Raw genomic sequence first — 72,089 nt, 5'->3', positions numbered from 1 at the left:
AGTTGACATTCAGGGCATTTTTGGCAGTATTCTTTAATGTCTGTGTACATTCTGGGCCAATAAAATCTTTTAGAGATTCTCCAACATGTCTTTGCGAACCCTAAATGACCTGACCATGGAATGGAATGACCTAACTGTAACACCTCACTTCTTTGTGCATTAGGTACAACAAGTCGAAGATCTCCCTCCTTAGTCTGCTTATACAGGAGTTCATTTTTCAACACAAAAGCATCCTCAAGTAAAACAGAGTCTTTCTTCTGCTTAACCTGATCAAAACATGTGGCTAGGGTCGAGTCCTCCCTCTGCAGCTGGGCTAGACCATTCGGAATCACAATGTCTGACTCGCATAATTCAGGTTCAGCAATATCCTCGTTAGCCTGTTCTGAGGTGTCCATCAAGTCTGCTACCCAATCTCTACGCTGTTGCAACCTGCTGTCTTCTGTTGGTCCTGACTCGGTCTCAATATCAGCTGAACAAAAAGGCAAGGTTTGCAAGGGATCATCTGGGTCCCGGTCGAGTGTTGTCTGCACTGCCTGCTTTGACTGAGCCCTTGTCACTACCCCACACCATTCGGTGTCCTGCAGTAATTCAGCCAACACTGGCATATCTGTGCCAAGGAGGATGGGATAGGGAAGAGTCTCCGCAATTCCAACCTTCATCAGATAAGACTGATTCAAGACTTCAATATACACTTCTGCAGTAGGCAACGGAGTGTTGTCACCATGCACACAACAAACAGTAACTGTCTCCTTGTCACTCCAGTCTTGTCTGGGCACATATCTACTCTGCACTAGGGTATATGTACAACCAGTATCTACCAAGGCTAAAACTGGTCTACCATTTAACAAGACAGATCTAATTGGCTGGGAGTTGCATTTCATGGGGGATGACTGAACTGAATGAGGAACATAACAAAGGCTTGCCGTTTTGGGTTTCTTCAGGGGGCAAAGAGGTCTAGTATGGCCTGACTGACCACAATGATAACAGACAACATCCTCCTTAACTACCCTCTGCGGAGTTACCTGTGGAGCAGTGGCTTTACTCTGTGTGAATCTTAAGATTCTATCTTGAGAGTTTGAACTGCCCCCAAATCCCTCAGACTTACCTCTGGCCGAAGGGAGGATTCCTGCATAGCGGAAGTTTCCTGCTCCTTTCCGGGCTGTGATGTATGCCTCCGCTAGTCTGGCAGCCTCAGCAGCAGTCGTTGGATCACGCTCCTTGACCCAAGTCCTCACGTCTGGGTACAAGACTCGTAGGAACTGCTCCAGAACAAGGGCCTCCATAATATCCTCTTTATTGCTGCTGGAGTAGCGCACCCACTTGCAAAACAGGTCCTTCAGTCTGATGTAAAGCTCCTGTGGGGACTCGTCGGCAGGGGTATTTAGGTTACGGAACCTCAGTCTATACGTTTTAGCATTGATTTCATACTTTTTCAGTATTGCTGTCTTAACAACATCATAGTCTTGTGTACGTGAAGGGTCCATTGCAACAAACGCAGATCTGGCCTTACCAGTAAGCAACGGTATGAGGTGAATGGCCCAGTCTCCTCTAGGCCACTGGTACACCTCTGCCAGTCTCTCAAATGTCAGCAAATAGTGCTCAATATCATCGGAGTCCTCCAGTCTCGCAAGCCGTGGCTCCCGGTCTATCACCCTTGGTGCTGGTTTGTCGGAAACCGCTCCCTGACTGATACGTTCCATGTCAAGTTGCATCTGCGTGACATGGTGACTGAGCACTTTAAAATTTTGTTCCCGTCGGACGGTCTCTCGCTCTTGTCGACTGTCTCGCTCCTTTTGATAATCCATAAAGGACTTGAACATCTGCGCCAGAGCAGTAACAGCAGTATCAGCTCCAGCTCCAGCCCCAGAAACCATTGTAGACTGCACTTCTTCATCTGGATCCTCTTCAACTTCACTCTGGTCCCCATCTGGCCTTGTGCTCTGATCAGGCTGCTTCCTTGTCTTTGGTGGCATTGCAAAAAAACAAGTATGTCCACGTCACCTCAGCGGTACAAAAAAAAACTTCTGACACCAACTGTAACAGAGTCAGGGGTGTGCCAACTGCCTCAAAGAGGCCTCAAAGATGTTACCAGCAGTAGCAGCACCACTGCTCTGGATGTACCGGCAGATGGAGGCGTAAAAATGAAGTGACGTGATGATGAGGTCAAAAGTCCAGTGTTTAATCCAACAAGTGCATCTGGTATTTACAGTGAAAATCCAAAAAGGAAAAATAAACAAATAAAAATAAAATAAACTGTTCAAAGTTATCTGCACACAACTTTGGCTATGCCAATAAATTGACCCAAATACAGAGCAATAACTTGTACAACCACTCACTCTACGAGCCTCTAACAACACTGAGGTGCCTTCTTAAAAAGGCTAAACCCCTCCTATCTGGACCAAACCATTTGGTAATTAAAGATAATAAAGGAATTTAAGCAAGAGCAAACTAAATAGATTCAACAGTAACAAAGATATAAACTGTTAGAATAATACCAAAATATATAAACATTGAAAACAAAACAAAGTCAAATAATTATTAACGTTAAACAATGTTTAACAAAGAATCAAACAGAACCCCAATCTCCCCCTCACACATGAGAACAATGAACTGTGCCTACTATTGGCGGGAAAGAGGTATTCAAAAATGGTGGCAGTTACAGTGACCGGGTTTTGTCTGTTTGGTGAAGTAAAATGTTCCAGTACGTAAGTATGACAATTTATTATTATGCAAGTGGTTAATTAAAAATAAATAAACATTTAACATGGTTACCGGTCTTGTTTGAGTTCTTAATACATAAATCAACAAAGAGAAATGAATAACTCAGTAAACGTTAAACTAAAGAAAAAGGACATGGAGAGGACAGGTACAACACGCAACAATACACAATCAGTGACACACATATATCTGCGTTAACTGATGTTAAAATATGCACAAAACAGATAGTGTGTTAGGATGTTAGTGTGAAAAGTATGCATGTGTGTATGTTCTCAGTCCACTGTGATTATAAGAGGCTTCTCCAAAATAAGAGTCTCTAGTCACAGAGCCTCACTGTGACAACCGGTAATCAACATAGATTAAATTAAAATAATAAAATAACATTATATTATGTAAACATAAATGGGTGATTCTTTAACTATGGTACTCTTTGAGCTAGACAGCTTCAGAAAATAAAAACTTTTCTACAAAGAGTTTTTTAGTATCAGTTGGTTTCTGGGTCATTATACGAAAACGTGCCATTTCCCACTTTTAATGTTTGATTTTCAAAGTACTGTTTTGAAAACTTTTAAGCCCCTTTTTGGATGAAGTAGATCCTTACCTCTCAGGAAAATGTGCCGTGCCATCTCAGGCTATCTTATTTATTTATTTATTTTTATATAACCAACGTAAATGTGTGTGTTTGGTCAACCCTGTTACCGACATATTAATTACATTTTGAAAAGGTTTTAAATGCATATATAGAACAAATCTGATATACTATGAAAGATAAACCCGCCCTTGTTACATTAAGAGTGTTTGTGAATTGAGAATATGGAAAGTTTTATTTTTTTTAGTGGATGAATACGTTTATTGCCAAATTACACTCTCCCAGCATCTTCTGTTTTAAGAAAAATGTATTGAAATAAAAATAAAACCCCTCAATTCAACTTTGATTGGATTATTAGCCTCTCTTACTAAACATTTAAAATTAGTTGATTACATTTTTATTTTTTTTAATTATATTTGAATATTATATAAGTAACAGGATTGACACATCAGTAACAGGGTTGACAACATTTGCCGTATTGGTTATACTGCTTGTTTGAGTTACAGTTATGGGTGTAATGGAGTCTTAATTGGACATTCATAAACCTTTAATTCAACATGACAAATCAGCATATTTTGGAGACAGCTCTATTGAGATATTTTAGCATACAAATTATGATGATTCTGCGGATGTAAATGTAAACCAATTGTTTTATTAAAACATTAACATTACATTGCAATTAAATTACCAATTGAACATGTTTGGCCTGAACAGAATAAGCAAAAACCACTAACAATCACTTACTAAAGGCCACTATAAAAAAGTATAAAAAACAAAATGCAGATCATATAATGATTATGTAGGCATTTGGTGAGTGTGTTGTGACATGGAGGAAAAACTGGTGTACAATCTTACAGAATAAACAAAAGTCAATGATCACTAATGATCACTTAATGTAACATTCCTGTCTGCCTACCCAACAAGTTTTGACCAGATGTCTTTCCGTATTTCATACGTGCCGTTCTGTCACATTAAGAGGAGCAGGAATGATTCTTAAAATGTCATCAAGAATGTACCAGATGCTGTCCTCACAGGCTGGCCAGAAATATCTATTCGGGCCAACACAGTGCATGCACTTCACCTGAGCATATCCTTCATCTTTTGCCACGATGATTCCTGGGTAGATCTCCTTGTCATATGTCAGGACACACTATTTTCCGATAATCTGGTCGTCATTCCAGTCGATCTCCTGGGGTCCCTGAAGTTCTTCTGTCAGGTGCTCCTCTGACTGGATTGGTTGAGGTCTGACTGGTGTGCTTGAGGTAGCTGACAGTGGAGGGAAGGTGAAGTGGTGAGTGTTGAAACATGTGCAGGACAGGTTATTCAATGTAGCACACAGACAGCTGACGTCCCTGGAGATCAAGTGGCCTTTTCTGTTGGTGACCACTTGGTGTATTCGCATTGTCCCAGGGACAGATGGGATGTTTGCTGGAATGTTACGGTATGCATCCACAATATTCTCGGTTTCCACATAAAAGAGCTTCACTGTGGTGCCAGTGGTCAGTAGCGCTCGGTAGAGTGTGATGGCATCAGGGATGTCACGCCCATGACTCACAAGCTGATCTGCCAGTCTTTTTAACACTCCCCCAACACCATCAGGAGCACCCTTGCCGTGGCTCGCTTCAAAGAAATTCCAGGTGCCACTCTCAAAGCCAAATAAATTAAGGTCAGACATATTACCAAGCCTACTCCGGCTTCGTTCATCCACGCTTCACAGAATTATCCTATAGCGGCTGCTAATGTCCTTTTGGGTCGAAGTGGTGGTAAAACTTGTATGTGCTAACGAAGCTCTGTTGCGTCACTAAGGCAGATCTTGTCAGGCGGTCATTCTATTTCTGATGTTTATCTGGCAATCAGTAGTCTCTAATTTCATGATTAAGGTTGTGCTCATTCCTGGCCACTGCAATGCCATATCTACGTGCTTTCAAGTTTTAGTCTTCAGGCTTCAGATGGCTTCACCCTTCAGCAACCCGGATCCATCACCCTGCCCTCCTCTAACAGAGATCATGTATTTAAGTCAATCCAGCTAGACCATATTTCACTAAAGGCGTGGCTCCCAACACCTTAAAAGCTCAGACTCTGCAGTATTTGTTATAATGTTTCACTTATCTTTTCAGATTCCTCTTATTTCCCATCCTGATCATGGCCGGTTGTTCCTTCCTTGTCTACAATTACAAAATCTATGTGTGGTAGGTCTCCGGTGTTCCCAGGGTGCGTGCGAGGGGTTTTGGCTCACAAAGCCCCACAGATATTTTCGTATTGATGCTGGAATTGTCATTGAGGGTGAGTGAAGCACACAGTTTGTCTATCCCTCGGATGCAGTCAGGCTACTGCTCCCAGCACAGGGGGCGGAGTTTCAACAGCTCGTACTACAGCTTCGCTTACCCCTCACAGACAAATCTCAAAACTTTTAGCTTGTTCAAATCCGAGTCAGTCAAAGATTGAGAGACCCAAGAAGTGTAAACATGTAGACCTCACTTCAGGATGGTTAGTTCATGATTACGCAGCTTATGCGTAGTTATCTTCTAGTCATTGATTTGCTCATTCTGTTTTGATATCTATAAATCATATTCTGGGGACTGGATTTATGTAATTTTAGGGTTTGTGATGCCACTAACCCAGGAGGAATGCCGCTCAGCGTTTGTCGTAGTCCTTAAAGCAATCTCGTTAAATGAAAATCTTCCATGGTTGACCTTTTGAGTGTTGTAACTTTGCTAAATGTACTCTAGAATTCAAGTTCTGTTATCACATTAACAATTTCCAAAATTAGCAATAAATTCTGTTCCTTCTCATCTATGATTAAATTCCTTAAAATCTGCCCAAGTTCTCAGATCACTCCCCCTGTTATCCAACCTAATGAAGCACCTCTATCTAAAGCCTGGTTCAGGGCTCATTTAGTTGCTGTCCTCAAAAGCTGCCATCTATCCCCTTCCCTATACTGGCCATTCCTCCAGAATTGGGGCAGCCACTACAGCAGCTGAACGAGGAGTTTCTACATCAGCCATTAAGATCATGGGAAGATGGTCTTCCTCCGCTTTCAAATCCTATATAAGAACCGATTCTAAAATTATCCTTGAAGCTCAGCAAGCTCTCCAGTAACAATCCAGGTAAATCCTCACGCAAATACTGGTGGTGGTGTCTCGGTTGCATATCACTCACTTACCGAGCAGCAGCCTAATTCACATCATCTGATAAGCCACATCGTGTCTGTCTCTATGTGTTGCAACTCCGTTCTGTGTGGCTGTTCAGCCTGTCTCTCGTCTTTGAGTGATCCTCCTCGGCCTAGTGGCTGAGCTCGGTCTTGTCCCAAGTAGGGTGTCATAGCCATGGTCTGTGTGCCTTGTCCTCTTGGTCCATCGCGGCCTAGTTCGTGTGGCCTAGCGGCCTTGTCTCGTGAAACTTGTCTTTTGTGTGGCATTAGCGGCCGTTGTGGCTCCTAAGCGGTCTCGTCTCTGTGGTCTCCCATGGCCGCGTGGCCTACTGAGGCCTTGTCCTGTAAGGCCATTGTGGTCTAGTGACCTCTAGAGGTCGTGGTTGCATGTGGCTTTATGGCCGTGTCTATGTTTAGCTCGTCTATGTGTGGCCTTAGCGGCTCGTAGCTTATTGCTGCCCTGTCCCGTGTGTGGCCATTCGTGGTCGGGTCCATCGCGGCCTTCGTTCTATGTGGTCTATCATGGCCGTGTGGCCTATCGTGGTCTTGTCCTATGTGTGGCCCATCATGGTCTGTGGCCCATCGTGGCCTCGGTTTCATGTGGCTTAGTTGCCTCGTCTTATAGGCTTTGTCTCTGTGTGGCATTAGCGGCCGTTGTGGCTCCTAAGCGGTCTCGTGTCTGTGGTCTCCCTTGGCCGTGTGGCCTACCGTGGCCTTGTCCTCTAAGGCCCATCGTGGTCTAGTGACCTATAGAGGTCTTGGTTTCATGTGGCCTAATGGCCGTGTCTGTTTAGCTGTCTACGTGTGGCCTCAATGGCCTTGTCCTATGTGCGGTCCATCGCGGCCGCTGTTTCGTGTGGCTTAGTAGCCTTGTCTTATAGGTTCGTATTTATGTGGCATTAGCTGCCGTTGTGGCTCCTAAGCGGTCTCGTCTCTGTGGTCTACCATGGCCGTGTGGCCTACCGTGGCCTTGTCCCATATGCGGCCATCATGGCCTTGTGGTCCATCGGGGCCTGGTTTTATGTGGTCCAATGGCCGTGTGGTCTATCGTGGCCTGTCCTGTGTGTGGCCCATCGTGGTCTCGTGGCCATCGTGGCCCTGCTTATATGTGGTCTATAATGGCCGTGTGGCCATTGCGGCTTGTCTGTGTGTGCCCTTGAGGTATGTTGGTCCATCGCGGCCTTGCTACGTGGGGTCGAAGCCGGCCTTGTGGTCAAGCATGACCTTGTGTTTATGTGGTCTATCATGGCCTGTGGTCAAGCATGACCTTGTGTTTATGTGGTCTATCATGGCCTGTGGTCAAGCATGACCTTGTGTTTATGTGGTCTAGCATGACCTGGCGCCTCATCGGCTTTTATGTGCGGCCCATCGTGGTCAAGTGGTCCATCGCGGCCTCGTCTTTATGTGGTCATCTCGACCTTGCGCTATTATGGCTTCTGTGTGTGGTCCATTGGACCTCGTCTCTATGTTGAATGTTACACCATGTTCACGTGCGGCCATCACGGTCTAATGGTCCATCGCGGCCGTGTCTATAGGCGGCCATCATAATCATGCATTATTACATTATAAAAAATAAAAAATAAAAAGTTTCGTATATACCCAACAATTGCTTTTATCACGTTTATTTCTTCTAACTTTTCTTTCTCGTTTCAGGAACTGCAGGATGCACGACCGATGGGTATATTTACTTTCAGTTCTTTGGGGGTGGGCTCCGTCCCGGTGGAATTATTCCTCCACCTATCTTTGGGGGTCGGCTGCGCCCCTGCCTTCGTCTTCAGGCAGGATATGCAGATTCCGCTACCCTCGCATTGCTCTCTAAGGACGGGGCCTACGCCAAAGAACTTTATAAATTCATGGCTGGGCTTAGGGATGCATCGATCCGATATTCAGTATCGGTATCGGCTCCGATACTGCCATTTTTGCCGGATCGGGTATCGGTCAGACGAGGCCGATCCAAATCCGATATTGTGCGTATACTATTCTGTGCTATTGTTAAGCCCCACAAAAGGCACAAAAACATTATAAAGCACCATAAAGTTGTCCTGCACTATATTATAAGTGTTCGGAAGCCATTATATAGTATAATGTGAGATAGAAATTAATATTTAAGTCATTAAATTCAAGGTCACGTACACTTTTCCCTCCGCTGCGGCTGTCAGTCATTCTCCATTCAGCATCAAGCAGCGCGTCGCGAAGCGACTACTTGATCTGTAGATAAAGGTCTATAGGTTTGCATTAAACAACTTTATCTTGCTGGACTTTATTGCTGTACCTTAATCATGTTACTTTCTACCGGGTGTCTCTCACAACACTGGAGTCAGAGCACTATAATTGTTCTTCACGCGCACAGTAACTGACATTTAAATCTGTTAAAAGAAAATGCTCAATAAACTATTGCATAGATAGATACTGTATAATACACTACGCATCAATATGTCTTTCCTTTGTGATTTGAACTTTTTAATGCGGACTCGAAGCGCTGCGCTTTGACTCGTGTTGCTTTAAGCGCATCATTCTGCGCTCGGGATGCGCATAAGCATTTTGTGCCGCACTGTATTGGGGCCTTTCATATCATAATACAGCGACGCAATGAACGATTATTAATAGCCTTTCTAGTTCTGTCCTATCTATCATATGTTGCTGCCTCATTAAACCGCTGTGATATACATTTAAAACATGTCTCAATTTTATAGTAGGCCTAGGATATAAAATAATTTATCTTTTTGATTTTTGTTATCTTGTTTTTCATGAATGTATTTTACAACAATACAAAGAGCAATGTGTACCGTTTTACCAAATTTAGTGTTACACTTATTGTCTCATATTTGTTCCCCACTAAATGTTTTTTCATGTTCAGATTTAATACAATTATTGTGCACTTGTGATTTTTTTCTAGACTAAATTTTACTGCTGAATTATCCACTAATCTAGTTTATAATAGTATTTTTGTCACAGATTATGATCATATTTTTTTTATTTGTTGTTTTTCTTTATAATGAAGTTGTCTGTATTAAGTAGGTTGTTTTTAACACAAAGAGTGATTATCAGTTCAACACACAGAGTTATAGAAATTCTACTTGATAAAAAAAAAACGGTGCTGGTATCGGATTGGTATCGGTATCGGTCGATACTCAGAATGTTTGTTATCGGATCGGATCGGTTCTGAAAAAATGGTATCGTTGCATCCCTAGCTGGGCTGTTAATAAATTTACGCTGTTATATCAATTCATCTCCCGAGTCTTTCTGGTAGAAATGACAGCTTTAGCGTAAGTTCTGCCAGGAAGACTCAATCAGCGTGCCACGTATTATTTCTCTTAACCAATCATGTGCTAACACTCACAGTATAAAAGATCGGTACTTACATTCGTCTGAGTTCGCAGATGCTGACGCTGCCAAGTACCTCCATCCTCCCCAACCACCACCAAGATGGTACCTTCCCCCTCATCCTCCCCACCACCACCAGGATGGTCCCTTCCCCCTCATCCTCCCCACCACCACCAGGATGGTCCCTTCCCCCTCATCCTCCCCACCACCACCAGGATGGTCCCTTCCCCCTCATCCTCCCCACCACCACCAGGATGGTCCCTTCCTTAACCTCCAGGGGGGTCGGCTGTGCCCCTGCCTTCGTCTTCAGGCAGGATATGCAGATTCCGCTACCCTCGCATTGCTCTCAAAGGACAGGGCCTACGCCAAAGAACTTTATAAATTCATGCTTGCTGGGCTGTTAATAAATATACGCTGTTATATCAATTTATCTCCCGAGTCTTTCTGGTAGAACTTTAGTTCTCTGGAGAATGAGAACTGCTGCTTGATGTTGAACACATGCTTCTTGAACTTATGCAGCAGGCACGTGAAATGCTCAATGAGCTCCTCTAAAGAGCTTTCGATTTGTTTTTTTGCTGTCACTTTGAATGATACAGCCTCATTTTCTTGTGGCATTCTGTTCTTCTCTTTCTGCTCCAGTACCCACTGTGTGTATGTTATACGAATTGATGCATTGGTAACAGTATCCAGTGGGAAGCTTTTCAGTTTACATTTGGGACACTCTCCATACATGCACTCCTTACTGCTGGTGCTGCAAGATACCTCCTCTATTAGCTTCTCAAGGTTTGAGTTGGGAAGCAAATTTAGTTGCTTCAACTTGTCAACCACAGAGCCGAGGTTCTCATGGATTTTGCACATGCAAGTATCTCTGTCTTGAATGGTTGGATGTACAACCCAGAAGGGACGAAGTCTGCAAAAGAGAGGGTAGGACAAAGCTCTGTTTGCATTTTCGGACTGAAACTTTCTGTGAAGGTTTAACAGTGTATCAACAAGAAATCTCTTCTGTTTTTTTACTTTGTTTCGCGTTATTGTCTGTTTTCTCCCAGTGGTGACCCGACTGACATCATCCCGGTCATAGAAGGCTCTGATACTTGATTTCATATGTGTTGGAATGCGGAGCTTTTCTTTACGAGAGAAAGAAAGTGCATTTCCCTCTAAAGTCTTCCACCTTCTTCTTGGAAGACCAATGCCACTCTGTCCATATTTCTGCATGCGGTACTTTTTCACAATCTGCCCAGATACCAATTTGGAGATAATCTGCCTCTCTCGTTCATCATATGAAGTTGTATATTTGCTTTTTATGTCCCTCAACAGTGCAGAATGAAATTTGAGGGTTTTTCGAGCTTGCGACTGCACAGCTGCGGTGCTCAATTGATGTTTGACTTTAGAAGAAGGGGATGTTGTTTTATTTTTTAGGCGGAAGTATATTTTTTTGTACTTATTTGTCTTTTGTTTTTCTTTTTCCAGGCTTTGCCTCAATTTCCCCAGATCATGGTGGAGCCTCTTTCTCTCCTTCTTTGACCTTAAACGCCCTTGATCACGTTGCCTGCAACACAATGAAGCACCGATTAATGAAATACTTGCACTGACAATCAAATTATCATAAATAAATAGGGAGATGCATTCACACACACATACACACACACACACACACACACACACACACACACACACACACACACACACACACACACACACCTTAAATCGAAATTTACAACATTGAACAAAAGCCATAACTTCTATTTACTCTAACTCTAACCTTGAGGGCCCTGGTGCTGGCTCTACACCTGGTTCTGGACTTAGTGGTGGCGTCATGCACTGATGTATGATTGCTGCACTTGTTGCTTTGGCTGTTCTGCTTTTCACTTGTGCTGCTCTCCAGTTCCGCCGCTTGGCTCTCCTTTCTCTGTCATTTAGTTCACTAACTGACTGCTTTTTCCCTGTGTCTCTATCCTTTCTCCATTTTGCCCTCTCTTTTCCTAAATATGCTTCTCGTCTCTCAGGATCAGCATCTCTACGTTGTCTGTATCTGCGCTGTTTCTCAGCTGCAGAAAGAGGCATCCTAACAAAATAAAATAAAAATACATAAAACACTTCTACAGCAACCTTAATTTATTGACTTCTCATAATAAAAAATAATGTCTTTTGGTTTATAAAGCATTTATAAAACCCAATGCACTTGTGTGTATCAGTATAGATCAGTAACCTCAACACATTTTAGCCTACCTATCAGTAGAATAAATAAAAAACATTATTTTTAGGGACGAAAACTGTAAAAACATGTATATTATGTAAATACTACTAGTAAGAAAAGTACGACTGTGAATATTTTCAGTCATCCAGGTCATAGTTATCCAAGAAGGGTTGGCTCAGGGGTGACAACCCCACAGAGGTTAAATACCTGGCACTCCCCATCAGTCATTTAGAACTGAAGAAACCCCTTGGATGAGAGGCAAAACATCTTCAAATATGGAAGTACCAAGTCCAGTTACCCTTGATTTAACCCTTCTTGAGTATACAACATGGGTACGACACACAAAAGCATACTTTCGTCAACCCTGTTACCCTGGAATGGTTACAGGGTTGACGGTAACAGGGTTGACACATTTTTTTATTGGCGGCCATTACTAGCCATGAGGTATAGGTAATGAAATCACATTATGTGCCTTAATGAGAGGCTAAAATGTTGTTATATATGTACATTTTTAAATATGTACAAATAACTTTTTAATGTATGCTTTTCTGGTAACAGGGCTGACACAGTGAGCGTGTCCCTGTCTTTCAGACATTACATAAACTCAAAGAAAATTCATTAAAAGAAGAGAACACTTACTTGTCTTCTACCATCAACTTCATGAAAGGCAGATGATGTCACTTCCTGGAACTGATGCAACTTTTGGAACAGTCCATTATCTTTAAGAGGTGTTTTCATAAAAAGTAACAGGGTTGACGATAACCTAGGGACCCGACTAAATTGTGTTTTTTTAACCCAAATTTGACAAGTTAAGAATAAAATCCATTCATGACTAATGAACTGACACTTAAGGCTTTATACAAGTATATGTTTTTTTTATGATAGTTTGACTTTTTTGGCCTCGATAGCAAGTAGAAGTAGAAAAATCATACTGAGGGACAGGCCATTTTCAAAATTTCTGCAAGATGCTTTGCACAAAAATGTGATTAAAATCCTTTAAAAACAAAAGAAACAGAAATTAATTAATTCTTATATTATGAGACATATTATGGAAACTAAATTATCAAATATCTTATTTGTTTTATGGTTTATTACAGTTTTTTCCAACTGCTTACACACGTTTTCAAAACTATGTCTCCTTTTTTCAAAACTTTACACACAATTCCCAAAACTACACACACAAAATGCAAATTGCCTCACATCTCCTTCAAAATGTAACACTGCATTCAAAATGCCATAAACACAAGTCAGAATGAAGCATTTGCATCAAATGGCAAACACTTCTTTCATAATAGTACATTTTTGGATATATCATGCAAACACTGTTGTTCTAAATCTAAAGCTCTTTAGTCTTTCATAGGCTTATATCTACATTTCAATGTAACGTTCTACAGTGAAAGTAATCTGCTGAGAGGGGTAACAAGTACACTGTAAACCTTATGAATTATCTACACTGGAAACACCAATGCTATGTAGAAACAGAAAATATTTAACATTACTGTTGTTTACAGTAGCATACAACAAAACCATAAACATATGTAAACCAAAAAAAATATTCTAGAATACAGTAAAGAACACAATTGTTGTGTGTGTGGTCCTGGGGGTCCCAGGAATCCATTGTTCAAAACAGGTAATCTTACCTGTGACCTACTGTTTTCATAGGCCTAATGTATACTACAGTAAAGCAGTGATTGTGTGATCAGCAATTACTGTAGTGTATGCACATGTGAGGAGTGTGTGTGTGGCCTGGTGAATAAGTGTAGCATTTTGATTGGTTGTGTTTGGAAAAGGAAAGCAAGTCACTTCCCATTAGATTTTTGTGTTTTAGGTCGAGAATTGTGTGTAGTGTTTTGAAAAAAGTGTTTTATGCAATTGAAAACTGAGTCAAAGGCTGAGAAATAGCTTATGGTTTTGGAGATTTGGTGTATAGGTTTGCATTTTGAGTGAGAGGTTTCAACAATCGTGTGACATGAAAAGATTTTGTGTGTAAGCAGTTGGTAAAAACTGTAAGATTTACAGAGCTTCTTTTCCCTGAGGGACACAAAATGGCACGTTTTCGTATAATGACCCTTCTCAATCTGTTTAGAAACCTCCCCTTAAGTTGGCAGTGATGATTTGTATCGAATAATATATATATTTCCATTTTTATCTGACAGTCCAAGAAAACGGTAATTTCCATCACATAGCAAAACATGTGTTTTGAAGAGAAACTAATTAAATATCTTCTGTTATAAATATATTTGATTAAATAGCACACACATCTCTGATCAAATTTGTAATTTATTTATTTTTCAGAAATGTAACTGTCAAGATGTTACAATGTTTACACTAAAAAACACATACAACTAGATCACTGGAACATTTAATTTACTTATCATAGCTCAAAATCATGTATTTCTCAAAGTGTATACACATATCTTACCCCTACCTGCACAATTATCAACACTACTGAATATAATTGGTGTGATTGTATGTTTTTTATGTGTTTTACTTTAAAATATGTGTTGTGGTGGAAATGACATGGTGTGGCGGAAATTACATAGATAGGCAACTTCCAATTAAAAACTACTGTTCTACTGCTCTATGTGGTGAACTCTGCATATTTAAGTGGATCTGATTTTATTCTTTCTCTATATGATTTTGACCTTTGTGCTGTGGTATTGCTTGCCATCTTAAAGAAAGAGTCAGACTTGTCAAACATCTATTTTTTACCAAAAATATTGTAACAATAATAAATATTTCCTTACTACCTTAACTTAATTAATTATATGGGTTTTTTTCACATTAAAGTTTTAGTATTATAGCCCAAATAATTTACTGTTTAGCATGAACAATGTCATTTCCACCACAACCTGTCTTTACCACCACAATGAACCACAATGAACACGATCTGACCCTAACATGGAAGCAGCAAGAGCTCCGTCTTCACTGGAGGAATTTGTGGGGAGCAGCATTCATCGGATGGACCAACAGGAGAAGAACCTCAATGACACGGCAAGGGCGGTTCAGGCACTGGTAACGCAGGTGTCCGAGCTCACCCAGCAAGTACAACTGTTGCGAGGTCCCGCTGCGCCCCCCACACCAGCCACCCCTCCCACAGCACCAGATCGCGCCTCCCAGTCAGAACCCCGTCTGCCGGTCCCGCAGGTTTATGGAGGTGAGCCTAACTTTTGTAGAGCCTTTCTGACCCGTTGTTCGATGCATTTTGCTCTACAACCCCGCACCTTTGCCACGGAGGCTGCACGAGTGGCATTCGTCCTCACCCTGCTGACTGGGAGGGCAGCGCTTTAGGGGACGGCGGTGTGGGAGAACGCCGATCCATGCTGCGAGTCGTTCCAGGCACTCTCCGTCGAGATGAGGAGGGTGTTCGATCGGGCCAACACCGGTAGAGAGGCGGCCGGCGTTCTGGCTGAGTTAAAGCAAGGCGAACGATCGGTATCGGAATACTCCATCGAGTTTAGAACCCTGGCGGTAGAGTGCCAATGGAACGACGAAGCGCAGTGGGACATGTTCCTGCATGGGCTGGCCGACCGCATTCAACGTGAGATCTACGCCCTGGACCTCCCGGAGGATTTCAACGGACTCGTGGAGCTGGCTCTTAGAGTGGACGCACGTCAATCCCGGATGGAGCGGCGCATTCCACCCAGTCGCCATCCGGGGTTAACAGAGAGCCAGCGGCGGGGATGCGGTCGGTCACCTCTACGATCCCGAGCTCATGCAGGTGGGGCGAGCTCGGCTTTCCCGGGAGGAGAAGGAGAGGCGGAGATCCCAGGGGCTTTGCCTGTATTGTGGAGCCGCGGGACATTTTGCCTCCCTCTGCCCGGTAAAAGGGCAAGCCCGACGGTAAGTATGAGGCTACTGTCGGGCGGGATCTCTGCCGAAAAGACCTCATCTACATCAACTCTTCTCCCGGTAAGACTACGTTGGTCTATTCACGAGCACGACTGTCAAGCACTGGTGGACTCGGGAGCCGAAGGTAACTTCATGGACCACTCACTAGCACTCAAGTTACAGATTCCACTCCGACCACTCACCCACCAGATTGAGGTTCATGCACTCAATGGTCAAGACCTACCTCACATTTCACACGTCACTGGACCAGTCACGCTCATCACTTCTGGCAATCACACGGAAACATTATCATTTTACATCCTGGACTCCCCCCTGGCTCCCATCGTTTTAGGACACCCCTGGCTCATCAAACACAACCCCAGAATCGATTGGCAACAGCGGACAGTATTGGAATGGAGCACTAAATGTCATGAGTCTTGTCTGGTGTCTGCCTGTTCGTCTGTGTCTGTTTCTGTGTTTCAGGAGGAGGCAGTGAATTTATCTAACGTGCCCACGGAGTACCTGGACCTGAAGGAAGTGTTCAGTAAGTCTCGGGCTGCGTCTCTACCTCCGCACCGTCCCTATGACTGTGCAATAGATTTAATGCCAGGTAAGACTCCGCCGAAGGGCAAGTTATACTCGCTCTCTGTTCCAGAGAGGGGGGCCATGGAGAAATACATTTCTGATTCTCTAGCAACGGGGTTCATTCGTCCTTCCTCTTCTCCAGCGGGGGCAGGGTTCTTTTTTGTAGGGAAGAAGGACGGGTCTCTGCGACCTTGCATTGATTACCGAGGGCTGAATAGCATCACGGTAAAGAATACTTATCCTTTGCCGTTGATGTCTTCAGCCTTCGAGAGGTTGCAGGGAGCATCTATCTTCACAAAATTGGATTTACGCAATGCTTATCATTTGGTCCGTATCAGGGAGGGGGATGAATGGAAGACGGTTTTCAACACCCCCAGAGGGCATTTTGAATATTTGGTTATGCCGTTCGGCTTGTCCAATAGTCCTGCAGTCTTCCAGGCGCTCGTCAATGACGTGCTGTGAGATATGGTCGATCTGTTCATATATGTCTACCTGGATGACATATTGATTTTTTCAACATCTCTCCAGGAACATGTGCAGCACGTCTGACGAGTGCTTCAAAGGTTGCTAGAGGTTTTTTGTCAAGGCGGAGAAATGCGATTTTCATGCACAGTCTGTTCCTTTTCTAGGTCACATTGTGTCGGTTGAGGGAATACGCATGGATCCTGAGAATATTAAGGCTGTGGTAGAATGGCCAAGTCCAGATTCCCGTAAGGCCCTACAGCGGTCTCTGGGGTTCGCCAATTTCTACAGGCGTTTTATTCGCAACTTTAGCCGACTAGCCTCACCTCTGACCGCCTTGACCTCCCCCAGAACGACGTTCAGGTGGTCAGACGCAGCAGAAGCTGCGTTCACCAAACTGAAGAGTTGCTTTGTTTCGGCTCCCATCCTCACTACCCCTGATCCATCACGTCAGTTCGTGGTGGAGGTCGATGCGTCAGAGGTGGGGGTAGGTGCAGTGATTTCCCAGCGTTCTCCCACAGACGACAGAATGCACCCATGCGCGTTTTTGTCTCATCGTTTGTCCCCTGCAGAACGCAATTATGACATTGGTAATAGAGAATTGTTGGCAGTCAAACTAGCGTTGGAGGAATGGCGTCACTGGTTAGAAGGGTCAGGGGTACCTTTTATCGTCTGGACCGACCACAAGAATCTGGAATACATTAAGACTGCTAAAAGACTGAACTCCAGGCTGGCTCGGTGGGCACTTTTTTTCGGACGTTTTGATTTTGTTCTCTCGAACCGCCCGGGTTCCAAAAATGTCAAACCCGACTCTTTATCGCATATTTTTGGCCGTTCCGAACGCCCGTCTACTCCCGAGTGCATTTTACCTGAGAGTCTATTTGTCTCAACACTCGTATGGGAGGTCGAATCGAAGGTCAAGAGAGCCTTACAAGGGGTAACGCCCCCGGCCGGTTGTCCACCAAACCGCTTATTTGTACCGGAGTCAGTAAGGTCCGACGTTATTCAGTGGGGGCATTGTTCCAACGTGGCTTGTCATCCAGGGGTTAGTCGCACCAAGTTTTTGGTTAAACAACGATTCTGGTGGCCACTTATGGCTCATGATGTTCACGATTTTGTATTGGCTTGCTCAGCTTGCGCCACTGGTAAGACTTCCAATCGACCTCCTGATGGGCTCCTTCAACCGCTGTCAGTCCCTTCGAGACCCTGGTCCCACATTTCGCTAGATTTTATTACCGCCCTCCCACCCTCTCAGGGTAACACGGTAGTTTTGACCGTGGTGGACCAGTTCTCGAAGGCGGCTCATTTCATTCCCTTGCCCAAATTACCCTCAGCCAAGGAGACAGCGTTGGCTATCGTTGACCACGTCTTTCGCTTACATGGCCTCCCGACAGACGTGGTTTCCGACAGGGGACCCCAGTTTGTGTCCAAATTTTGGCAAGAATTCTGTAGATTATTGGGGGCGACGGTCAGTCTGTCCTCCGGGTTCCATCCCCAGAGCAATGGCCAGACTGAGAGAGCCAACCAAGATTTAGAGAGAACGTTACGATGTCTGGTCTCTAAGAATCCTACTTCATGGAGTCAACAATTGTCTATAGTGGAGTACGCCCACAATACATTACCAGTGTCATCTACGGGCCTGTCTCCGTTTGAGTGTAGTGTAGGTTACCAGCCACCAATTTTTCCTAGTTTGGAATCCGAAGTCGCGGTTCCCTCCGCCCACGCTTTTGTCCAGAGGTGTCACCGCACATGGACTAGAGCCCGTGAGACTCTACTCCACGTAGGGGCGCGCACCAAGGTCAAAGCCGATCGCCACCGGTCTAGACCTCTCGTATACGTCGTCGGTTCCAAAGTGTGGTTTTCAACAAAGAACATTCCTCTCCGGTCCGTCTCGAATAAGGTTGCTCCCAAATTTATTGGCCCGTTCTCTGTCACCAAGATCGTTAGTCCGGTGGCAGTCCGCCTTAACCTTCCTCCAGCGTACAGGAGAGTTCATCCCGTGTTTCATGTTTCCAAAATCAAGCCAGTGTTTTATTCCCGTATTAATCCGCCAGCCCCGGTTCCTCCACCGCCGCGTCTCGTAGATGGGGAACCATCATATTCGGTAAATCGTATTCTGGACTCGAGACAGAGGGGACGCGGATTCCAGTACTTGGTGGACTGGGAAGGTTACGGTCCGGAGGAGAGAAGTTGGGTACCTGCCCGAGAGATTCTGGATCACTCCCTTATTGATGATTACAATCGACAGGTAAGGGAGTCTGGGGACGCCAGGAGGCGTTCCTAGGAGGAGGGGTACTGTCACGGTTTGTAAACTCACTGTTTCCTTCTTGTCTCGTGTTACTGTTGTTTACATGTGTGTGGGTGTGCGCGAGTGGGCATTTCCACCCACGCTCAGTTATCAGCGCCCCAGCTGATCCCCATCGTCTCATCACCATCACACAGCTGCAACTCATTCGCGATCCTTATATATACTCACTGCTTATCTCCTCTCATTGTCAGATCGTTGTTTGATGTCAGTGTCTGAGATCCTGTGTTGCTCGTTGGTGTTCCTGTTTCGTCTTTCCTGCCTGTTCATTGTTTCACCGCTCACGAAATCACCTGAATCACTTCACCTACCGGACTTTGCATCACTTCATCAGCACTGACCATCTAGTCCCTGCGTTGCCAGTTGCTTTGTGTTCTGGACTGTTAATTGTGTGTTCTCGTGGTATTGTGTTTCACGTCATTAAAACTTGAGTTTCTTGCATCTTGCTTCCATCATCATTTAGTCATGACACACCGTGGTGGAAATGACATTTCCTCCCTTTCCCTCTAAAATATCATGCTATGTTAGCCTGCTAATATTAGTTTTAGAGTTAGTATTAAATATACACAAATTACACATTATTAAATTAAATTTATCCAGTTATTTTTACATCCATGTGAAATATGAGCCGTTTGGAAATGACGACCAATAAATATACTCTCAGTTTTAGTCATATTTACCTTGATTTTTCTTCTTTCATTACCCCCTAAAGAGGTCACCCTTTCACCCAGCCGTGTGTTCCACTGTGGGGGTTCTGTTGCTATGGTTACTAAATATACAAACCTAAAACAATGATCCCAGGATTCTGTTTTGTACAGTGTGGTGGAAATGACAGTGAACCCAAGGGACAAGGGTTCTACTTATGAAAAATATAGGAAAATGTGAACAAATATTGCAATATATAATATGGATAATTGAAATAGACATTATTTTATAATTTGTACTTGAAATCTACATTATTTAAATATTTAATTTAGAATTAAGCGAGGTTGAAGGTTCAAAGTCTGGCTTAGGGACAGAGGGAAAACAGTAAAAACCATGTATAAAAGGCCTCATATTATATAATAAAAAGAATGATTGAGCCATGATACATTTTTTATAAGTTCCCATTTGGGCGAAGTGTGACAAAAACAAAAAAGAAGAAATGTTTTTTAGATTTTAATATTTCATCCAGGGACAAGAAAAGTACCATAGTTAAAGAATCACCCAAATATGGAATATAATTTATTACTGCCTGATGATAATTTGACTATTTCAAAGTGTGCTTGTTTTTAGTTTAGTTTTTCTGAGGTAACATTTAACTCATTTAAATCTGTCTAGCAAAAAATGTAAACCATAGCCTAGCCTATATTTCGTTTTGCCAGCACTTTATTTAGACATTACATTTCTGTTCTAAATGTGAACTAATAAATGTAATAAACATGTTCCTTATTATGTTTAATTGCCTTAGCCGTGCGCGCTGGTGTTTGCGTGAAATTCTGTTGTTGGGGGGGATTTAAAGCGGTTTATTTCTATATGGGGGAATTTCTTGCTTTTCAACCACGGTAAGAAAAAATCCATATACGTCCAGTAGACGGTAATGTTTTCTCTTGGTTCATCTCAGTCAGTATGAATTAATTTTGATATATAAGTCGCACCTGACTATAAGTCGCAGGACCAGCAAAACTATGAAAAAAAGTGCGACTTATAGTCCGGAAAATACGTTATATAGAGTTTGAATATCACGCTGAGCACATTAGAGCTAATTCTAATAGGACATGTGCAAACATTTAACCACAAAAAGCGATACACTTAAAACATTTAAAGGCAGTTTTCTGTGAGGAAAGGTCCATGGAGAGCATTGCGGGCTGTTACGCTGTTGTGTGTGTGTGTGTGTACGTGCGAGATTTCACAAAAACTATTTTACTGCAGTTATTTAACAAAGCATGTGTTTTTCACCCTTTTTCGGCCTTCCGACCCCTGAACGAGGTCTTAGGTCCACCAATTAGCATTAAAAAGACAAGACAAATGTAACATTACAAACATTTATTTGAACAACATGAGAACATACAACTTTTGAACAAATAGAACATCAAAGCATTTTTTTGGCTGCACTCTTGTGCCACCTTGTGTGGGGACTTCAGAGGGGACAGCCGGACCATAGGGTTCTTCAGTCCCAGGACCCTCTGGCGCCGCTTTGCTGGGCTAGGCTCCTCCTACAAAGAGCGAGATGGACAAAGAATAAGCGAACACGGCCACTCGTCAGACAAACGGTTAAACGGACCCACCAAAAGTTGGACTTACCGAAGCGGACTCCCTCGGGTCATCCTCTTCTGTCTGCAGAGGGCTGGCGGCGGCCGCTTCCTCCTGGCCACCTTTGGGCCGGAGAAGGTGGTGGGGTGCTCCGGGGTCCCTGGAGGGGCATCCTCACCCTCCACGGCTGCCTCGAACAGCCTCCGCTGCGTCCAGGTTTAGCGCGTAAAAGCGGTCAGCCATGGAGGTGTCATGGCACATGAATCTGGACACCTTGTGCCTGTCCCCGGGGCTGTGGGTGTTTTTGGCCTGTACAGAGAGGAAAGCACAGTTGGAAACAAACATGCGCACGTCAGAAGTTCACAAGGCAGAAACACGGGCTAGGAAACTCACGTGGGTTGCGATGGAGGTCCTCACGTCAGTGAAGGTCGGAGCTCCTGGCAGGTCCATCCCAGCCCATGCCTCCTGAAAATATTGATTAAGATTCTTACACGAGCTGGGCTTGGACGTGAAGAAGAAGTAGTGGGCGTCGCTACCGCCCACTAACTCCTTCCTCATGGCCAGGAACTCCGTCAGCCACCCGTACTCCTCCTCAGTCAAGGCCAGCTGAGCGGCCCCGAAGGCCTGGTTGGTCTTGTGGGAAGCAATCTGTTGAAACAGCGAAAAACGACGTTAGAGAGAGAGAGAGAGAGAGAGAGAGAGAGAGAGAAACCACTCACATTAATAACGTAACATCCATCCATGGCTCCCTGTCGCGCTGCCTCCACCAATGGTCATATTTTGGAACACCCCACCGCGATACCCATAGATACAGGCGAGTTAGGCGGTGAGGTGCACATGAAACGACCACTGGTCCTTCCTGTCGCCAGTCACCTTGAGACGGGCTGTGAGGGAAAAAAAGACAAGCGTTAAGGGGCGTGTGTGTGTGGTTCGCCAAGGTTTGAGAGGTAAGAGGGGGCAAAAACTTACCCAGGATCTCAGGAATGGAAACCTTGGTGGAGGCAACGCACTGGCGGAGGGCGGCCTTGGGGATGAGGTGGCCCTTCTTGGCCTGTTTGACCGCCACCTCATGCACGAACACCCTCCGCCTAACAGAGCGAATCAAATTTTTGATCTCCCTGTCCAGGCCGACCATCACGGTGCGGGAGAGCCGGCAGTTGGGCCAGGTCCGTGTGCCTGCCCGCCATGTACCCACAAAATTACAAATGCGGAAGACCTTCGACCCCACGTTGTTCACCAGCCTCGGAGTGGGGTCGGCGCCCTCCTGGTGGCCGCGGAACTCCTCGAGGAGGAGATCTGTGAAAAGAAAGAAAACACACAAGAGCAAATGGGGTCAGAACAAAAACACTGGGGTCGGAACATTGGCCGCAGAGGGAGAGGGAGAAGAGACAAAGTACTCACTCAGAACTGGCACGTGGTCGGGGAACGGGTGCTTCTCCTGCTGCTGCTGAGGTGGCTGGGCGGGGGCGAGAGGCTGCTGGGTGGGGGCCTCGCCGGCCGGCTCTCCAGGTGACCCGGCACGGGGCTCTCCTTCCTCCTCCTCTCCCCTCTCGGGGTAGCCGAGAGCGGCCATAAGTCTCTCTGGTGACCTGGGCGGAGGTGCTGGGCTGCGACCTCCTCCTCAACAGGCGGTAGCGGCGGGTCACGTCCCTGAGTGCCCGGCTCAGGGTCTCCACCTGCCCGTTGAGGTCGGCCACGTTGTCCCTGAGGCTGGTGATGATGCGCCTGCAGCCAGGGTTGCTGCAGGGAAACTGCAGAGCGTTAGGGTCGTCCAGCACCTCCTCCCCCGGCATCACCTCCTCCGGAGCGATTGTGGGATCCTCCAGGTCCAGGGATGAGGCCAGTGGCACCGTCGGGTTGGTCGCCCTCAGCTCGGCGAGGTCCCCCAATATCTTCTTCCGCTTCAGAGCCTGCATCGTCTGCTGACGAGCTGCGGCCGTCAGCTCTGTGTGGCCCTTAAGGTGGCGGTCCATCCGGGAGCTGAATTTGCCGCAGGCAGCCACTGGGCAGGTGCCCTTCAGGATGTCCACCCTCCCGGATGGAATGGCAAGCAGCAGCTTGCGCTCGGCCTTGTTACGGACCCCGTGGCTGGTGGTGAGGTACTGGCTCAACTGGTGGTAGGTCCTGTGGCAGAGCGGACAATCCTCGATTCCCATGTCAACATCCCGGAATTCTGGCAGCGCTGTGGGCCCGAATGGTGCCAAATCCTCAAAGACGGGAGGCTGTACTTCTGGAAAACAAACCATCAATTTAGTTGACCACTTACTGATTATCTGCAGCACTATTAGGATTGTGATGACACGGGGGATTCATACCTGTAGCAGCCTCCAGCTCTTCGGGGCTGTGTATATGTAATCAATGATCAATAACTACTTTTTAGTTTGGAAAGGACGAGAGATTTCTCCGTGGCAACACGTTCAGCTGAGTGAAGTGCTCTTCGGGGCTGCACAGCGCTGCCAGGCCGTCAAATGTTTTAAACAGCTCGTCTGAAAAACAAACCATCAATTTAGTTATTAATAACCATTCATTAATTTTAGCAATTTTTAGGATTGCGATGATAAACGGATTCACACCAATAATCTCGTCCATTTCGACCGGTGCTACGGCCACCTGAGGCGGCGAGACCCACACCGGAGCCGGTCGGTCTACCGACACAGGCCTCGTCCCCGGCGGCATCGAGTGGGGCCTCAGCCTGGGAGAAGTCGGGGGCCATGGGGACGGCTGGCTTGCTGTCCCACAGCAGCTTCACCATGGTCACCGACTTCTCCAACGCCCGCACTGCCTTTGACCTCGAGCGGGTCTGAAAAAATATATATAAAAAACATGATTGCAACGGGTCAAACAACATCTTGTAAGTTTTTTACACTGACTTACTGTCAAGTCCCGGTGCCCTTTCAGGAGATGTTTCTCCGGGTACTTGACAACCTTGCCGCAGAGCGGACAAGCCACATTAAGCAGCTTGACTCTGCGGTAGGGCTGTCAATCTTCCTCTATAATACTATTCGAATTCCATTCCTTATTTTATTTAATATTCGAATAATATTCGAATATTAAATGCTCAAATTCATCCTATTATTAATATTTGCGACATTACACAGGCTTATGGATCGTCAATGCCACTATAGCATTTGGTTGTTGTTGTTACACGTTCTGTCCACTAGAGGGACAGCTAACATTACAGTAAACATTTAGAAACGGGTGATCGCGTTTTTTTATTAACAATAAAACAGCGGAACAAAATGAATGACTTTAATTTGGCAACTTGAATGGACATTTTTCCACTGATCAGTTGTCTGATGTTGTGTCAGATTTTCACAACTCTGTCAGTGATTGTTGCGCGGCTAGGACAGCAGACAGCTGGTAAGCCCCGTGATGAAGAGAAGAAAATAAGTCATTCTTGCCTGTTTTAGCAGCGGTTCCTTGGACAGATCGCCTATAGCTTGTCATGGTGTAGCGTTGTCAGATGTGCCCTAATGGTGCGTTCACACCGGACGCGAATAGCGCGTCAGGCGCGAAAGGACACAAAAGTGGTCAAGTGTATAACTAGACACGGCAGGCGCGAATTTGACGCGCTATTCGCGTCCGGTGTGAACGCACAGTAAGGTTGCAAGTTGAGGAGTGATATTTCATTCAGAATTTATTTGTGATTTAATTTTCCCATTTCCAAACACCTTCCACACATCGCTTCTCAAATTGTCAGGAGTGGTGATCTCCGTTTCCATGGAGACATTACTCGCCGCCATTATTGACAGTATTGTTATGACGATGCAGCGTGGATAACGCGCACAATTGTGTTACGATTCAATTTGTTAATTGTTTATCAGACGAAACAAAAGCATTTCATTTTCACATGCCTGTGTAAGCCAAGTTGGCGAGAAAGGCAAGATATCATATAATAAAAATAAAAAAAATAAAAAAAAAGCAATATTCGAATAGTAACTTCAGCATTCGAATAGTATTGATTTTTTTAATATTCGAATTATATTCGAATTTCGAAATTCGTTCCAACAGCCCTACTCTGCGGTGGGCGTATTTTGTCATAATCGCCCGTAGCTCGAGGTTGCGCATGCTGTGGGCGTTCCCCAGGTGTTCGGTGATGTGCACCACCCGGGCTGGGCACATTGGATTTTACTTTATAGTACAATTTAAGATGATTTACGACCAGTGTTTGGAATAACGGAGGTAAGAGGTAACGACGTTATTTTTTCAGTAACGGGGTAATCTAACTAATTATTTTTCCTGTCGTTACAATGCCGATGTAACGGAGCAATCCTGTCAGGAGCAATCCGATGAAAAGTTGGTGGAGATATAAGCACTACTTCAAATTCATTGAGGTAATGTGTAGGGCTGTAATCTCCCAGTCGATTAGTCGATTGTTGGTCGATACGTTCTGGCTCGACCAAAATTCTGATTGGTCGATTTTTTGGCGCGTTCATTTCATTAGTTTTGCCGCGTTCATTTCATCAGTTTTCCCGCGTTCGTTTCATCAGTTTTGCAGCGTTGGTTTCATCAGGTGGAAAGCACTAATTGCTAATGGGGGTGTTTTCAGAGCACCCCTGTTTCACAGGTAACAGTCTGTCTTCAGAACACCCCCCTTGTTTTCACTTCTTTTGGATTAGCCCAACCACCGGAGAAGAGAGACCGATTGAAGAAAGTAGGCTACTAGAAGGTTTGCTGAATATTATTTATTTAATTGTGAAAGCGTTTAATTCATAGTCAGTCCTCCTCAACCATGTCAACAATGACATCGGCAGTGTGGCAGCATTTTTATTTATTTATAGAAAACGGGAAAAAATTATTGTATTCTAATGCGCAATGCGCTGTGCCACTGTTTGTATTAGTTTTGAGCCTATGCTTTATTTTCAGTTATGCACTTTATTTCGTTTTTGCTCTTGATCTGGTTGTTTAATAAATATAACTTTTTTATTAAAATGGACGTGCCTTTTGTGTTTAAGAGTAAAGCTTTAAGTTAATAGTCTATTCGTGTCTCAGCCGCGAAGCTGCCCTCCTGTGTTCAGCTCTGCGAGCTGCTGCGAGCTGTCAGTTATTATAATACATATGATAAAAACAATTGTCTAAATTATGTTGCATATTCCTCAAAAGTTCTTGTGATGATATCACTAGTTGACAACAGTACTATTTTCGGAAAGCATAGGCTATGATATTGCGCAGGTGCGCGTGATGCAACGCTGTCAGAGCCGACAGACTCGTGTGTCAGACTCCTTTCAGTGCAAAATAATTAGGTCAAAAACGATTTAATATACTGCAAATAGCCTACTATTTTTTATGTTTATTTATAATTCATTTAGGCGGACAACAAGGCTACCAAGTACTGCACACAGTGCGCAGCTAATTATTTTAACGTATTTTTCTTAACGTCAATTTTAGTCGATTTTTAGTCGAAAATTTCAGGACTTCAGTCGACCAAGATTTCCTTTGGTTGATTACAGCCCTAGTAATGTGTACATTATGTCTAGGAGCGAAGACTTTGTCGACATCCGTTGTAAGCAACTCTAATTTAATGAAGCATCTCACATTGACACGCGCATCTACAAAGCTAGTGGCAAAAAACACCGATACATCCACCACAGATGCTAGTTCGCCAGGTTGTTTTTTCTTCACCAGTTGTCTCAGGTTGAGAGAGTTTGATTTAATTTGCTAGTTATGCACTTTATATGGTGTAACTTTACTTTTCTTACAAAGATAATTCTTGAAGTGCAGGATAAACCTCTTGCTGTCTGTCGACGTGCAATAAATATTGAAAGTTATGTACAAACACCCGTCTGTTCTACTCATTTCAACCGACTTGTAAAAACTACACAAAAAAATCCAAATTCTTTGGATTATAGCAACGTTTTTTTTTAACAGTAACACAGATAGTTATTTTCCTTGGTAACGAGTTACTTTTATTATAGAGTAATTCAGTTACTAACTCAATTACTTTTTGGAACAAGTAGTGAGTAACTATAACTAATTACTTTTTTAAAGTAACGTTCCCAACACTACGACTGCATAAACTATGTAGTTAGTAGGGCTGAACCCGAATATTCGAATAATCGAATATTCGTTCAGTGGGTTGGTATTCGATTTGAAAATTTGACATTCGAATATTCGTTTTTTTTTTTTTTTTGCACACCTGGGATCCCCCGCGAAACGGTTCTCATTCGCACTTGAATAAGGCCGGAGACACACTGGCTGCGTGGCATGTCCGTTTTTATTTCGGCACCCATGTTAACAGGTTGGAGTTTGCACACTACCTGCTGATACACGAGTCTCAGGAAAACGCGTGCATGATAGAAAAAGAACCAACGCCTAATGGTGCGTTCACACCGGACGCGAATAGCGCGTCAGGCGCGAGTGATTTAACATTGAGTAACATTGAAATCACTCGTGCCTGACGCGCTATTCGCGTCCGGTGTGTAGGGACCGTAACTGCACCCACACACCAGACGCGAATAGCGTGTCAGGCGCGAGTGATTTCAATGTTAAGTACACGCGTCTTTGCATTGACTTAACATTGAAATGACTCGCGCCTGACGCGCTATTCGCGTCCGGTGTGAACGCACCATAAGATGTTAATATGTAATTTTGACACGAATACATATTAATAAATGTAATTTTGATGTTTGAAAGTGATAGGTTTTGACATAAATGCAAATATAAACTATAAATATTTAAAATATTATCGATAATACTGGTGGCCAGACCGATCTACTGCGCATGCGAGTAGAGCGGACCTCAGCAGAAGGTATAAATACAAGTAGTTTGCGTCTGAGCTGTGCGCAGCTGTCGTGTACGCGTCCAAACTGGAGTATAAAAGAGGCTTAAGTGTTCCAGCAACGGGAGTGTTCTAGAGCAGAACAGCGGAGTGTGTGTGGACAGAAGTGCATGAGAACAGCGGAGTGTGTGTGGAAGTGCATGTGGAAGTGCATGATGAGCTTGTGTTTTGGGTTAAGCTGTTGTTTTGACATTGTGGAAAATAATAGAAACAAAATGTATTAGATTTTTTACACGTTATTATCAATCTAAATTAATCTCGTTTTTAATTTAACTTAATTTCGTTTTTCTTTATTTCAATTTCGTTTTTCTTTATTTAAATTTAGTTTTTCTTTATGTAAATTTAATTTTTTCTTAGTTTAAATTTCGTTTTTCTTTATTTAAATTTCGTTTTTTCTTTATTTCAATTTCGTTTTTTCTTTATTTAAATTTCGTTTTTCTTTATTTCAATTTCGTTTTTTCTTTATTTAAATTTCGTTTTTCTTTATTTAAATTTCGTTTTTTCTTTATTTAAATTTTGTTTTTCTTTATGTAAATTTCATTTTTTCTTAGTTTAAATTTCATTTTTTCTTTATTTAAATTTCGTTTTTTCTTTATTTAAATTTCGTTTTTTCTTTATTTAAATTTCTTTTTCTTTATTTAAATTTTGTTTTTTCTTTATTTAAATTTCTTTTTTTAAATTTCGTTTTTCTTTATTTAAATTTCGTTTTTCTTTATTTAAATCTACTAGACTACCTTAAAAGTATTGCTTAATTTAACAGACCTGTGTGTGTGCGTTTTATATCACTATAGTGCAGTGTCCGCGTTCTCAGAGCATAAGCCCAGCCCGCGTTGAGGCGCGCCGCTTCCCGCTCGCTGTCACATTGTTAATGTGTTTTCTGTTGTGTCCATGGACTTTTAGGTTGTTTTTTCTCATTCAGTGTTTTTCTTCCTCTCTGTCGTCATTTTCATTAGTTCATTTTCATCACCTGTCTAGTTAATCAGTTAATCACCCTTCATTGTCTTCACCTGTCGTCACTCGTTGTCATCTGTGTATTTAAGTTCCTGTCTTTCTCCCTTCAGTTGTCGGTCAATGTTTGGATGTCATTGTGTATGGAGAGTGTTACCCTTGCCTGTACCAGTTTTGTTTAAGTTTTATTATAGTAAAAGTTTGAATTGGAACTTTTGGCCTCTGCCTGTCTTCATCCGCACCATACCCGTGACAGATTGACCGACCCCCCTAAAATGGACGAATGGGTAAAAATTTTCGTCCTGGCCAAGGAGAGCCAAGATCTCCCAGCCTCTGCCCATGGAGGGTCGTTTGAGGGAACCCGTCTGGCCAGATTTCGCGGGACCCGTGGAGGCCGCAGTAGAGGCGGTGGTCGAGAGGGACCCCGACACCATTCTCCGCTTTGGTCCCTCTTCGACCCTGGACGGTTGACGTCCAGCTCCAAGCCGCCTGCACCGCTGGTTCCGTCCAGCCCAGAGCTTCCTGCGCCAGAGCCCGCTGATCCTGCGCCAGAGGCCGCTGATCCTGCGCCAGAGCCTGCTGATCCTGCGCCAGAGCCCGCTGATCCTGCGCCAGAGCCTGCTGATCCTGCGCCAGAGCCCGCTGATCCTGCGCCAGAGCCCGCTGATCCTGCGCCAGAGGCCGCTGATCCTGCGCCAGAGCCCTCATCGCTGCCCAGCACAGAGCCCTCATCACTGCCCAGCACAGAGCCCTCATCGCTGCCCAGCACAGAGCCCTCATCGCTGCCCAGCACAGAGCCCTCATCGCTGCCCAGCACAGAGCCCTCATCGCTGCCCAGCACAGAGCCCTCATCGCTGCCCAGCACAGAGCCCTCATCGCTGCCCAGCACAGAGCCCTCATCGCTGCCCAGCACAGAGCCCTCATCGCTGCCCAGCACAGAGCCCTCATCGCTGCCCAGCACAGAGCCCTCATCGCTGCCCAGCACAGAGCCCTCATCGCTGCCCGGCACAGAGCTTCCTGCACCGCTGGTCCCGTCCAGCCCAGAGCTTCCTGCACCGCTGGTCCCGTCCAGCCCAGAGCTTCCTGCACCGCTGGTTCCGTCCAGTCCAGAGCTTCCTGTACCGCTGGTCCCGTCCAGCCCAGAGCTTCCTGCACCGCTGGTCCCGTCCAGCCCAGAGCTTCCTGCACCGCTGGTTCCGTCCAGCCCAGAGCTTCCTGTACCGCTGGTCCCGTCCAGCCCAGAGCTTCCTGCACCGCTGGTCCCGTCCAGCCCTGAGCTTCCTGCACCGCTGGTCCCGTCCAGCCCAGAGCTTCCTGCACCGCTGGTCCCGTCCAGCCCAGAGCTTCCTGCACCGCTGGTCCCGTCCAGCCCAGAGCTTCCTGCACCGCTGGTCCCGTCCAGCCCAGAGCTTCCTGCACCGCTGGTTCCGTCCAGTCCAGAGCTTCCTGTACCGCTGGTCCCGTCCAGCCCAGAGCTTCCTGCACCGCTGGTCCCGTCCAGCCCAGAGCTTCCTGCACCGCTGGTCCCGTCCAGCCCTGAGCTTCCTGCACCGCTGGTCCCGTCCAGCCCAGAGCTTCCTGCACCGCTGGTCCCGTCCAGCCCAGGACCGCCTTCGCCGCTGGCCCCGGTCAGCTCAGAGTCCTCTTCGCCGCGGGTCCAGTCCAGTGCTGACCTCCCCAAGAAAATTTTGGGGGGGGGCAATAAGTCCTCTGAGGGGATCGTGGAGGCCCTGCCGACGCGGTCGCCATGGCCGCCCGAAGGGTCCTCACCGCCATGGCCGCCCGAAGGGTCCTCACCGCCATGGCCGCCCGAAGGGTCCTCACCGCCGTGGCCGCCCGAAGTGTCCTCACCACCGTGGCCGCCCGAAGGGTCGTCTCCGCCGTGGCCACTCGAAGGGTCCTCACCGCCGTGGCCGCCCGAAGGGTCCTCACCACCGTGGCCGCCCGAAGGGTCGTCTCCGCCGTGGCCGCCCGAAGGGTCCTCACCACCATGGACGCCTGAGGGTCCGTCTGCTCCGCCATGGCCACGCCCTCATCCTGCTCCGCCCTGGCCACCTGCACGTCCTGCTCCGCCCTGGAGGCTTCCTGCTCCAGATCGGCCACCTGTCCATCAGCCTCCAGGGCGCCCACCCTCCCACCCCTTTGGATGTTTTACGGCGCGAGGACGCGCCTGGGGGGAGGGGGGGGTTCTGTCACATTGTTAATGTGTTTTCTGTTGTGTCCATGGACTTTTAGGTTGTTTTTTCTCATTCAGTGTTTTTCTTCCTCTCTGTCGTCATTTTCATTAGTTCATTTTCATCACCTGTCTAGTTAATCAGTTAATCACCCTTCATTGTCTTCACCTGTCGTCACTCGTTGTCATCTGTGTATTTAAGTTCCTGTCTTTCTCCCTTCAGTTGTCGGTCAATGTTTGGATGTCATTGTGTATGGAGAGTGTTACCCTTGCCTGTACCAGTTTTGTTTAAGTTTTATTATAGTAAAAGTTTGAATTGGAACTTTTGGCCTCTGCCTGTCTTCATCCGCACCATAACCGTGACACTCGCGCTGTTCTGTCGTTTATTAAAAGTTTATTAATTCTGAACGTGTCGCGTCTCACGTGTCTATCTATATTGCACCAAATCGACACTGCACTCCCTTGTGAAGTCGATTGGATGAACGGTTCTCGAAATAATCAAAATGCAAACAGACATACAGACACATAGAGATTCCTGCTTTTATTAGAGAGAAGATTATGTTCAGCACCCTCTCTCCGAAGCTTCGAATATTCGATGTTCATTACTACCGAAGCTTCGAAGCTCAAAAAATGGTATTCGGACCAGCCCTAGTAGTTAGAGAATAGGGTTAGAGAATCTCACTTTCACTTGTCAAACGTCAGCAGTGGGTCATCATACAAAATGAATACGTTGCTGCTCCCTAGGGTTGGGAACCGAAAACCGGTTCTTATGCAGAACCGGATCTGTTTTTTGGAAAAAAACGGAACTGTTTTTCTACGTTTCGGTTCTTCTGCAATGTGTGTGCGAATGTGCAAACTGCACAGCGCTCGGAGCGTTTCCTTTAATAGATATATCTCACCTCGTGAATATCAATTTACATTGTCCGCAACCTCCAGCAGCGCAACCGATTAACGCACTCTCCCTCACACACACTCTCTCAACGTTCACTCGTTAACACGACGCGATCGCTATAGCCTACTCATTTGCGTGAGATATTTTCTTGTTCACAAGCATGACGAAGAGAAAGTCAAAAGTGTGGCTTCATTTCATACGATTAAATGATGATGAAGCAAAATGTAACACCTGTGACAAGCGAATAACATGCAAAGGAGGCTGTACGAGCAATATGTCTAAACATTTGCAACTGCTCCACTGAATCAACCTCAAAACATGAATTTTTTTCGACTGTTTAAGGAAGACAACTGCACCTTGCATGTCCCCATCGCCAGGTATGAATTCATAGATGGGTAAACGACGTATTATTTCAGTAGTAAAAGACTATACCATATCAATATTATGTACGATTTTTCCCAGATGTTGAACATAGCGCACCAAGCGCGGATACCACGCAATGCGCCACACCCACACCCGCTCCTTGAACGTCAGAGACAGTAACTCCGTTTACTTTAGCGAGTAAAGGAAAAATTACGACAGAGAAAATGAATGAGTGCCACAGGGCTGTTACACGGTTTATAGTGAAAGGTTTACATCCTTTTTCCACCGTTGAGTCCCCATGGTTTAGGTAAGTGTTTAGGCACATGCATGCAGCTGTAACTGAATTTATAACTTGTAAAGAATATACTATAACAATAACTCAAATATAATTTACAACTAGCTTTTATGCAGAGACAGAGAGATCATGTATAATACAGGTTAAGAGGTGTTCATTTAAACATTTAATTTCGATTTTTTCTTTATTTTAGCGAGATGACAAAGTGTCTTAACCCCAAATACCACCCACCCTCTAGGGACTGTTTAGCCAACCAGCTTATTCCTGCTTGGTATGACACTGAAAAGCAGAATGTAATTGATGCGCTAAAAACATCCACAGTGCAGCAATTACAAGTGATGGATGGACCAGCATTACACAGGACCACTACATTACAGTCACACTACATTTTGTTAGTGAGGGGAAAATGAAACAAACAGTCCCAAAAAGTAAAGCAGTCTATGACGTTCAGACAGGTCCTAATGTTGCCCAAGAAATATAGACAATTTTGGATGAGTTTGGAGTTAGGGAGAAAATAGTTGCAGTCACAGTGGACAATGCTGCAAACATGAATGTAGCTGTCAGTAGACTCCAGCTTAAAAAAATGGCATGCTTTGCACATACACAACATTGCGGCACAGAAAATCTATTCAATAGACTCTGTTTCTCTATGGTGTGCACGTATCAGAAGTGTTATTGTATGGCTAAAGAGATCTTCAATGGCCAAGACTGTTTTGCACGAAAAGCAACATCTCCTTAGTAAGTAATTTAATATTATTAAATAATGAGTTTTATTTTATTATTATTTTATTTTAATTACTTCCTATCCTCCAGTCCTTCCTATCCTCCAGAAACTTGAAGAACACTTTCAAGTTCAAGAGAATGACGCACTCTTTGTGGCAGGGCTCCAGACTAACTTTTTTCACCTCCGTCCTGAAAAATAATTTGAACCGTCCTAAAGTGAATGTCAACCGTCCCAAAATGAACACGTTGTTTATGTAGGCCTACTTTGTTATTATCATCTATAGTTTTTAGTTGTTAGTCACATAATAAAAACACCATTAAAATGTTTATGATATATATTATTATATTTATTTAGCTCCATTCAAAGTAGTTATCTGTAAACAGGTAAAAAACTGATTTAATAAAAAAAGACAGGAGTTAAATGCTTTTTTGTATTCATGCAGAACAATTTTTTTAATTTTTTTTTACAAATACTAAAATTAAGAGAAAAATACATACAGCTCAAAACGTTTTAACAATACAATATTAAGGACACAGACCGCATTAGGTTTATTACCCACTGTCACTTTAAGACATCGGACCATGTCCAATGACATGCGGATATAATTGCACGGATGCACATCCGATACACTCAAATCTGTTTAAGACATAACCAACATAGTTTACGTGAATACTCTCCAAAACGGACATTTCGACATAATGTTGTGTGTATTTATCCATTTATACGCGAAAGAGAGCTCAATTCAGTCCTCGCGCGCTGTATACATGTCTGCGCATGGCTGCACGCTTCGGGTCGGGTGTGTGCGCACAGAAAACCGTACCGAATAGAGCTAGCTTTTTTTGCGTCGTCACTCTTATTCAGATCTATATGTCCGCTCTACTCATTCTCCCAGACGTTTACATTTTTTAACGTTTTTGAGACATGCAGCGCATGTCAACCCGTGTGCCGCTGGGTGGATCAGCACGTTACAGTACAAATGTGCGCAAACGCAGGACATCAGTTCTGACTGGATCACTTCCCAAATCGTCACTATCTAACATTTTTTTTCTAGTTTTTAGAAGATGCAGGGCCGTCTTGGTGCTCTATCTATTTGACCTCGTCCTCACCGTTGTTTAACCAGCGCAACATATTTGCGATGTCATTAAACCATGTGATAGATGTACCGCGAAACAAGGCTCCGGGTGAGTAGCCGGCCAGTGATAGTAACTATAGTAACAGCATGAGAAGACGCGCTCCGTTGTAGTCAGCGCTTGGTCGGTTAATTTTGGCATTTTCTAAGTAAGTTACCCTAATAGGCTAGTAATAAATGAACACACTTTCGTCCTGTAGGCGTCCTGGAGAATATTTCTGTTCGTCCTAAACACATTTTCTATCGTCCCCAGGACGATAGGACGCCGTTAGTCTCGAGCCCTGCTTTGTGGCTGGAATCAAGAGAAAGGTTTAGGGAGATCTGTCCAAGCGGTACCAGGTAAAGCAGACAGTAAAATACACTACCCACCTTACTTAACACTTATTTCATGATGATGATAATCATAAAATAACAGATTACTGCTTAGGGCTTCAGTACCGTTTACAGATTACTTGTTTTTGATGTATTATCTTAATCTTAAAGAATGAGGACATCAGGCACTTCCTTGAAGAGGCTACAGTGATGGATCCACGCTTCAAAAATAAGCTACTTGCAGACAACATTTGGGAGAGAGTGAAACTGGCTGCAGTAATGGCACAAAACAAGGTATTGTTGTTTTCTTTCACACAAACACAGGGAACAATGTATACTGTGAATATTTGCTTGTAATGCAAAGCTCTCTCTAAAGGAGGTGTCAGAAGAGCAGGGAACTGAAAAAGCCCATGAGCAAGAACGGGACAACACTTCAAAGGTGAATGCAAACTCACACAATGATAAAGATACATTTTCTGGTGTTGTTGACAAGGATATATTGTTTGTTCATCATATTACTAATTAACTAACACTAATATTCTTGCTTTTTAGGAAGTGCCCTGCAAGAAAGTCAAAAAGTGTCCATTAGCAGTTCTGTTTGAGAAGGAGGATAAAGCTCTGCAGAGGATTGTGCTTCCAAATGCTACTGGCAGTGGCTTGTCAGTTGATGAGAGAGTTGACAGAGAACTTCTTTTCTACAAAGAAATATCCTCAATCTACACCTATGAAGACCCTGCTGTTTGGTGGTGGGAGAAGAGAGAGGCATTGCCTGTTCTGTTTCACCTGTCTGAATCATACATGTCTGTCCAAGCATCTTCTACTCCTTCAGAGAGGGTATTCACTGCTGGAGACACAATAAGCCAGGAGAGGTCCAGAATTCTCCCAGAGAAAGCTGACATGTTGATTTTCCTTCAAAAAAAAAAAAAAAAAAAAAAAAATCTTGGAAAAATTGCTAAATACTGTAATATGTTGATTTTTCTTCTTATTTTTTTTACATTGACAACCTGTAAATTCATTTAACAGTAAGTAATAAACACAAAAAGGATTGTTTCAGTTAAGTATTGTGCTTTTTTCCTTACCACTATTTATTTATTAGTTGTTAAATAATTTTAATGGAACTGGAATCGGAACCGGAAAATTTCTTACGATTCCCAACCCTACTGCTCCCTTGTCATTTCTATTGAAAATCAGACACCAGATATCAAAACTGGATACTGTAAGCTTATTATGGCCTGGAAAAGTATTTCTTTATCATTTTTTTATCCATCTCTCTAATACAGTAGAGGTGGTTTAATCAACAGAAAAAAAATAAAAAAATAAATCTCCTGTCCCCATCCACATTTTTCAGTCACCATCCACAATCACTGGACTGGATCCAGAGGGAATGTTATCGTGAAAGTAAGGCTGTTTACACGGAAACGATCTGAAGAGAAAAGGCAAAAGTTGCGTTGCGTTATCACTTTTTATTCTGCATTTAGACGAGCGTTATGAGGGGGAAATCTGCATGCATATGGTGACGCAAAAGTGTGTGAAATTGGATGTAGTGTGCACTCCAGGCGGCTAGGTGGCGATGTGAAGCACTGAAAGTGAAAGAGCCGTTGACATGTAAGTTCTGCATGTAAGTCTGTTTAAAGCGTGACTGCTAATTTGCCTTCTGTGTTTGAATGTTTGGCAGGAGAAGACACATTTATTAAATAATTATTAATAACTGCATTTTGACACATTTATTATATAATGATTAATAACTGCATGTTTCCAACTAGGTATGGTTACCGGTATGTTTTTTTTTGTGATATCTTCGTCAATCGTGTTCGTTTTTGATTTGGTTATATTTATATATAAAATGCTGTGAATGTGGGTGATTGAAGAGCATTACGTTACACGAAATGAGTTGATTTTGAATAATAAGTGCGATTAATTTTTTTTCATACTCTGTGTGAATGTATTAGATATATTTCTTTGATATTCGATCACTGTTGACTGCTTTAAATTAAGTCTTCTATACAAGACATTTATTGCATTATTGACATATATTGCATCTTATGTGATATTAGTTATATTACTACATTATTATTCTAATTATACAATAATAATTTTCTAATTTTAGCAGCATGAGAGATATGCTAATCTATAACAGATATTTTAGTTTAAATTTGATTAATTGTGCAGCCTCACCTTACTGATGTCTCAGATGTTTGTTGTTTCAAATACCAAACAGAGACACACAAATAGGTCTCTGTTCAAGTTTTTAAAGCATTTTCTCTGATTTTCCAGCGTAAAATACCATAACGGAAATATGTCATGTCCGGAACAACGTTTTCTCCTCAGAAATTAAATTTTTTAAAATAAATACAAATAATTGATGTTCTATAGAGAGCGAACACTCATCCCTTCGGTTGGTATTATTTATTTTGGCTTGTGCATTTTAATTCGCAGAATCTCTACAAAGTATGTTGTCTCCCACAAACTCACGTCTTTTTTTGTCACGTCCGTGAATAATGCATGTGTATTTCCCTCATTTTAAATATAAAACGCATGTGTAGACTGATATTTTTCTAATGTCTGGACTCTATTAAGGCGAGACACGGCAGGCAAAAACATCGTTTTTTTTTCACTGGTCAATTTTGAGATTTTGGGCTATTTGTCTTCAATAACATGTTTTCTTTCAGACTGGTGCTGAAAAAAAGTCCAAAATACACATCTAGGTCTTTATTTTACTACACTTTGTCTATTTGCGTCAGTAGATTTCTCTGAAATTCAACAAAAGTTGCCGTTCTAAATCAACGCGCTGCTCCGCGATCTCTGTGTTCTTCCTTTAATCTCACACACGTCTGTGAAGCTCTCTCTCTCTTCTGTACAATGCTGTTGGATCCAAATATGGTCATTTCCTTTTAATCAGTAACCAATCGTGAAAGTAAAATGGGCATTTAACCCTAAAAGCGAAATCTCATTGGCTGATGTCAATTTCTGACAACCTGATTCGTTCAGATGCATCACGTGACGCGCTCTGACATTTAGATGTGTGTTTTTGACTGTTTTTCTGTTCAGTTGAAGGCCATAAATGCTGTGTTTATAAGTTTTGATGTGATTTAGGTCGTTTGTATTGTTGTTGCTAATGATTTGATAAGATATTGTGTCAGTAAATAGTTGTTTCCACTAAAAAATAATGATTTTTTACATTACAAATCTTTAAATGCCTTTTTCTCAAAATGATTTTTCTCTCATACTCCAAGTCCGAAATCTCCTCTTCAGTAGCACCTATACACACCAAACTTTCCAGTCTTGTACCTAGTTATATTATGAAGACAATTACAGAGGGATTTGTAAATATATTATTCCTAGCCTGATTTATATAACATTTTATTCCAAAAAACATGGCGAAAATAATTTTTTTAAGGCTATTGACAGTATATTCTGTTTTACAGGATAACAAAAGTAGATATCCATAAATCCCTCTGTAATTTTTTTCCCATCTAATATGTGAACACAATGAAAAAAGAATTTTGAACCTGGCTTTATCCAATTCTGAGATTTCGTTTTTTAAAATATAGGCAAATTAGCGCATATTTAATTAGATAATGCCTAATTTGCATATTTAAACAATAAATTACAGAAAACTTGTAATACATTTTTTTCTCATCTTAATGTAGGTAATCAACTGGGAAAGTTTCATGGTGATATCTGCTAGTTACAAATATTTCCCTATTCACCTGTAGTGTCTCGCCTTAAGGGTCTAATAATAAATTATAACTTTATTAAGGGAGTATGGACATATAAACAGGCGTTTAAATATATTGGTATTAAATGCATTTTCTGAGAATTTATATTTTACGTTTTGACTGCAAATGTCACGTCCATAATGCTGGAATTGCTCGTCTTTATATTACTACTTTATTATTGTGAAATATGAGATTCTTTATAACGTGAACTTGCTTCAGTCTGTCCCAGAATAATGTGGGAAGAAATGAGAAGTTAATGCATGATTTGTAAATGAACTCTTAACATTAGTGCTAATTAATTGCACATTTTTCTGTAATTAATCGCACCTAACATTTTAGTTGTTATATTTTTTATATTATAATTTAACGTTTAAAATCCAAATTAAAGTAGAAACAACAAAGACCGTATATTTTAACTATTTCTTTAACCCTTGTGCATTGTTCAAATTCACATCCTTTCGTTATGTTCGTGGCTGAAAACATAACTGCTCGCATGTGGCTGCTCGCATCAAGTTCAAGGCATTGACGCTCGCTTACAGATCGACCACAGGCTCAGCTCCCTCGTACTTTCACTCGCTCCTACGAGTCTACATCCCTACCAGAAGCCTGCGATCGGTCAATGAGCGACGACTCGTGGTACCATCACAGAGAGCTACAAAATCACTCTCCAGAACATTCTCATTCACGGTTCCATGCTGGTGGAATGGTCTCCCTACCCTCGTCCGGAATGCAGAATCCCTGACTACATTCAAAAGACAACTGAAAACTCATCTCTTCCGTGAGCACTTGACATAAAAAAAAAAAAAAAAAAACTTTTATCCTCCCTTGTTTGGCTTATGCTACTCTGAGCAATGCCTGAACTTTGTATTTTGAGCACTTCTTGCGTTATTTTTGCCTCTTCACGATGACTCGCTTGCTGTAGTCCTCAGTTGTAAGTCGCTTTGGATAAAAGCGTCTGCTAAATGACTAAATGTAAATGTAAATGAAAACAGCCACTACTTTAAAGGGGTCATGACATGTTTTTTTTTTATTTTATTATTATGTTCCCTTAGGTGCAATTATAGTATTACTATAGTTTTTTTTTTTTACAAAAAACTTTTAAAATGTAGTGATTTATGACCTTTTCCCTGTTTCTCATCCTCTGATTCAAACAGTCTGTTTTGGGGGTGTTTCCCCTTTAAGAGTTCAGTGTTGCCCACTGTTATGATTGGCTAACGTCAGGGCCTATGCATCAATTATTAACGCCCCCAGCCAGAACATTTGCGGATTCGGCGTATTTAAAAAGTAGTTTAAAGTTTTAAATACATTACTTACAGTTTGCGTCGTCGTTGTTGAGCCCAGAATAGACTTTTCCTCAGAGAAACGGTTGCATCTCAGACGGAGAACGGCTGCATTTTCAAGAGCGAATTGATCCCACAGAGGATACAAGTTCGAGTAAGTTGTTTAGTGTTTATATAATTCTTTTCTGATTATATAGAACTCATGTGAATTTTCAGACTATATTTTGCTTAGTTTTGGTTAGCTTTTGACATATTACAGGAAAGATTGCCTTACAATATCCCTAACATTCGTATATGGTCGTGTTTCAATGTGATATTACTCTCTAAACATATTTGTATTATATTTCAATCCGTTTTGATTAGCTTATGACACTGATTATAATGCTAAAAATACTGACTTTTGCGAATATCTGCTTAGGTGTAAATATGATTTCGTGCAAATATATTTCAGCCTCCGGTAAAATGTGATAGCCTACTGTCCAGGGTCCGAAATTAACTTTTTGGCTCACCTGCCACGGGGACTGGTAGATGAAAAAAACCACCAGCCAAGCATATTTTTTACCGGCCAAAATAATAAACAGCCTTTTTGTGTCACATATACATTAATTTCAGTACATTTAATTGAGATAATAAGGTATTATGTTGAATACAAACATAAACAATTGTCCAGAGCAAAATTTGAAATGTAGGCTATAATAATTTTTTTATTTTTTATTTTACACACACACACACACACACACACACTTAATCTCTCTCTCTCTCTCTCTCTCTCTCTCTCTCTCTCTCTCTCTCTCTCGTTTTTATGTTGAAAGGAATGGCTACTGTTCATTTAGCTGTTCATAATCTGTCCATTACTGTTCACACACATTTCTGTCATTTTCTATCTGAAGCTATTGCCTGCAACATTGAAAACTCCGGTCTCTTGTGTTTAGCGCGAAAGCTCACGGACAGTCGTGCCGTGTACCAGCTGCTTTGAAGCGAATATCAGTTTAACTGACTCGTAACGTGTGCAATATCTCACGACCTCCCGAGTGTCCGAACATTTTATTTTATTATTTATTCGCTAAACGGAAAATCTACCAGCATTTGGCGCTTGGCGGGTGTTAATTTCGGATGCTGAAGACAGCCTTAGGAGACGGTGAAGCCTTTCGCCTGTCTCCACTGAGAGAGAGAGAGAGAGCGCGCGCTGCGCGCGACCGGGGCTCTCTCTCTCTGCTCGTTCTTCAGTTAAAAATGCGCCCTGTCACACGCGCAGCAGTTCGTCTACATTCGGCTACTCACCGATCAGATAAGACTATGGCGAGACAAACATTTTATTAAAAACATTTTATTACATTACTATTTTGGTATGAACATTCACCCGCCAGTGTGGCGGATAGCCTTTTGAGATTTACTCGCCAAATGGAAAATCTACCCGCATTTGGCGCTTGGCGGGTGTTAATTTCGGACCCTGCTACTGTCTAAATACTAGACATTATATTTTTATATATAAATGTTCGGTTTTGGTTAGCCTATGACACACGCTAAAATATTGCCACAGATGATTGTGAATACAGGTGTAAATGTTTGAAATGCTCTAAATGCGTGCGCAGATAATGGCCATCAACAGCTCGCGATCTATGGCCCATAAATAGATATTTCTCCGTCCTATGGCCCATCAACAGATATATAGACTACATGCATTGTGCGTCCATACCCATTAATCGCCCATCTTTGGATAATGTATGCTAACAGTTGTTTTTATTTTTTTAGGAATGTGTTTGCATCACACTCTCCTCCTCCAGCACCGCAGAGGGACACGCAGGTGTCGTTCAGTTCTCAATCGAGAATGATGGTAAGTGCACAGACATAATATTTTACTGATGAAATGTAATTGTGTTTACAATATACATAATATACTCGTCATAATATACAAGTAGGGCCTACCTATTCTTGTGTGAAATTACAAAAACTGTTGTCTTTTTCTTAATCCATGGCCATAGTGATTGATAGCGATAATAATACAGTTTCTTTGATTGTGTTATCAACAGATGTGACAATGAACATGTCCAAGCACCGGTCCCGAAGAGAGCCATGGCAAACAAGCAACAGGTCCAAGTCCACCCTGTCATGGAAAACCGAGACTGATGTTGACATGGTTGCACAGACTGCGTGATTCCTGCCCGGGAAACTGGACCGCAAGTGACCTCTGTTTACTCACATTCGCCCATGAGTCTGTTTGTAACAGTATACACTACCTTTCTTTCTTTTTTTAAAGGATGTGTTAAAGTATATAGTTAGGAAAGATTTCTATTTTGAATAAATGCTTTTCTTTTTAATAATAATAATAATAACTGTTTTTCCAACATTGATAATACCTGATTATCAAATCATGATATTAGAATGATTTCTGAAGGATCATGTGACACTGAAGACTGGAGTAAGGATGCTGAAAATTCAGCTTTGATCAAAGAAATAAATTATATTTTAAAGTATATTAAAATAGAAAATCATTATTTTAAATTGTAATAATATTTCACAATATTACTGTTGTTTCTGTATTTTTTATCAAATAAATGCAGCCATCTTCCAAAAATATTAAAAATGGTAATGTGTCCAAACGTTTGACTGGTACTATATGTTTATATATGTACGGTAGCACTGTGGTCTTGTGAGGCACAACATTTAGTTCCTCCACATAGAGGAATTACAATAAAAACAGATTAAAAAACAAAACCTTTGAATGTCCTCTCATTCTCAGATTCTCCTCTCTGCCTCACAGCACCTTGATGGGGGCATTAGCCATTGGGGGAGTGTCTATTGTCTCCCCTCATTCATATTCATGGCCATCAACACCCCTACGCATAAAGCAGTACTGGCACAAAAACTGACTTGCAAAGTTTAAATCATTATATTGTTGTTTTGTGAAAGAGTGATCAGAATGATTTTCACATCATTTTGTAGTAAACATCCTAGCCTACAAGAATGGTAACTCAAAAGTCTTGTGCCAAACTATTCAGTATGAGTTATATGAGCTCATTGCAGTGACACATTTTTTCCCAAAACTTACTAACCACGCATAATATTTTTTTTCTATAAAATGCAAACATGTAACTTCCATTTTGCTCACATATTATTGTAGCAGAGTTTGTGCTGAATACAGCATAATTATGTGTTGGCCAAAGGTATGTTGTAAGTAGCTGAAATAAGCACAAATGTCAGGGCATGTCAAAACCTCTCAAGGGCCCCAAAAACCCCTCAGACCCCAGGGGGTTAAACTAACACTGCCGTGACTGGGACGTCCGCAAAAAATAAAGTGCATTCATTTTTCCCTGACGACTGGATCTATCGGCAGCGTATTCAAAGATGTTGTTTGTCCACAGCCAGGAACAGCACATCTGCGGCATCGTAATTTCCCTGTACACAGACCCACTCGCTGTCCGTCGACTGAACACTTGTGAGGCGCGCGGGCGCGACAACGATACGAAATGAGCGTAGTTGCCTTGCGCTTTAAGCGTAGTTGTCTTGCGCTGGAGGCAGTCATATGCAAACGCTGGTACGTCACTTCGTACCGTGACGTCACTTCTTACCATGGATCCAGAACGAGCTGTATTTAGAGCTTGATTAAATAAATGATTCGTTTATAATGGGGAGGACGTCTTAAGCTATGAAACTTGCAGGACGTTTTAATGGTACAAAGACCTCTTATATACCAAAAGATCAAGGCAAATTTGGTTTCTCAGGTCATGACCCCTTTAAACTGCTATAAAAATTAGAGCCCGACCGATATATCGGCAGGCCGATATTAGGCATTTTCCAAACTATCGGTATCGGCATTTATAATGGCCGATAAATGAATATTTAATTTTTTTTATTTTTTTTTTAATTACAAAAAACGGACGAAACAGCCTTCAACCATGTCATGAGTGTTGGCGTTGTATAGTTTGTCAACCAGAATATTAAATGCGCTTCATGAGGCACACGCGTTTCATGAGGCACGCGCGCGGTCTCTTGCGCTCTCTCTCTCTCTGCCGTGCACGCGCTACGCGGTTTGGAGCACAGTCTCTGTCTCGCGGGCGCGCTCGCTCTAGATTCCGGAGATTTTAACTAATTCGCGGGCATCAGTGAGCCGCTATCAATATGCGGGAGACTCCCGGAACTTCCAGGAGGCTATTTTTTTGGTGCCCCCTCAGCTCGATCTTGGTGTCCGCACAGCGCGTGGTGGGAGCGGCGGCACTGGTTAAGTGAGTTCATGGTGAGTTGGTCATGAGACATACATCGCTTGAATAACAATTAAAAGAACATCCCCATCAGTTCTCTTAACTCAAATAAGCATGACAAAATTTGTGACTATCATGTCCAGTTTTGCTGCTGTTAAATAAGCCGAGAGTGAAGCGGAATTAGCTAGTAACGTTACGTTGTTACAGTGTAGTTGACTGACTGTCCTTTAAACTTTTGACAATCTCTTTAATAGCGTGACAGTTATAGCAATGAGACGTATCATCTCTCCTTGGCCTGTCATATTGAAAATGTATGTTTTACAATTTGCAGTATATATTGAGACCATTCTACATTGTTTTAATTATATTTTGGTATTATTTATTTATTTTATAATTTATATTTATTTATTTTATATGTAGCTATACATTTAACTTATTTTAATTTAATTTTCTATTAATTGACATGGTTTTGTGGAATATTGAATTTGTTTGGTATAGCTCTTTTACTTTAACTTTAGTATTATAATTTATTTACAGACACATACTGTTAAAACCAGCTTCAACTGGAAGTAAGTAAAAGTGTTAAATGTTTAAAACCAGACTGTTTTTTGATCATTAAAAAATATATACTTTTGATGTGCAATTGTTTAGTCATTGAGACTGTAATCTAAGGCTTTTTTAAAAAAGATTATCCCTTCTGGAAAATGATTTATACAGCCCACATACATAGAACAGGCAGATATTTGGCTATTGAATGTTGTGTAAGTGCAGTTTATAGGAAATGGGTCTAATATCCAGTTTATTTTCAAAATTAAAATATCGGCTTATAAATCGGCTCTTTTCGAGTTAATATCGGCATCGCCCCCAAAAATCCATATCGGTTGGGCTCTAATAAAAATTGATCAGATAAATATTTTTTTTTTATTTTTTTTTGCATAAATCTATTAATCAACCTCAGTCCTGTTCAAAACTACTAAATGTTTTTAAAAAAATCAAGATTTTAACTCTTTAATTGCCAAATTCATAAATTATGTCACTGATTTGGGGGGAAAAAACACAAAATTACTTATTTTCAATATAAAATGTGATTGTGGACTGGATTTTTTTTACCTTTTATCACAGTCTTGGACATGTCAAAGATTAGAAACAACATTGGTTTTGATGCATTCTTAGTTTTTGTGCAGCATCAATATTAATGCCAGTGATATAATGTTTATTAGTCATATGTTAAGGACTGCCTAGGCATTTGTATTATGGAAGAAAAAAAACTAATTTAAATGGCATTTTTACTTTTGATTAGATACAGTATGAATACAGATATATCAGTGAGCACTGCCATATTCTATGGCAAGGTAAAGAAGAGAAGGGCAGAACTGGCTCTTCCTGCAGATGAAAGTGAGGATGAGATAGGATTTAGTGACCATGAGGATGATGTGGATTGGACAGTAGATGGGAGCAGTGATGGAGACAGTTCAGGTAAGTTAGCTCAGAAGCAGACAAGACAGGTATTAGTCTAGCAAACAGTGTTAGCTAGATTATTCTGATGCATCTGGATACGTTAGACTTGTTATTTATTAATTATAATATGTATTGGACCCAGTGTTGGTCAAGTTACTTGGAAATAGTAATTAGTTACTGATTACTTCTCCAAGAAAGTAATCCAGTTACTTTACTGATTACTTATTTTCAAAAGTAATTAGTTACTTTACTAGTTACTTTAGTTACTTTACTTCAAAAACATGATGCACGACCTGAATACAAAGCAGACCTTTCAGCCTAATTATATTCTTTCTGCATATTCCATCATCTAAAATTTATTTAAATGAAACATTCTCTTTTTTAAAACTTGTTTTATTAGTTTCAATATTTTAACTTTATGCACATTGCATCAACCAAAAATTAAATTAAATGCAACAGTCTCAGACTTGAAGAAAATTGTTGAACATTTAACCAATTTCTGCACATTCCACCATATTTTAACGAAATACACAAAGTCCTTCTTCTGTTAACTTATATTTCTGCATAATCCAGCATATAAAATGCACATTTTTTTTTTTGGGTAAAATCCTCTATTCGATTAGATGTAAATAAAATACAGCAATAAAAGAATTAAAATGAAAGTCTCACATGACTGTATTCCAAATTATTAACATTTACGTCTTTTAACATTAAAGTGCAGATTAGTTTTGTTTTTGTAAATCGTCAGACATATTTTTACCAATTCATTAAGTTTTGCTTTGTAGAAAACCTTTCCTTAAAGTGAATTTCGTTTTGTATAAATTGTATCTTAATTTTAATAAATGTTTCATCAACCAATTGCATGTATTTAATAAATAAAAAGCAAATATAGCAGACAATATAATAACCGTGCATTGAGGCGCTAGTGCTTTTTTCCCTGGGAGGTAAGCGAGGTAAGCTAAGCCAAGATATATGCCCTGATCAACATAATTGTAAAGCGGGATCCAGGGGTGTGCTCCCCTGGGAGAAAATTTTGATAAATAGTCCCTTAAATTATTTTGATATAAAAAAATAATAATTCACATTTTTTTCCCAAATATGTTTAATTAGGGATGCACCTATACCACTTTTTGCAGAACGAGTCCTATACTTTCATTTTTGGTTCTCGGCGATACCGTAACCGATCCCTGCATTTTCACTACATTTGTAATTTTTAAATGTATTAGTAGATAAACCAAAATAATATAAATCATATCAGTTGGCTTAATTTGTTCATCAAATATATATTTCTTTCAGTTATTTTCATGCTTAATTAAGCCTGCTAAAATGCATTGTATGGGCTCCTATACTCTCACTTTTCATTATATTGCTATATCATATTTTATCTTTCATTTAATAGTACAGCACATATTAAGAGCAGCTCCAGAAGGGCTCAGTGCTGAGGATTGGGTCAGCGGTACAAATGTTTAGACACCAGTGAAATACCAATTATTTCATCCAATTTTGATACTACAACAAAAACTACCAGCCTAATTAATGTGAATTAAAAACATTATTAAAGACAAGTAAGCAGTCAGTAACAAAATAAGAACAAATAATCGAATTTCAAATAAATACAATAGAACAAAGGCAGGCTACAAATGAATTAAACAGTGTTTTTAGAGTTTTTCAGGTAGATCTAACAGGTACAGAAATTTTAATAAAGTAATCAAATGTGAAAAAATTGCATATTCATTACTGTAGATCTATTCTCTCTCTCTCTCTCTCTCACACACTTGAACCTCCTGCTCTAAGTCGCTCTCATCCTCAGAGCACACTCTCTCTCTCATTATCTCTCCCTTTCTCCCTCTCTCATCAGTTATCCGTTTAGTCTTGTATTGTTTAACTGTAAGTTATGTACATAGACATATAATCAGTGTATATTGTGTAGTCCGCATATTCTGTAGTTTTGCATTTATTAAAGCCATTATACCCGACTGTTGCTGTGTAAATGCTCGTAATTACAAAGTCAATGAGATTAGATTCAAGAGCTACCTCTTATTAAAGCCATTATACCCGACTGTTGCTGTGTAAATGCTCGTAATTACAAAGTCAATGAGATTAGATTCAAGAGCTACCTCTTATTATTTACTACATTGAGTAGTTTTAATTTTATAAACACAGGAAAATTAATGTTCACGGCCAGAAAGTTAATATTTCCTGGAGTTTGTAAGAAGGGATAACTTTATTGAGAAATTGATAGGTTAATCTTTTATGGTTGTTTGCTGGACAAACACCGATTTGATAATTACATTAATTTCCCTTAAGGATTATCTCATAATCGATCTGAAATAAGATTATTGATGTATGAATGAGGAATTATAAGACGTTGTGATTGATTATTCATATATTCATATAATCTATCTATTTTCAATTTCGATAATTTAAAGGCCGTGTTGCAGGTTTAATTTTTCAACGAATTTGTGCAATTTGCTTGTTGGTAATGAACATTTAAACTGTTATCCATTGTATTTTATGTTGTTGGGTATCACAAAACGGAATATAATACGAAAAAGTAGGTACTATCTTACAGCGCCAACGATTCTCCTTTCCGCCACAATGCATTCCATGACGTCACCTTGGGGAGAGAGTTTACCAAAGCCCGCAGTGAGAGCGTTGAGAGTGACTAGAGAGACGAGTAGTAGAGAGTATTCAGATAGCGCAGATTACAGAACATGATCATTGTCTATACAACACATCTATAGTCACCTATAACTGTTTAAGTTGGTTCATAAGACTTCGTGAAAAAAGTAAACAAACAATCAACATACTCGTGCGTGCTGGCTTGAAGGGGACCATGATCCTGAGATGTGTGTATGCTATCTTCAGCACAAACGGGTTCAGCATGCATTCAGCATTCAGTCACATCTGGTGGGGTGAGCGGGGTGAGCTCCTCGACCAGCGACCCAAACACACTCACTGCCCTACAGCACAAGCTTTCCAGCGCAGTTTCCACGGGACGGCACCGCCCGCGCGAGCACCTGCCAAACACCGCGACAGACACGCGGCGGCTACGCTTGCAACAACATTTTCACCGGAGGAAGAGATAAACGCTTAGAAACGCCCATATAGCTCGCACGATGCCTTCTATTTATAGATGACAAAGACAAAGTTTACCAGTACTATGACAAAGGCTACCGTTACTTATCTGAACTAACGTCATGATCACCGCCACTATAAAGAAAACGTTGATTTTTCACTCGGTGCTATTCAATGACAGTTAAAAAAAAATATGTGTCGTTATCTCATTGCTGCGTTGCTAAATGATAGCAACTCACCAGGACACTTCACCAACTCTCCACTCATTCTCCTCGGACTATGCACTTCATCGGCTTTGACGGCCATCAGGCTAGCTTTCCTCCACGTCTCCCCAATGTGACGTCATCACCGAATTGCGTAAAAAAAACGTTAATACCAAAAACGTAAAAAACTAGTATTTAAGACCATTTTTGAGACATTTTAAAAACGATATACATATCTTGAGTGATTTATGTACCCATTAATCGACAGTGGTGGTTAACCTGCAACATGGCCTTTAATGTAACTGTAATATGCAATATATTAATCATATTCATGATTAGTTATTAAAATTCCCTATAGATCATTTGAGCTAATTCATATGGACCCAGAGTCCGAGTCATTTACATTACAAAGCCTACATGCTGTTAACCGATGTTAGCCGACAGCGTTTATTATTTACCGTTCTTGATGCTTTAATAGTTAACAGGTTATTAGAGTCAAGCGTTTTGTTTAATTAATAATGGCACATTACAACATAAATTTGCTACATTCCAGTTGAGCCTCTGTTGCGCTGTACAGACGACAAAACCCGAAGGTGCTGTTGAAGAAGATTAGACGAGGATAAATGATTGTTTTGTGAATCATTCACGAAGTTGAGACGATTGCCAGTGCTTTCCGGCCATAACGAAAGATTTTAGACATTTTAAATTTGTATTGACAAAGAAATTGCAGCTTTGTTGTGTAGGCTACAATTAAAACGGTACAAAATTAAAGTAGTAGCCTACAAAAGCAACATAAATTAAGAACGGGCATTTTCTTTGCCTCTCTCTCGCAGACGCGCTGGATCTCTTTTTAGCTTATTTTGTCACTCTCACGATATTAAATGTTTCAGGATAGAAACACAGGCCACATATGTATTTCGCTGCGTGTCATCCACACCAATAACTGTAACAAAGTATTTAGCGTTTGTTGCTTCAAAGAAAAATAATGCTTTTTTTTTATTCACCGTACAATAAAACGAGGTTGATCGCGAATTAAAGAGCTCAGTATCTGCTGCTCACTCGCACTCCCTTAGTTGGCATGAGCAAGTTTAGTCAACAGTTCATGTTTAGATAAGGCCAGGATGTTGACAATCATACACACTGCTCAAACAGTCTAAAACTCTACAAAACCAGTTGAAACAACTGGATTGAACCCTTCATTTTTTACTGAAAAACCTATTTGGACACATCGAGATATTTATCTGAAAGGAATTTTTCCTTTGCCTGTTCTGTATCATAGCTGACTATCTGACACTCTCTATATGAAAGACAAGATATTAACACCTCCTGCACCCCCATGATAACTGCCCCTCCTGCACCCCCCACAGCCTCTGAGAGGAGTCCGAGACAAGAGAAGTCACAGACATTAGCATTATTAAAGTGTTGATAATGACGGTGTTACGTTCTATAAGTGTTTGTTGTTGTGCTTTGCTTTTGTTTTTCTCTCCCTCTCTTGTACGCTTTCTATTTGCTCTCAGGTTCCTGTGATAGGCCGTGGCAGCTGTCCATCATCATCATCAGGGCGGTTCTTCGGCGTCCAATCTGCTGGCGCCCCGCTGTTTTAAAAGGCTTCCGCGCGTCTCATTGGCATTCTCAGCATTGTCAGATGCTGAGAAAAGCGGCGCGCGTTGTCCTAGCCTACATCAGTACTATCTTCGGTAAGATGAGATGTTGTCAGGCCTAATGTCAGTAAAACTAACTTTCCTGTCCTGTCAGCCGTTGTACTGTGCTCGCGGTGCGCAAATGCGGCGTGCTGTAGCCTTAGTTTTGACGTCAATTGACTCGTGAAATAATCAAAAAGGCGATTAAAGCTGTGTCAAAACTGCATGCATGCATCATGTATTTGTTATGCGTCACATGTGTCTGTGACTAAAATAATCTGCTATGTGAGATCACAATATAAGGCACAAACTGATGTCATTTTTAAATGTAGCCTACAAATAAATATAAGCACTGTGCATTTGTAGCTGGCGTTAATTTGTAAAGAGGACAAAAATGGATAATTTTTAAATCCATAAAATAACAAATTTTACATTCTGGCATTTATGTGCTGTTGACTTCCGCATTGTTCACATTCTTGTACATGGGGATTCAAAAGAGACATTTTCCTTTTTAATTTAGGTAGCCTATGATAGAACTGTTGCAATTATTTATTTTGACAACTAATATAGAAAAGTTAAACATGCAGTGTTAACTTTTTCAGTTGCAACTTTTTTTTGACAAACTCAGAATTGGTTGAAGAGTTCAATGATTATATAAAATTCACTGAAGGTTGATTAATCTTTGAGCTACAGTAGTTATCTGCATGTCTCATTCATGAAGGTGCAACAATGTAGAACAAGCTATTGGGGGTTTTGAGAACCAGAAGCAAGCTAACTGAGCAAGTTGAACTTTAGGTATAGTGTGTGCACCTCTATTAATATGCCTGGAGGTGGTGAATAATAATAATAATAAAAAAGAGAATTCACGCAGAGGCTCACTGTGCGGAGCCAGGCGGAAGTATAAACAAGGCTTTAACATTAATGTTAAAAGTTTTCACACTTCAAAGAGCTGTTTTAAACTCTGTATAAATGGAGAGTTTCTCTAAAGTATTTAAGGAGTTTTACCTTGAGACTGACGCTTCTTAAAGATAAACCAGAGTCCAGCGATGATCAGAACCAGAAGAACCAGAGAAAAGCCTGAAAACACAGAATAATCAGAGAATATGGTCACTTTGAGATAATAATACACATTACACACACACTGCAAAATATTTCCTCTGTGTAACGTTACACATATCCTTGCAAGTACAATTTTGCTTGTATTATTTAAGTAAAAGTTTTGCAACCATGGTGAAATTTGTAGTTACGGGTTTACTACGACAATCAAAGATAAACCGGTTGTAGTGAAACCATGGTTCATAGTGTAAGTAGATGGTTTTACTGCAAAATTACTGTGGAATGATGGTGGTTATATAACACTTTATTACATGGCTTGGTTGAATGCTAATGTAGAATGGGGTCTGTTATTTCTTCACACTAGTGTTGGGCGATATGCTCCATTTTCATATCGTCCTATCGTCAGCCTGTGAGATCGGCGATACACGATATTATCGTGAGGGGGCGGGGCTTACTTATTTGATTATTAACTTGCTTTTTTACTTATTAATTTGCTTGTTTTATTACTTCGTTTTATATATGAGAATCTTTTTCTATTTTGCTGGTAAAGGTGGAGTGTTTATTAATAGGCTAAATCAGGTTATTTCCCGGTATAGTGAGATAAAAAAAAGATCAAATCATTTTTGTATCTGACTCAGAGTATTTCAAAATGTCAGCGGGAGATTTACGGACACACATCCTCTCATGCCGTTACAGAAGCAGCATTCTCACTGTAGGCTATTTCTGCATGAGATTAGAACACGTTTTAATAATTTCTTGGACCAGGAAAGATCGGAGTTTGGGATTATGTCCTCCTACCAGTGCTCTGTGTCTGGATGCACTTCACATATGCGCTCTTCAATAAGCGCAACGAACGCGGGTTAATGTGTTTTAAATGCCGGGAGAAATCAGAGTTAAGGGCAAACAGAGTCGATCGGTTTATACTAAAACTTCTGACTTGACTCCGATAAAGGAAAACAGTTAATGCATTTATATGACCACATGGATTGTCAGTTTATTCAGCATAATCAGGTATGTGCTTGTAAACGCGCTCATTCGCTGGCATCTGTCAACGCCACATTCTCCTCTCAGAGACAACGATGGATATAACGGTATAGCAACCATCTTAATTTACTGCCTTAATATTTCTCTTGTGGACCTACATTAATGACAGTGAAAAAATTAGAAGAATATTTATTGTTAAACAAGTGTTTAAAGAGTTGTGCTGTGTTTGTGATCTAAAGACATGTTATTAGGCCGCCGGCTATTTTAGTGTAATGATGGTCTGTAATGAGGGATCCACTGGAGGCAAGTTTTAAGAGAACCCATGTGCAACTTTAATTAACCCTAACATGACAATAAACAAAAGCATGGCGTGGCATGAAAACAAGACATGGACAAGACTTACAACAGTGGTTTACAGGAAACAATACTTGACACCGACACAAGCAAACATGAGGGCTTAAATACATACAAGACAAACGACCAGGCACACCTGTGAACAATGATCAAACAATCAGACACTAAACTCATGACAAGACACATGGCAGGGTCACATGACTACAAGGGATAACATGACAGACAAGGAAGCAGACATGACGTGAACAAAACCGTGACAGAATCCCCCCCTCTAAGGGCGTCTCCCGACGCCCAACAAAACATAATAGTCCAGGTGGGTGGTGGAGCGGAGGCGGTCTTGGGGGAGGGATGGTGGGCCAGGCCCGTGCAGGGGGACGGGACAAGGGGCGTGGCGTGACGTGGACGGGCCTGGACCGTGGCAAGGCGTGGACGGGCCTGGACCGTGGCAAGGCGTGGACGGACCTGGACCGTGGCAAGGCGTGGGCGGACCTGGACCGTGGCAAGGCGTGGGCGGACCTGGACCGTGGCAAGGCGTGGGCGGACCTGGACCGTGGCAAGGCGTGGGCGGACCTGGACCGTGGCAAGGCGTGGGCGGACCTGGACCGTGGCAAGGCGTGGGCGGACCTGGACCGTGGCAAGGCATGGGCGGAGACGACCCTTCAGGCGGCCATGGCGGCGACGACCCTTCAGGCGGCCATGGCGGAGACGACCCTTCAGGCGGCCATGGCGGAGACGACCCTTCAGGCGGCCATGGCGGAGACGACCCTTCAGGCGGCCATGGCGGAGATGCCTCCATGGTCCTATCAAGGACCCTATAGCCTCCCCCCAAAATTTTATTGGGGAAAATTAAGAGGTTAGCCATAGGAACAGACATTGGTTCAGGAACAGCCAGAGGTGCGGCGGCAGCCATCTCGGGGCGAGACTCTGGCATGGCGGTGGCCATCTCGGGGCGAGACTCTGGCGTGGCGGTGGCCATCTCGGGGCGAGACTCTGGCGTGGCGTGAAGCACAGTCTCTGGCTGGGCAGGCGGGACGTGAAGCTCAGTCTCTGGCTGGGCAGACGAGGCGTGATCAGGCGCGGTATACGCCGACCACACACACCAAATGGCTGTGGCCAAAATGGTGAATGTTGACGTGATTATAGCTGGCTCAGATGTCGCGGCAGCCATTTCGTCCGAAGACATGGTGTGGGGCGACTCAGGCCAGGCTGGCATGACGTGAAGCGGCTCAGGCTTGGCAGGCATGACGTGAAGCGGCTCAGGCTTGGCAGGCATGACGTGAAGTGGCTCAGGCTTGGCAGGCATGACGTGAAGTGGCTCAGGCTTGGCAGGCATGACGTGAAGTGGCTCAGGCTTGGCAGGCATGACGTGAAGTGGCTCAGGCTTGGCAGGCATGACGTGAAGAGGTTCAGGCTTGGCAGGCATGACGTGAAGTGGCTCAGGCTTGGCAGGCATGACGTGAAGTGGTTCAGGCTTGGGGGTTACTGTGGGATTGTGGGGTACCTCATCCACCAAGCCCACAGTAAACGAAGAACCACTCAATAGAAGGGCATAGTCAATATATTGCTCCAGGGAGAAATGAATTTTCCCCCCTGGCAGAGATGAGCGTAGCGGTTCGTTCAGCCCATGGCGGAAAATGTCCTTAAGAGCCACATCATTAAAACCAACCTGGTAACATAGTCCACAAAACTCCTCCACGTAACTTTCCAGGGGACGATTCCTCTGGTGCAGATTTAGGAGGCAAAGGGTTGATGGGTTCATGGTTGTAGGTCAAGTATTCTGTAATGATGGTCTGTAATGAGGGATCCACTGGAGGCAAGTTTTAAGAGAACCCATGTGCAACTTTAATTAACCCTAACATGACAATAAACAAAAGCATGGCGTGGCATGAAAACAAGACATGGACAAGACTTACAACAGTGGTTTACAGGAAACAATACTTGACACCGACACAAGCAAACATGAGGGCTTAAATACATACAAGACAAACGACCAGACAAGGCACACCTGTGAAAAATGATCAAACAATCAGACACTAAACTCATGACAAGACACATGGCAGGGTCACATGACTACAAGGGATAACATGACAGACAAGGAAGCAGACATGACGTGAACAAAACCGTGACAGAATCGTGACATTTAGTGATATTATTATTATTATTAATATTTTGTAATTGTATTGTTTTTAGTGTTATTAATGTCATTAAATGTTTTGTTAACTAACAAATGTGTAACCAATGCCGTTTTCATCTTGGATCTGTATAAGAATGATGCGTCCGTTAAAACAAGCACTTGTGACAATTTGTGAATGGATCACCTTGCAATTAAATTTTAATGTGGATGTAGTTTTTTGTATGTCTGTTTAAAAAAAAAAATCTTGGAGTCATCATACGTGCGCGTGGTGGTGATGTCGCAAGTGTTAGGCTATGAGGTGATGTCGTTAAATTTAGGTAAGGCAAATTAATTGTAGTTCCTAATATTAATTTAATAACAATACTATTTTTATTATAATAACAATAATACAAATAATTTAATACATTAATAAGAAAACGAGCCCATTATCGTATTGATATCGTCAAAGGCATCTGCCATTGGCAATATCACTGACTATCGTCGATACACGATACTATCGTCTATCGGCACAACCCTACTTCACACCGTTGCTAACTATAACAGAGCGTTGCCATGGACGCAGGGTTCTAACCGTAGAGACTGAACGGACTATTTTCTTTAGCGGAAGCCATATAAATCGTTTTTAAAACAATAAATTACTTTTTAAATCAATATTGTTTGTCACATTATTTATTTATTTGGTAGGTAGCCATGTAATAAGCGGGATAATGTATCGCGAGGCGGTTGTTATAGCGAATACACTCCTTCATTCAGCCTGCATTCGCTATAACAAGCGCCTCGCTATACATTATCCCTTAACGTTACATAACAATGATGTTTTCTAGAGCACCAACTTATCTTTAACAATAATAATAACATCAATCTGACAAAATGACACCGTATTCTGTCAGCTTCTGAAACACTTTGGTCCGCCAACTGACTGATAATCGCTGAACAACTCGGCCTGTGACGTCACGGCTGCTGCTCTGCTAGCGGTCGAGCACGCATATTTACAAGTACACCTGGCTGCAGCCAGCAGATCGGGGTGGGGCTGCACGCCCACAACGCTTGTCATTGGTTAGTGGCATAGGTATGACGTCGACGCCACGGTAAACAGGAAATGCGGTTGAAAACGCATGTGCCATATCGCGCTGACAGCGCATGCGTCGTATTTGCGTTAGGTGGTGACATCACGTGTTTTGACGTGACGCGTCTTCAAAATGCATATGCGCAAATTTGAAATAATACTTTCAAAACAAAAATAATTGTGTTTAAGAGATATGCACACACACAGACACACACACACAGACACACACACACAGACACACACACAGACAGACCTGCCAACCTTGAAGACATTTTATGAGTACTACTAGGGATGGCGAAAACTAAAAAAAATTATTGACCGACCACCGAGCCTCATTAGCCGGTTGAAACCGGTTAACCGATTAGTTTAAAATATGCTACGCTATTTGAAATAACAGCCATTTCGAGCCGCGCCTGCAATTTCGCAACTCTGTCGCATCTCTCTTTAATCGGCGGACAAATGGCTCCTTAGTTTCGAAATGGTTTGGGCACAAGGTGATCGCGTTGAAAATAAAGGCGTTTGTCTAGCATTAGAAGCTCATTTGAAACATTGCCGCGGCTCATCTAAGAAAATGACAGCTCCGAACCGAAGAGACGCTTTAGTTTGAGGTAGTGCTAACAATAATAAAGAAAGATGATGATCATCATCACCTTATCTGTTATGTAGATGTGTGATACAGTGCTTAAATATGAAAATACATTACAAGTTGCAACTCATATCTGTGTCATTCTGTTTGGTGAAATGGTCCCACACACTACTCTTCTCTGCACGCTTCCTCCTGTCGTCTGCTCTGGCTCTATCCTCGAGTGTGTTAGCCTGTAGCCTTTAATTTTAGCAAACCTTGTGAGCGCGCGAACCCAAACGCTGTGACCTCGCGCCGAATGTTTTTATTGGTTTATTAACCCCCTGAGGTCGGCAAACGCGTGGGCGCGTTTTGCTTGTTTTTTTTTACATAGCAGCAAAATAGACCTAAAATACTCCGTCAGTTTTGGTCATACAGCCTTAAGAAATATGAAAAAATAAGCTGTTAAATGTCTACTTTTTTATGTGTCCACTTACAATCGAAATAAAACATTGTGCTTTTGTAAAATAAAGAAAGTAAACAGGGAGTGCTTTCTGCCTCTCCGTCTCCGTGAACTTTTTTTCTGAAGCACTTCTCTAAACTCAAACAAAACTCAGCGAATACTATTCACTCAGACATGAGCTATATATCTCTGTAATCATTTAAGTGTGTAGTTTTAAATTATCTAATTCAAAACTAAAAGAAATATTCTCTGTTTATGCAATCTATATATAAAGAGCGAGAGATCAGCCGGTCTCATTATCGTTCTGGCACCTCATTACTCTGCAAATGTGACACGACCATCGAGAGCGCGCGCTATTCAAACGCAGATTATCTGAGGCAACACATACAAACCAGTCAACGCCCACAACAGCTGGATAACACACTCGCTGTGAGGAATAATATTATCGTGATAATCCTGGAAATTTTACCTCAAGCGTGCTGGAGTAGCCTAACAACGGATCCAGCTGCAGATCATCAGTAAGTGCTTTGTTCTAATCGCGATATGAAATGTCTGTAAACCGCAAAAGACTGTTTAAATTTGAATCGCGTTTCTGTGTTTGAATGAATGTTGTTGTTTAGCTACTACAGCTCGCGCATGTCTGTGTGTGACTGAAACTATCTATATTGCCTACTGAGATGAGTAAAAATCGACTGAATACGTTGAAATAAAATGTCTTTGGATAAGCAACATATTAAACTGCAAATTAACATTTATGCCCTAATATATATTAGCCTATAAAAGACGATATGTTACAGACTAAATATGAAAGACAACATTTCGTTTTGGATAGATTATAAAGTTTTTACTGCCACATCAAAACCTAATTTACAAGGTGCAAACAAAATCTTAAAATATCAATATAAGCCTTGTCTTTCAATTATTTTTGTGTTTTATTAGTGACAAATTTGGGGAGAGGATAGCCTACATCCAAAACTTTCTGAAAATACAAATGAGAATTAACTGCACAATTACTAGAAATGTTTACCTTGGATATTATACAATTTGCAAGCATAGGCCTACACAGTTTGTGGAAAAATACACTTTTTTTCAAGATGTTTCCAACTCTGAACCAATTCTGTAGTAATATATATATATATGTATGTGTATGTGTGTGTGTGTGTATGTATATATATATATATGTGTGTGTGTGTGTGTTGTCTTTGCATCTTGTGGCTCAGTGACACCTATGAATTGCTCATTAGTATGCAGCATTAGCAGGTCTTTGTCTTCTCAGGTGTGAATGAGGACATTATTCATGACCTTGTTGGATCATTCACGCCCACCTGCATATTGCCTTTCCAAACAAAAAGTGTCTTACAAAATTTAAATCAATCTATTGTTTAATGTGAACGATTAGCCCGGATGATTTTCAGATCATTTTAAAGTAAACACTTTAGCCGACAGCACCCATTAGTCAAAAGTATTGTGGGAATATGTGAAGTTTGTCGTTTGTGGTCTTATATCAGACAATTCAAGTTTTAGTTTTTTGAATAACCACGCATAAATAATATTCTCTCAAAAATGCAAACATGTACATGCATGTTGCTCACATATTATGATAGTCATGTTCGTGCTAAATAGAGTGTAATTACACCTTTGCCATTAATATGTTTATAAGCAACTGAAAAAAATACAAATATCAGGTCATGTCAAAACATCTCAAGGACCCCAAAAACACCTTAGACTCCAGAGGGTTAAGTACAAACGGGCGAGTTATGAGAGGGATTTGTTCACTTCACACAAAAATATCTTGGAATGTGACGACTAACTGTAGTAGCGTTTAGTCCACTGTCTATAATAGACTATTTAGAGATCACTTTTTTTTTTTTAACCGACTACCAACAACTTTGATCGGTTAACGTTGATACGGTCAACCATCGGTCAAACGGTCATCGGTTAACATCCCTAAGTACTACCCCCTTGTTTGGCTCATCACTAGTACCTAGATTACAAAAAAAATAGTATTACTGTGTAGAGGAATGGAGTGGATGAATGGCAGTACATGTATTGAAACAAATGTTGTCTTATATCCTGTCCAATATTTTGTGCCCATATTTTTGTTAGTCTAACCAATAGGAGGCGGAGTGAGCTAATACATAGGCCTAAGTAGTAATGTTAAAGATGAGAGTCAGACCAGGTTACACTTAGCCTTCTGAATTACACTGCGCAAACCAAAAGTAATACTAACCCACTGGAGGAAGAAGGGTTGGTTCTCCACAAAACATAAAATATAAATTTTTTCGTGTTCGCATTTATGAGGAAAAAACAATGTTAGGGGCGTGACAGTTCTCCGTTACGGACATGACCGCTCTGAAAGCGGCACTAACTGCACAAACAGAAAGCACAGAGCCTTTCTTTAAAGTGAATTTCGTTTTGTATACATTTTATCTTACTTTTAATCCATGTTTCATCAAGCAATTGTCTGGATTGAATAAATAAGAAGTAAACAAGAAAACAAGAGATAATCACGACACGGAGACGCCGGCGTCAACTACTAACGTTAGAGCTCGCCTCATAGAGCAACCGAAACTCAGCGTCTACTTGACTCGCATAGCCTACCTGTCTAGCTGCTACTTTTAAACAGAACAATTAAAAACGAAAGAAAACAGACTGCTCTCTGCTTATGTAATCCGTATAAAATGTGCATTTCTCTCTGGCGCCTTCACTACTGCGAAGATCGCGAGACAGCATCTTCAACTTCATCTTTTCAGCCGACAGGACACTGATACAGGAAACACTTGTTTATTAATAAACAATTAAAATGTCTCCTTTCTATATTTGACATTATTTGTAATCATTACTTTTGCCGGTTCTTTGCGACAGCTTTTAGGTGCGTTATTGGCAAGGTATCTTATCCGGCTAGTTTGGCTTGCTTGAGGCACTGAATTGAGCGCTGATCGCGAAGCATGCAAACAAGAGGGGTAGGTGGGCGGCGGGTTAACATGCAGCGCTCTGATTGGCCGAAAGCTTTTCACTCCACTTAAACACTGTGGCTCAGCGGCAGAATCAGCATCATAGATTGCATAGAAACTGAAATCGGCGAAATGCGAGAAGCACCAAAATATGAGGTGCCCCTAGGGACATTATTCAGAATTACCGTGCATATACATGTACTTTTCCTCTCACATTCACATATGAAACCAAATTCATTCACATACTATAATGAAATGATCACACACATACAAGTGAAATGCTTTTACACACACAACTAACACGCTCTCATACATACAACTGAAAATAGTACGCTCACACACACAACTGAAATGCTCACACACACACAACTGAAACGCTCTCATACATACAACTGAAAATATTATGCTCTCACAAACACAACTGAAACGCTCTCATATGTACAACTGAAAATATTAGGCTCACACACACAACTGAAACGCGCTCACACACACAACTGAAACGCGCTCACACACACACAACTGAAACGCGCTCACGCACACAACTGAAACGCGCTCACACACACAACTGAAACGCGCTCACACACACACAACTGAAACGCGCTCACGCACACAACTGAAACGCGCTCACGCACACAACTGAAACGCGCTCACACACACAACTGAAACGCGCTCACACACACAACTGAAACGCGCTCACACACACAACTGAAACGCGCTCAGACACACAACTGAAACGCGCTCACACACACAACTGAAACGCGCTCACCAGGGCTCTACAGTGCGAGTGTTTCACTCGCATTTGCGCCTAAAAATAGTTATGTGCGAACTTGAAAAATAATTTACGAGCACAGTGTGCGAGTGACGGGCTGTTCTCAATACACTGAACTAGTGTTGTCAAAAATATCGATATTCCGATAAATATCGATACTGAAATATCTGAACGGTACCAATACTAATTTACCGAAGTATCGATACTAGCCGAGCTGTCACTTTCACTTCTCTCCAAAGGCGCGTTGACAAACACCACACATGACGCACTCGTCTCATTCGCTCTGGTTAAATAGCAAAAGTGAAGTGAATGGAAAGATGGCGAGGGCGGCGCCCCCGCGACCGGCTTTGGTTGATTGATAAAGAACACCGCGAGCGGGCATGTCGGAGAATAGCGCGGACACGCGTAAAAACACACTGCGAGCGGGCATGTCGGAGTCGGAGAATAGCGTGGACACGCGCTACACACCGCGAGCGGGCATGTCGGAGAATAGCGCGGACACGCGCTTCACACCGCGAGCGGGTATGTCAGAGAATAGCGCAGACACGCGCTTCACACCGCGAGCGGGTATGTCAGAGAATAGCGCAGACACGCGCTTCACACCGCGAGCGGGTATGTCAGAGAATAGCGCAGACACGCGCTTCACACTGCGAGCGGGGAGAATAGCGCAGACACGCGCTTCACACTGCGAGCGGGCTGCGGGCACCCAAAAGATTGTTTGACAATCAATAATCCCTCACATCACTAATTTTTTAAAATGATTTTATAGGTGAAAACAGACTTAAGGAGGCTCCAGGGGTACCATTTAGGCTACGCTCAGCATCAGGGGTGTTTGTTGTTTGGACAGACCTTTCCCCACTGCTAAAAAAAATCCTAAAGGAAACACTGTAACTCTTCTCATTTTAACTTTTCTGAAACATAAACCTAGATGGCCTAGTATTGTTGTTGATATGAGTCTGTGTTGTCTCGTTTTTTCACCGTAATTCTTAAAGTTGGCATAATCTGACTGAGAAATCTTAGACAAGTAAATATTTTAACTGTGGTCAAATCAAATGTAAATTAACTTGTGCCTATTTAACTTTATTCAGAAAATTATTATTTAATTCTGCAATTTGCCTTCATTAGCGATTATCATCAATTTGATTACACAGATATGAATTAAACTAAACAGCTAGACAATGGCATCTCTGAATTCAATAATGAAATGCCTTTAACTGAAAATTGAATGTTTAATCTTATTATTATACATTACTGACACTCTATCCTCCAATTTGATACTGTTAAGTGCTTTTTTGTTACAGTAGGCTATATTTTAATCTTTGATAACAGTAGGTTATACAAATACAACGGGTCATGTTAGCCCTGGTCCAATTAAAAAAATATTAACAGATAGAACTCAGGACATTTTGTTAATGTAAAATATACCTCTTTGTCATGTTCTAGACGTGTTATATTTAGCTTTAAATAAAAAAAATACCCCCTTAATATTGTGGCAGTTTTTTTCTCTGTGGTATCGAAAATGGTATCGAATATCGATATTTTTCAAGGTATCGTATCGAAGTTAGAAATTCTAGTATCGTGACAACACTACACTGAACAACAGCGTGATGAAGCAAAGCATCCCATTGATTTCACATGGAACTGAGCAACATAGACAGTATATAAAAGAGCAAGAGGACGTGAAAGCGTCGCGACTGCGCGATGTGAACACATAGACAGTATGTGTGAAAATAGCATGATGAGGCGCTTAACTTTATGCAAATGAGAGCGACGATTCGCTACCAATGAGCCGATCACTGAAATAGTGTGGGAATGAGCGGGAACTGCTGGATTTTAAGTGAGAGAGTCAAGTGAGGTAAAAACTGGAAAGAAAATATTGGTACAATAGTTAAAAATAAAAAATGCTGGGTTGTTTCAACCCAATTTTGGGTAAAATATGGACAAACCCAAACGTTGGGTTAAAAATGTAATGTTAAAATTTAACCCAACGGCTGGGTTTGTCCATATTTTACCCAAAATTGGGTTGAAACAACCCAGCATTTTTTAGAGTGTAAGTTTTTATTTTAAGCGAAAAAGAGATGAGGAGAAAGGAATCAGGTGAGGGGGATATGGAACAGGGTGTCCGCAGGGTCTTAAAAAGTATTAAAAGTTGATAAATCCATTTTAGGAAAATTAAGGCCCTTAAAAGGTATTAAAAAGTCTTAATCCCGATTTTATGAGGTATTAAATTTTGTTCAAGCTTTGTCCAAAGAATTTTGACTCCAAAAAGTATGCATGAATATATTTATTTTCCTCCCCATTACTAATAAAAAACAACGGCTGTCGGTCAGTGAGATCAGATCGCCGCATACAGGTGATGTCACATATTTTGCGAAACGCGCGGTTAGGTGATGTTAAATAAAAAAACTAAAACTATTAGGTGATGTGTCATCCTCTACATGGCACAAACAACTGTTTATTAAGTTAAAGGTTTGTTGCTGATTAGAACTTGAAGTAGGGGTGTGCGATATCTCTTGATCGTGGATGATAAATGTCTCCACGATCTGCTTTTGAAGAAATATCGTAGGATCGTTCATTCTATCAGTTTGCAGTTCTGGCGCCTCCGTCTCAACATGCTGTACAGCGCGACGTATATCCACATGAAATGCAGAGGAACGGGACACTGTAGTTCATAAAAATTAATTATTTGCATGTGCTTTAAAGCCTTGCCGGTTAAACATGTCATTTGCTGCTGATGCGCTGTTCTAACGAGCGCAATACACCCGACGCGCACATGCACTAAAAGCCTGTTAACAGAGATACTGGACTAAGTTATCTTTCGAGTCGTATTGCGCTAATACTGTCAAATACACACAAGGTGTACATAAACAAAGTTGGTTATGTCTAAAGTGAAAGAACAGTAGAAAAAAAATAAGAAAAACATCTGGTTGTAAAATGCGTGTAGACTCGTTGCGCGCAGATCTTAAAGTGACAGTAGCTCTAATAGTAAACATGCTGCCGCTTGTCCTTAAAGGGACAGTTACCCAAAAATAAAAATTCTGTCATTATTTACTCTCACTCTAATGTTGTTAAATACCTGTATTAATGTATTTCTTGTGCTGAACACAAAAGAAGATATTTTTAGGAGTGTGGCTAAAAAGCGGTTAACTTTTTTGTACTGTGCTCCTAAATTTCTTTGTGTGCTCCTAAATTTTTTCATTTAGGAGCACATGTACTCCTTGGGAAAAAAGTTAGCGTAGAGCCCTGCTCACACACACAACTGAAACGCGCTCACACACACAACTGAAACGCGCTCACACACACAACTGAAACGCGCTCACACACACAACTGAAACGCGCTCACACACACAACTGAAACGCGCTCAGACACACAACTGAATCGCACTCACGCACACAACTGAAACGCGCTCACACACACAACTGAAATGCTCACACACACACAACTTAAACGCTCACACACACGCGACTGTGTCAGAGTTTCGAGAGTATTAAGAACAAGCAATTTTGGGGGGAACCTCAGTAATATAATAATAAAAAAACACTTCACATATAAAAAAGAAATAGGCCTATAATACAAACACATTTCCAAAACTGTAAAAGGTTACGTTATTTAAACATTAAAACTCAAATAATAATAATAATTATTATTACTATTATTATTATTACATTTAAGCTACATATTTAGAAGATGCTATCTAAAACAACTTACAAAAGAGGAACAAATGCAATTAGTCAAATGTCAGTCATAATACAGCTTAGACAATAATAATACTATTTGATTATCACAAATAAACACAAGATTTTGACGCATATCTAAGGGTATGTGTGGAGTGTGAGCGCGCACTGCATGTCACGGACGCGCGGGCGCGAACACTTGTATTTTCCTATCAACTGTGGAAACAACTTAAAATAGACTACTCTATAATTTCTGGTCATACAGAAAATAATAATACATCACTCGCAACTACTTTTATTTGTGTAAACTCACAATAACAAGAAACCGTTGTGCTTTTGTAAAATAAAATAAAACAATCAGGCGCGCTTTCATGATCTCCGTGAACTGGAGTATTTTTAAGTTGTTTCCACAGTTGATAGGAAAATACAAGTGCTCACACTCCGCAAAAACCCTTGGATATGCGTAAAAATCTTGTGTTTATTTGTAATAATCAAATAAAACCCTGTATTATTATTGTCTAAATGATGGACTTTTGACTAATTGTGTTCATTTTTTGGATAAAAGCGTCTTCTAAATATGTCGCCTTGGCTGATAATAATAATGCTAATTGTTATTATTATTATTAGCGTTTATAACTCACTTAAGTCATTAATATCTTTATCATAAAATAACTTAAATGCTTTATTTTTAAGCAAAAATTATGCAATTATCCACAACTGTAAAATATAGCCTATACAAATAAAGCATTGATAAATTATTTTATGATGAATATATTAGTCTTATTGAACTCATTTATAGTTATAAACTCAAATAATAATAATAATAATAATTAGTATTATTATTATTACATTTTAGGCTAAGACGCTTTTGTCCAAAACGTAGCTACAAAAAATTAACAAAGCAATTCGTCAAATATCAGTCATAATACAGGTTAGACAATAATAATATCATTCATTTTAAATCGTATATTCCACCCCGACTCTCTGTCGTTTATTAGAACATTCAGGAAATTATCCATTTTTGAAAATAAAGTTTATAAACACTAGGGGCACCTCATAACAAAATGCGTACCTAGAGAGCAGCCAATCGTACAAGCGTACTTATGGGTCAAAATGCGTGCCGAGTACGAAAAATGCGTACATGTTGGCAGGTATGCCATTTGTGCAGCTTTATCGATAACAACATTGAACACTATAGGCTACACAAATAGTATTTTTTTTTTTTACTTTACTCGTTACTTGAAAAAAGTAATGGGATTACAGTAACGCGTTACTGCCCATCAGTGATTGGACCTACTGTATTGTTTTGAATACTTTTCAATCTTTTCAAAAGATGAAGAGCTGCAGTTTGAAACTGAAGAGGGAATTGTTCCAGCAACAGAAGAGAGAGGTACATAAATGCTATCTATTGTTAGAGAGAACTGTGTGTGTGTGTGTGTGTGTTCATGTTTTTTCTATCCTGGTGGGGGACTTCAACCTGAATGCACACAGACTCATGGGGACTCGTATCACCGTGGAGACCTACATTGAGGAAACAAGCTTATACATCATACAGGATGAGTTGTTTTTGATAATTTAAAAATGCAGTAAGTTTTGTGTGATGGGTAATATACAGTTTGTAGTGTATAAAAACCATTACATCTATGGAGAGTCCCCACAAAGATAGTGAACCAGGTGTGTGTGTGTGTAGGGGTGTGTGTGTGTGATGGGTAGGTTTAGGGCTAGGGTTAGTGTAAGAGGAGAGAATATTCGGTTTGTACAGTATAAAAACAATTACGAGTCCCCACAAAGATAGTGAACCAGACATGTGTGTGCAGTGTTTCCTCTAGGATTTTTTCCAGCTGTGGTGGCAGGCCCATTTCCCCAGGGGGCGCCGCCCATGAGTGATATTCCCATGGGCCACGCCCCCTTGCCCCAGATGTTTAAACCTCCCCTAAGTATTATAATTAGGGATGGGTATCGATTCAGATGTTCCAATTCGATTTCAGTTCGCAAGCTCTCAATTCTCGATTCGACTCAATGAATATAGATTTAACACAAAACCTATATTTATAAAAAAGAACAGTGAACATAAGTTTACGAGTGGTTAATTAATAAAAAGAAATTAAGAGCCACAAAACAGTATATTAAACTCTTATTATTTTAGGTACACTTGGGTACATTAAAACAGAACCCAACCATATCAAATGCATACAATGAATAGACAGGATTTTGATGCAAGATGAAAAATCGATTATTGAAAAAGTCAGAACAGTCTCATGCCTTGATCAAACAGGATCAGGTTATTTTATGTTTAAGATAAAACAAACACAAAATCTCACAGCATTAGAGTAACATGGAGGTTGCAAGCCTATGAAGTGTAGGAAAACTAATACTGGCTTTTGAGTGATATATAAATAAATATGGGGGAAAAAATCGATTCATAGCCTTTGAGAATCAATATTGAATTGACCACATTTAAAAAAAAGATTTATTAGAAAAATAGTTTTTCTAGTTATAATATGAAAGGTTCCAATTTACAGCGGCAAAGCGATTATGCGCATCCCGTGCGCCGAATGATGCACTTCTAGTCACAGCGTGCAGCGCGTCGCATTGAAAAGTTAAAAGCACAAAGCGAAGAGATATTTGATGCATTGCTTACTGTATTATAATTTATATCTATGCAACAGTTTATTGAGCCTTTTCTTTTAACAGTTTAAAATTTCAGTTACAGTGCGCATGAAGAACAATTCATAGTGCTCTCTACTCCAGTGCTGTAATCTAACAGAACTAACGCAATAAACTCCAGCAAGATAAAGTCATTTTATGTGAACCATAGACCTTTATCTACAAATAAAGTATAATAATGTGAACATTGATCTTGGAGAGTGTCATCGTGTTAAGCCCGTTTCACACATACTCCGTTTGCAGTGCGTTTGCGGTGCGTATTTTTCCCCGTACCCATGTTAACAGCGTAACGGAACGCGACGCGCTGTTTGAATTCTGAATGGAGAATGACTGAGGAGAGATGAGTTTTCATTAACTTTAACTTAACGACTTAAATATACATTTTTAACTCACATTATGCTATCGAATGACTTTAGAAGTCTTGGAATATAGTGCAGGAAAACTTTATGGAGCTTTACAATGTTTTTTATGCTTTTAGTGGGGCTTAAAATCGGACCTCACTGAGAAGCTGCAGCCGTGGCGGGAGGATTTTTGGTGTGGCGGCCCACCACGGCAGAATGAATGTAGCGGAAACACTGGTGTGTGTGCGTGTGTAGGTTTGTACTTGTGCAGAAAGTGACAAAGAGACAGAGTTATGGGTCAGGTCAAAGAATAGGTCCAGAAAATCAAATCATCCGTAGCTTCCTACGTGTTTTTCACATAACATTAATGCATGTTTGCTTATGTTTCATTAGATCAAGAAGAGGTTAGAGCTGCCCAGTGCCCACCATGCCAAAAGACGAAGAACCTGAAATAGAGGAAAAAGAGGAGCACTGCTGCCGTTCCAGGATGGAATGTTGAATTTCCATGAACTGCAATGTTTTTATGTAAATGTTGTATGATACATGATGAACAGTATTATATTTGTTATTAACTGTATACATTTGCAATTGAATAATATTAATAAAAAAAATCATGAAATTCAAAGAATATATAGCATTATTCAGTTAAAAAGAATGGAATAAATAGAATCAGTTGGAAGAATCATTTGTTGGAAAGTATGTATAAGGTGTTGTTTATAAGTACTGTGTTAAAGCTTATTATAGCACAAATTTAATCAACACAAACAACAAAAATATTAACTATAAGTAAATTTACACTTATTCTAAGTCCTTTCCACTATTGTATGTTGTAAAGTATAAAGTACCTTAGAATAATATTTTTTCACAAAAAAAAATCTACAGCACTTCAAGTTATTCTAAGAAAAGAAAAAGAGTCAAATATTTTTTTCTATAGGTCTAGCATAATGCGTGCGGTAGAGGGTTAGGAGTACAATCATGAAAGCTCGTTCGATAGTGATGCCTCGATAGGCAGAGTTCATTCATCGAGAACGAAATTAAGTTGAAAGCTTCTATGTCATTAATGAAATAGGCCATGATTGGCCGTGAAATAATGAGTGGTCGTAAAGTTTCAGAAGCCGCGATAGGCTTAAAAATATTGCAGCTATGCAGAAGGAAAGTCACGATAGACGTAAGCAATCAGGGATATGAATAACCTGGGAGCGTTGTTATTATTGTATATCCATTAAAGCTATTCTTCATTAATCAGCTACGGGCTGAGTAACAGAACAAAATTAAGAAAGAAGCCACGATTGAATGCGTGTATAACTAAACAGATTAGCAGCGAAAAGCAGATGTATGATAGATGTATGCTTGTTGAGCATTTAGTAGAGAACATGTCGGATCTGATGTAGGTCTTGTATGCTGTGGACGACCTTCTGCCGAGCATTTGGATAGTGGAGTCGGGAACGCCGCATTCGGCCGCTGTCGGTGCGGCTCCGATACGAAAGGAATGCCCCGTGTATAGATGTGGAGAAAGACCACAGTGCATTAAGACGGAAGCTAGATGAGTTCTACACCAGTGCGTTGTCATTGGAAGCCCGTTCGGTAATATGAATAAAGGGGAGTTTATTGAAGTGAGAGGTCGTGCTTTGAGATTACTGACCATAGAGGTATAAGGGCAATAGGAATTATTTATTTTAGATATAGAAATATTAACGCCTGATCCAGAAGAATCTGTTTTCGAAAACTTAATAAATGAATTGAAAAAGGTGGGAGAAAGACGTAAATCGGAAATAGACAAGCCACGAGTCGAATTAAAATGTTATGAATCAGATGCGAATTCCCCTGATCGCACAAACCCATAAAAAGCGGTTAGAAACACTGCTTCTAGGAGAATGTTAACAGACTCACAAAACAGTCCATTGCGTAATGAAGATCTGAGTCTGTGCAGAAGGCTCAGGCCCCGTTTACACGAAGGGAAGACGCAGTTATTTCCCTGCGGTTTGGCCTGTCATTTACACGAAAACGCCGTTTTTATCCCAGAAAACGATTATTTCTGAAAACTCCAGCCAAAGTGGAGATTTCTGAAAACGCCGGTTATATGTTGTCGTGTCAACTGGGAGAAACGGGGTTTTAGGTTCTCTCTTGTCGATTCTGAGGATTCTGATTGGCTTGCATGGCTTTATCCTTCTCCCTACACTGCCGCCCATAGGTTTGGCATAGTTATGATGGCGCTCGACGGCGTATTTATGCGGGTTGTGTGCACGATGTTATTATTGAAAATGGGGAAATATTACGCTGCTGACGTGTCATCTGGTGCGCCCGAGCTTCGTTTACAGTCTGAGGGAGACGCACGATGTAAACAAAACAATCTTCGCAAACATGTCTAAGGATTTCGATACAGAGGAAGACTTGAATTTTTTTGCCCATCCATATTTATTTGAACCCGAATACTACACGGACGAGATAACACGTCATCAGCGTCACTGTGGAGTCGTGAACACAGATTGACAACAGACCCGGAAGAGAATACAATGCTGAATAAAGTCGTAGTTTTTGTTATTTTTGGACAAAAATGTATTTTCGATGCTTCAAAAATGTCTAACTAACCCACTGATGTCACATGGACTACTTTGATGATGTCTTTATTACCTTTCTGGACATGGACAGTATACCGTTCATACATTTTCAATGGAGGGACAGAAAGCTCTCGGACTAAATCTAAAATATCTTAAACTGTGTTCCGAAGATGAACGGAGGTCTTACGGGCTTAGAACGACATGAGGGTGAGTCATTAATTACATTATTTTCATTTTTGGGTGAACTAACCCTTTAATCTTTGCAAATCGCAAGCACGCTTCACGATGAATGCGGCTAACTTAATTTTTACACTAACGTAACGTTACATTACGGCATGTTTTTACGACGTTCTCAATATAATGAATAATTCCACGTTTATACTGAACAATGCGTTATAGTTATTACAGAGCAGATTTACGAACAGAGGGGCGGGGTGAGCAAAGCTCAGTATCATTTAAAGACATATGCACTAAAACGGCGTGCTGAAAACAGAGCTGTTTTTGACCAGGTAAAATTTGTGTTTTCTTACAATACTAATGAGAATTTTTAATTAAAGTATATTACAAACTTTTAATTTAGACCCTAAATAATCATATTAGCTTGTACAAAAATTGCATTATATGACCCCTTTAATAGACAAACACATAATATTACTCTGTATACTGGTCACTGTCAGAGAAAACGAAAAGGGAATTTTTTTTAGAAAATGTGATATGTTCATTTACAGATGAAGCGTTTAGCATTGAAATATAGGAAAACTCAAACTAAAACACTATTATGATTTGCAAATACCCAAAAGTTAAAGGGATAAATAGAGTTCTGTCATTAAATACTCAGCCTCATGTCATCCCGCAAATGGGTTTAAGCGGGACAGACAGCAGTTTCATTATATTTATTTATATAATAATTTATATAATTTGACATTAATCATAGATTATAGTTTTAAATTAATTTTGGAAAGTGGAATTTGATGTTCTGTGCTTATGTTGTTCCAAACCCTTTAAGACTTTCATTCATCTTCGGAACACACAAATTAAGATCTTTTGATGAAATCTGAGATTTCTGAAATATCTTAATATTAGCACATAACATCAAATTCCACTTTCCAAAATTAATTTAAAACTATAATCTATAATTATTGTCAAATTCTATAAATTATTCTATAAAAAATATAATGAAACTGCTGTCTGTCCCGCTTAAACCCATTTAAAAGATTGAGTGCAGTTGTTTCGAACTACTATCACGTGACCACGAGATCAAAGGTTGTCTCTTTCAACGGCTCTGCAACCAGAGGCGCCGGTTACCATAGAAACTCGCGCCTAAAAAACTGCAACAAGCCAAAAATTAAAAAATGATATGCAATTTGAGCGAGAGAGAACCAGTGACAGATCATTGCTGATTTAATAATATTTAACTGAGTTTGTTAAGCAATTTTTGAGATTTAAATATTTTCCCAATTCAAATAGTTGGTGCCAAAAATAGCTGCCTGTAGGAATTGAAAATATGGCCTTACATTGTATATTTAAAATTAGCAGAATTTACGATACTGATGATTGTTAAAACGCGTCATTACTCTGTGAAAAGGGTCAATAAACTGTTGTCAAGTGCTAACGTTAACTTAGATCCAAATAAAATTTAAGAGGAGCCTGCATAGGGGTATCTTTCCATTTCTAAAATGTCACAAAGGAGTTTGTTTTAAAATGTAAAAAATACTTACCAATTGACACAATCAAAATTACAAATACAGATTTTAATATTACGAACTTGCGACACATGGAACAGAAAACTGGGGGAGAAACGCGCACTTTTAGCTAAGCTGAGCTAACCGATTTAACATTACTTTTGAATCTTAAGTTACGTTACGTGTTATAAACAAAATCAGTTTTGCTATATTGAAAAAGCGAACTATGCTATGGAGAAAAA

General features: G+C 41.2%; 2 protein-coding genes across 2 annotated transcripts; one reads left to right on the top strand and one right to left on the bottom strand.

Annotated features, from left to right (window-relative positions):
- Positions 1 to 22,293: 22,293 nt before the first annotated feature.
- On the bottom strand, positions 22,294 to 36,258 carry LOC306997439 (uncharacterized protein). The gene is made up of 7 exons (XM_079610744.1): positions 36,085 to 36,258; positions 35,789 to 35,914; positions 23,965 to 24,191; positions 23,838 to 23,877; positions 23,707 to 23,735; positions 22,793 to 23,621; positions 22,294 to 22,687 (listed from the first exon to the last, which is right to left on the bottom strand). Exons 3-7 carry the CDS (start codon positions 24,065 to 24,067, stop codon positions 22,591 to 22,593), a joined length of 1,098 nt encoding a protein of 365 aa, XP_079466870.1. The 5' UTR covers positions 24,068 to 24,191; positions 35,789 to 35,914; positions 36,085 to 36,258; the 3' UTR covers positions 22,294 to 22,590.
- LOC306997437 (uncharacterized protein) lies at positions 34,697 to 51,663 on the top strand (the record flags this gene model as incomplete). Its single annotated transcript, XM_079610742.1, has 6 exons — positions 34,697 to 35,299; positions 35,382 to 35,444; positions 35,558 to 35,874; positions 45,504 to 45,679; positions 50,460 to 50,639; positions 51,611 to 51,663. The coding sequence occupies exons 1-6, from the start codon at positions 35,216 to 35,218 to the stop codon at positions 51,661 to 51,663; spliced, it is 873 nt and encodes a 290-aa protein (XP_079466868.1). The 5' UTR covers positions 34,697 to 35,215.
- Between the last annotated feature and the right edge of the window lie 20,426 nt (positions 51,664 to 72,089).

The sequence above is a fragment of the Phoxinus phoxinus genome (genome assembly GCF_949152265.1).
Source record: "Phoxinus phoxinus genome assembly, chromosome: 4".
Lineage (NCBI taxonomy): Eukaryota > Metazoa > Chordata > Actinopteri > Cypriniformes > Leuciscidae > Phoxinus > Phoxinus phoxinus.
The sequence above is the reverse complement of the archived record's forward strand: the minus strand, read 5'-3'. Positions and strand labels throughout refer to the sequence as shown.

Bases quoted from the DNA above. Each gene is read 5' to 3' on its own strand.
- LOC306997439 (XM_079610744.1), bottom strand. From the start codon at position 24,067: ATGCCGCCGGGGACGAGGCCTGTGTCGGTAGACCGACCGGCTCCGGTG. The intron at 23,878-23,964 runs GTGTGAATCCGT...TTTGTTTTTCAG, and splicing joins CGAAATGGACGAGATTATTG to ACGAGCTGTTTAAAACATTT. The intron at 22,688-22,792 runs GTGAGTACTTTG...TTCTTTTCACAG, and splicing joins CGACCACGTGCCAGTTCTGA to ATCTCCTCCTCGAGGAGTTC.